The following is a 71208-nucleotide window of genomic DNA, read 5'->3' as shown; positions in this document are numbered from 1 at the left end:
AGCAAGCCATGAATCTGAGCGTGCTTCTTGTTCACACCTGCCTTTCCTGCCACCCTCCTCTTGTGTTTCAACCTCATTCTCTATTTCCAGATGAAGCAGACAATGGTTTACCAGTAATTTAGAAAAGAAAAAGGAGAAGAGAAGCAGACTTCATGAGAAGGAAATGCATGAACACATGGTTTGTACCCCCTTTTTTTGGCAGCAACATGTTAGAACTTTCAGGTAGGTACTTTATAATAATCCTTCTGCTACAACTTCCCCTGAAGTAATTTGTCTGTGATTCCCCTTGGCTGGACTCTGAGATCAGAGAGAATGAATTCTGTGGGAGAAGCAGAGACATCTCTGTTTTGGATTTAAAGGCCATCAGGAAGCCCTTCTTGCTCCTTCTTCCTTTCCCATCAGGCATAGGATCTTTCCTAAAACCTATTCTCTGTTCTAAGGCAGTCTTTTCCCACCTGGTGCCTTCAGGATGTTTAGAATGCAACTTCCATAATATGTCGACTTTGCTGCTAGGGGAATGTGGGCATTGAAATGGGATTTGAGGTACAACACATCTGAAGGGATCTACTGCTGAGAAAGGTAACCATCAAAGTAAAACTACACATTCTGTGAAAACAGTCTCACACTTCTTGAACGGGATGTGTGCGAGAGTAGATAGCTTATGAAGCACTCTCTGAGTTTTTGCGCTTACTCGGCTACAGAATGGCCAAGTGGTCTGTAAATGCTCAGTCTTCCAATGGTCTACAACCTCCTTGGCTTTCCACACATATCCAAGAGAAAACATAAGGTGGGAACTACTGAGATAGTTTTTTTTTCAGATGGTCAAGACAGGAAGGCTGCAGAGTGATGGAAAACTGTGTCACAGAGAACCACCACACTTTGCATCAATAAAAGTAGGCTCAAAGATACCCTCAAGTGAAATTCAGAAGAAAAACGAGGGAAAGGGCTGTTCTAAGGACCGAGGCTCATGTGGTAGGACCCTATGCTAGGGAGAACTATTATGGCAACTTAGCTTAGGTTTCTCGAGGCCAGCAAAGATCAGCAAAATGTCCCTTGGCCCAGAAAGGCAGGGGAAAGATTAAGCCCAAAGCAAACAAACCTGTGTTTTCGTTTAGCATGTTGGTTAAATCCAACTGATAAATCAGAGTTTATTTCTCCCCGTGTCATTCCACCAGTCGCCCTGTCTGGCTATTGCTCTGGCAAGCTGGTGGGGAGTGGGGGAATAAGACCAGGGTTTGAAGAAACATATTCTGTGTCCCTAGAATTCTGAAACACCAATGACCTTTTGGAAGTTTTCCGATTTCAAAAGACCATCCAAACCGTTCTTCAATTGTTTTGGATGTGCCCAGTTCAATTCTGTGCTGGGATTCCATCAGATTTGCTACCAAATCTGGTGAGAAGGAAAGAACAGTTGGATAGAGAAAATGGGCAATCTGTAACATGCATACAAACATACGTACATATAAAAATGTAACAAAAATGTAACATATACATACATACATACATACATACATACATACATACATACTTATAGGAATAGGAATATATCCTAAAAATACAAAAGTAACCTGGATTTCAATCTTATCGTTCTTTGAATGGCTATTCCGTTTTGGGGGGAGGGCTTTGATTTTGGGCCCATCTTGAAATAATGAGCAGGACTGATACAAGAATGAATTTGTCTTTGTGATCTGCACGTAGCTGAAAAGAGAAGGAGAGAGGGCTTTTAAAGTCAGATATTTTAAGTGCATAATAAATTAGGTGCACACGATCGTGATTCCTGAAACCATCATCCTGATACATCTCTTCTCGCTTCAGAGGAAATGCAAACTCCAGGAATCTGAGAATGAGTTTAGAGATCACGAGGTTAAGGGAGCAGAGAAAGATAAGTAGTCTTCATGCCTTTATTTGGCTCATTTCCTTTTGCCCTTGATTTCTAATCTTTCACTTTCATCCCTCTTTGTTTCTGTGGCTTGAAAAGCTAGAAATGGAACTTTCCTACAATGAAAATCGTACAGGTTTAAGTATTCGAAGAGCCAACGGACATCACTCTCTGGACATTGACATTTTCCCCCATTGTTTTTTGCCCATTGAATTCAACGCCTAATAAATGGGAGAGATCTCTGGGGAAATCTAAAATATTGAAATAACTCTTGGAATGATATTTAACTAAATATTGAAATAACTCCTGGCCATGATATTAAACATTAAGTTAGCTTTAATTATTTAAATGAAAATTATTGACCCATCAGATCATTTCCAAACCCTGAACCAACCCTGAAGAGGATGGGCCTCTTTCTTGGGTGGGGTCTGGGGCAACTCCCCCCCCCCAAACAATGTAATGTACTCTTTAATTACTTCTAAATACCAGCAACTTGCAGACAAAAATATGATGCTAAAGGCACAGCTGGGCATCAGCTGCTCACGCTTTTAGTTTGGCGGTCTGGTTGATTCTGTGCGGATGAAAAATCCCATTGAAATCTATTATATGGGGCTGATGGCCAAACTACATGTTACACCATTTTCAGAGTGTACAGCAGATACCTATTACAAAATGACTGTTATGGCAAACTAGGAATGGCTAATTCATTAAATAGGCTATCACATGGTTAAAGGCATCTTGGTAAAATTGAATCTGATCAGATGGTATATTTGGGTGTAGATCATAACACACTAACAGCAGTGACTGGGTCTTCACAGTTAAGTTTCACATGTCTTCAAAGGCTCCTTGCTGCAAATTCATAGCCTGGTGAGAGGAAGGACTGCCCACTAGTGTCCTCATGGTCCATTCCACACATGTACACATCACCCGAACAGGTGTATTCCTTAGGTCTGCAGCTGGAGATCAAGACTACCCAAATCACCCAACTGAAAATGAAAAGCTGCCCACATAGAGCACCAACCAAGCTGCCCTCGTGAACCCAACATTAGAGATTAGGGTTTATTAGAATGTCTTTTGAACAGTACATAACTGCATCTCAGTGTTGTGGTCCAAGGGAACAGGAGGTGCCACATATACCATATTCCCAGTAACCTCATACAGTAGTTTGTGACAAGTGATGGATGATGAGAGCATAGCTGGTACCCTGCAGCAGAACCAATGCCTCTGTTCCCACGTGGACACCAAAGTCAGCCACTTGTTATTGGCTGATATTGTTTTATCAGGTAGACCTAAAAAGAACATTGGAGTCATGTTTGAGCGCTTTCAGATGCAATCACCCGATATTCGGAGTACACTCTAGACAGTACAAATTATGGACTCTATTGCTAGAGGGCATTGTTTCTCAACCTCAACTTTAAGATGCAGGGACTTCAACTCCTAGAATTCCCTAGCCAGCACGGATGGATTGAGGCACAGAGCAGTTTAAAGATGAGGTTCTCCCAAAAAAAAAGGGGGGGGGAATTAACAGGACACTTCCAGAAAGCTCTGCCATTAGAGTAAGATTTTTCTCACTACTTGTAGTGATCAGGGTGGAAGAGTTACCCTCAAATTAGTTATCTACGTTCCTTCTCCCAGGATTCTAATAGCTGACTGAAATATAAGATCTAAGATATAAATCGAGATAAAAACTATCTCTTCTGGAGAAATTTGCTTATGGAACTGGAACTGGGGGTTTGACCCCCTCTTGCTGTTTTTCCACATCTGCAGGTACACACTGTGGATGGAAAAGGGGCAACAGACTTGAATATATTTCATTTAAAAAAAAAAAAAAAACCATGCAAAGGGACTTTCTTCTGAGCTGGCATGGAGAGGATTTTACTGTTTCCACTTTTAATTCAGGCTAAAAGGCTTCTTTAGTTTAGAAGTGCCATTCAGGGACTATTTAATATTTTTAAAGTAGGCAGGAAAACGTAGCCCAAATTAAAATGTGATTTTTAAAAAACCATATTGCTAACATAGCATTTAGAAAGGTCATTGTGGAAGCCTTCTGAAATGAAAAGGAAAGGTAGTCGGATTCAAAGAGCCACCAAAAATCTTGCTTGGGACCAAAACCCCCCCCAAAAACCTCACACTCCAAAAAAGAGAGATGAGTAGAATGAGAATGCTTTATACAGGTCATCCTTGTTTAGCGACCACAATTGGGACCTGCAACTAGGTTGTTAAGCGAAGCGGTTGCGAGTGAAACGACGACTGAGCTTTTACTTCACAGACCTGCGGTGGTCGTAAATATGAAGATTGGTCACAAAGTTACTTTTTCATCACCGTCGTAACCGCAAATGGTCACTAAATGAGGCGGTTGCTAATCGAGGACTACCTGTATTGCTATTCCATTCCTTCCTTGCAAAGTCGGGTTTTATGGAGTGTCTTCTCCATTGCCTCCTAAGAAAAAACAGAAGTAGCAAAGGTGAAGAAAGCAGAACAGTGATTTGGTGACAGTGACCAGTAGTGCCCTGTAAACACAAATGAACAAACATAGCAATTTCAGACTAAATTATGATACATGAAAGTTCCTTGTAATTATTTTGAGGTAACCAGTTGCTACCTAAGATTCATGCGCTCTTTGAAGGGGCACCTCCAAAAGTCATTTGCATATCTGTAAAAGGATTCAGTAAGCTGTGAGGATATACTAGTCGAGATAGGATATACTGTGAGAATACACTAGTGCGTGTCGCTGGACACAATTTATGGGCAACTGTTGTAGTGCTCACACTTGTGCAACTAAATCTGGGGCTGGGTGAAGAAATGTGTTTTCTGTTGCATGGACCCAAAAGCCCGCGATCCAGGGGTCTTGCAAATATGCCCGTTGATACGGTCCTTCCATATTCTACCGAGCTTTTGAGGAACAGGCGGAACAGCTGAATAGGATGCAAGCAGAAGAGAGGGAGTAAGGAACTGTGTCCCGGTGATCACCAGGGCCAGTTGCCACGGAATGCTGCAAGTGCTTTCAGCAGTAGAGCAGGGCTGCTGTGGTGCACGTTGGGGGGAAGTGAGGAATGACTCAGCCGTCCTACAAGCTGAGGTCTACCACAATACGCTTGTAAACCAGTGTGTTCCCCTTGAAGCTGGGGGCCAGGAGGACACTCATGTCCTCCAAAGGGATAGGCTGGAAAGCTCGTGGAGCTTGGACAGAGAGTTCTTGGAACTTCACAAACTTCTGCTTGTCTTCATCCCAAAGGTAGATGTGGGTAAAGGAGAAGTCACTACCCAGAGCCATATAACGATGCTGAGATATCTGGAAAGTTCTCGAGAGGGCATGTTCTGCACCTCTGTGAATCGCAGCCCTTCCCACTTGACCACCTTGGAATCACCAATGTAACGGCTCAGACACAGGTAGTTGTCTCTCTCTATCTGGAAATGCTTGACCATCTGAACATCCATTACTTCTGCGACGTCACCCAGGTGGGCAAACTGCTTCTGTGAGCGATTCCATTGGTAGATGATAGGGGCCTGGGAGCTGCTAGAGATGATCAGTCGGGGTTTCCCATCTACCTCCAGGTGCTCCACATCGGTGTCACGATGCCACGAGTGCAGGTCTTGGTGGGAATAGAAGCCATTCTGGTTCCAGCGATACAGGCTGGTAGAGCCCGCCTTGGAGCTGTCGGCGATGACAAAGAACCACTCATTGTCGATCTGGAAGGCCTCGATGTCATTGGGCTTCCGGATCTTCTGGCTGTCAATATCTTGGATCTTAACGAACTTGTCAATGTTGGTGTCCCAGCGGTAAATATAGGAGCCCCCAAAAAGCTGAGCCACCACAACGTACAGGTGGGATTCTACCACAATCGGTTTGCAGTAAACCGCTGAGTGAGCTGCAAGAGAGAATTGGAAAGGGTCAGCACAGAACACCGACCGACAGCAGGCGCGCTCTGTGAGCACCGCTGCATCACAAGGAGCCCAAACGTCCTCTGTGCCCGTCTGAGTAGGTGAGCGAGCTGGCGGGAGAGGATGGGGGTCGAGGTCCAGTACTGAGATTCTCACCTGATCGAAACGCCGCTATCGTTTAAATACGGGATACCCAAATAGTGACCTTGGGACCTCCCAAGTGGAATTCCTTACTCTCGCACCTGCAGAGAGGAGTGTCTACGCCTCTTATCCCCTCCTGCTGTGGTAATGGGGAGCTGCAGGCTAACATTTCCAGGGAACGACACATCTGGGGAGGCTCCTTTGAAACCCTATGGATGGCAAGGGACAGGTTCTGGTCCCCGTGCCTTTTAGGAGAGGGCCTGGGGAGAAGACCCCATTGTGGAAGGCAGCGTAAGTCAGGGCAAGAAGTCAAACACCCAAGGCAGGCAATTTAAACGTAATCTGAGATAATGTTAGGAAAACGGAAGTGAACTTTCTGTAACGACTGTTTGCAGAATGTGGTTGCTAGGTCTGATTCCCGCAGTGTGCCAAGAGCTAGACAGTCGGCTGTTACTGGGTTTGGGAGAATTTTTCTTTGAATCCTTTTTACTTTATTTCTGTAAGCTCCTTAGAGACATTTTGGAATGGAGCATCTCATAAATCGAAGGGAGGGAGGGAGAAGGAAGGAAGGAAGGGGGGAAGGGTGGCTCTCAACCCTGGCAACTTTAAGATGGGTGGACTCCAGCTCCCAGAATTCCCCAGCCAGCATCGCTAGCTGGGAGTTGGAGTCCACCCATCTTAAAGTTGCCAGGGTTGAGAACCACGGTCTAGAATATCCAGGGTGCATAGAGCCACCAGATTCTTACATCGGAGAGAAGAATTGTGCATTTGTTCTCAATGCAGTCCTCCCCCCCACAACAAATGGGTGTTGGTGAAAATGTGTACAGTGCCCGTAATACAACCTTCCCTAATCCTGCACCCTCTGAAGATGTTGGACTACAGCTCCCAGAATTCTTTGCCAGATGGCCTTCCCAGCCAACATGGACTTGCACTTTTAGAATGCAGCAAAGCTAGCTTGAGTTTGAGAAACTTCATCCAACCATCCTGTCCGATCCAACAGGGTGGGCAAATTTTGGGTCTCTTCTATGAAGCAGTGACATCCAACGGAAAGCAGAAGACCTGTTTCTCTGCCACAGCATCTGCCTTGTGGAACAATGCTTCTCCCGTGATCTGATCCCTCGTGGCCTCCTATAAAACCTTAAAGATTTGACCAAGACTTGGACCAGGATATCTGGTGAGACTGGTTTGTATGATGGTTTGTATATTTTGGGGGGTTCTGAGTCAGACCTTGATAGTATGGCACTGCATTGCTTGTGGTTGTCATTCATTCATTCATTCATTCATTCATTCATTCATTCATTCATTCATTCATTCATTCATTCATTTGTGCTGTTCTTGTTTTAAATGGTTGGGATAGGCAGCCATATAAGTCTTTTAAATAAATCTGCAGGGGATCTCTTTTTCACAGCCTGAGGTGACCTTCCTCCCTAAAGATTCCTCACCCCACACTGTGAATGGGTCCTCAACCTTTCCCTTGCTGTATGTGCCCAATCTGTTGCCTTCCAACCACACCAGGGTGAACAGATGTCCCCTTTTGCCCTGCAGCTGTGCCTTACCAGGGATGCGGTCAAAGTCTCGTAGCTTGCGCTCAACGTAGTCCCACTTCAGGATGGTACAGCTGCTGGAGCTTGGCTGGGCCAGAGCCACGTAGAGGTCGCTGGAATATGTGAAGGGCTCAGCAGATACAGACTGGAAGGGCAGAACCTGGTGCACCACAAAGTCTGGGGTGGGGGAGAAGAACCAATCATGTTTAAGGGGCTCCCATAAAACCTGGAGGAATTTACAATCAAGATACCAGAACCACAAAATGTGGTTTCCATCCAAGGATCCCCCTGAGCTAGGGGCATCCACAATAGAGGTCAAAAAAGTCAAGTTGGTGGCCAGGACCACGTGATCAAAGGCTCACTGTCAGGATGGAAGATCCTGCCACTATTTGGTAATGGGATTTGCAGTAATTAGTTTAGCATACCTGCAGGGTTGTTGGGAATGCTTTGTAGTTATTAGTTAGGCATGTGGGACCATTAGGATTGTTGATTAGGATGCTTAGTCGAACGGCTGGTACAAGGCTGACACAAATGGCATGGCATTATCAGCTTGTTAGTGAAGGATTTATGACTAAGGAATGAAAGAACTGTGAGAAGAAAGGAGGGGTTGTCACAGAGTGAATTCCTCATCTGGGAGTGGGGTGGTGCAAAGGTTGAAGATGTAACTGACATTTTGCACGGGCTTTTTAGTCTAGTCTTTGCATTGGAAATGATCACTTGTATTAAATAAAGATCTCTTCCATATCCTTTAATGGCTTGTGGCAAGAGTCTTTGAATTAATAACAAACAGGATCACGACCTTCACACTCACCCTGGTTTTACATGCAACACATGGGGCTTCAATCATGGGGGCACAGCTGCCCTTTTGACTGTTCTGACCCCTCCTGTGGATGTCTTCACATGCACCAAAGCCTTGAGTGTCATCAGCATAGTCCCTTCAAAACTTTTCATTTGTATTTATTTTATTAATGGCTTCAGTCAAGTCTTGCCCCTTGCTTCCCAAAGACCCGCTCCGAGGCAGCAGTCACAGTGCCATACTCATATGGCACCTCCGTTTCCAAAACATTTTCTCCCCAGTTGTGCAGCTTTTCAGCTGTTTTCAACCACTGGTTGGATATCATCCAATCCAGGGAATTGTATTGTCCTATTTGATGCCCAGTACTCTGCTGTTGTGTTTTTTAAAATATTTGTGCTATATTTAAAACACCAGCTGATCATAAGGCAGACTGGCATCTGGGCCTCATTTTCTATATGCAATCTTTTTTTTTTTTTAGAAATTCCAGTAGCCTCACTGAAAATTTGTCAAATAATGTCCATAATACTTTTTAGGTTAACTGACGTAAAATCCTGTAATTTTACAAATGAATCCATCCTTTTGTCTGTGACTTCTCCTAGCAGAAAGAAGTGGAAATAGGAAAAGTTTCACCAGCAAATCCTCATTTTACTAGCTAGCTTTTAACAAATGCATGGTGGTTGTTAAGGAAAAAATGATGGCAACCTCACCCTGAGCTCCAGAGGCAGCTGGAGAACATGAATGTAACTCTGATAAACCAAATTCTTGACCTGATTTATGAGTTCTGATGCCATTTCTTAGACGGCCATGCAAAGACATCCCTTCCTACCTGTGGTGATACAGTCAAAGTCCTTCAGAGGGAGCTCTCGGATCTTCTGGCCTTGGTACTGGGGGGGACCACCACAGAAAATGGCAGGCATACTTGTGTTGGTGTTCTCCATCCATTCTACCAACCATTTGATCTTGCAATCACAGGTCAAAGAATTCCCTCGAAGGTCTCTATGGGGAGGGAAAATTTGAGGACCATCAATGACCTTCTCCAGCTCAACTCTAAAGACAAGGCCCTATATCAGGGTTTCTCTAGCAGGGTTCCATGGAACCCTAGGGTTCCACGAGAGGTCACTAGGGGTTCCCTGGGAAATCATGATTTATTTAAAGAATATTTCAAATTCAGGCAACTTCACATTAAAGAGGTATGTTTCATTCTTTAGTTTAAGAACACCATTAATGCACATGTACAGGCCTACCCATGCAACGAATAGAATCATTTTGTGATTCCTGGCCTCTATTTGAGCCTGAATGTGCAGGGGTTCCTTGAGGACTGAAAAAATTTTCAAGGGTTCCTCCAGGGTCAAAAGATTGAGAAAGGCTGCCCTATGTAGTCCCCAAAGAAACAAACCAAGTGTGGAAATGGAGTCAGCTCTACCGTGGGGCTGAACTAGAAATGAAAATTTGGTTCTAGCACTAATGGCCCATCTTTCTCTTTGACTGTAAGACCATCAAGAGCTGCCTTCGGACAACTTGCTTTACTGAATTAACCCATTTGCTGCATTTGCGTATTGAACCATAAACCTATCACTGGTCGGGTAGTCGGTAAAAGCTAAACCACACACATGGCTGGGGAATGTTATGACCTCATTGTTTGCCATCTACGTTAGGATGATTCCTGAACTGGTCCCTGGTAATTAATCAGCAGAATGAGGATGAGGACAGAGAATGATGCACAATCCCTAACATAGCCCAATACTGTCCTTTTTTAATGAAGTGTTTGTGTTACACAAATTAAGGTTTGGATCGTCCTGTTACATATCTGAAAGGTCTCTCTACAGCCAATTAAGTCAATGTCTTCTGGCCCTGTGCCCTGCTCTAGTGCCCCCTGGGTAAGTGGGAATTCAGCTCCAGTTCTCTCACTTTCAGCACATCATTCTTTTAATGGCTAGGCAGCTGGGCTAAGCGAATATGCAATTTACATCTTTAAAAACCTGGAATCCTATCCAGTCATACTTAAGTTACACATTCTTGTTTCTAAGTCTCTCTGGTTTCAGTGCAAAAATAATAGATGTGTGTTTAAACCATGTTCCCTCATATTCCATTCATTATTCACACCCATTGATTTTGGAACTTGGACTTAAATTGTCCCAGTTGGCTGGATTCACCCAAAGACTTTGCCTTAGTTCTTTTAACTAAAGCTAATCTTTGGATGCAGTCTCGATGACCTACTGTTGACGAAATTAACAATCGTATGGGTAGACAGAGCCCCAAAGACATTTCTACTTTCAGAAAGAATTAGCCAGATTACCATAGGCCTCTAGTAGAATACACAATGATGTTTCATGCATCATGAGGTCATTGTGCAAAGGGCACAAATTATGTAATTTGTGTAATTTGCATGATGATGTCATGTTGCCCATGATGTCACTTGCCCATCTAGTACCCCTAATGGCCACCCACATGCTATTATTCCTGTTACTGTTATTTTTAAAGTATTCCCAACCTAAGAGGGCCTTACAGATCACTAAGTATATCCAAAGGCTTCAGGAGATCTCTGGGCAGCATCTGCAGGTTGTTGTTGGCCAAAGATCTGAAAGAAAGGAAGGACAGCTGTTTTGTGCCAAACATTTCATTGTCCTCACATTAAGACTGAACAATGGAAGTTGCAAGCTGCAGCTATGCTTTTTGAAAGATTCTTCAATGTGCAAAGTTGCAAGCTGCAGCTATGCTTTTTGAAAGATTCTTCAATGTGCAAAGGTTCATCCTTTTTAAGAGTCGTGAAGAGTTGTACAACTGAAAAAAAAAATCCCAGTACTCTCTTCCACTTTGCAGCAAGACAAAAGGTTCAAAAATACTCCACCATTCAAGGTAGAGAAATTCTAGAACCCTGAAAATGAGGTAGAAAAACAGAAGCCTCCTTCTCAGGGGAAGAATTCTTCCAAAAATCTGAAGACTTAATTCATCTCAGAGGTCCTGATCACCGCGAGGATAGATACCATGTTTTCTTTGACTTGCTACCAAGAGAGAAAAATTATCTTAGGCTCCAGACTCTTTAGCCAGATGGGTGTGAAATGAGCTGTGTGCATTGGTGTAAGTGAAAACTCACAGATGCGTCAGGGACTTAAGCCCACGAAAGGCATTTTTTGACAGAGACTGGATGTCATTGTTCTCAATGAACCTGAGGAAAAAGAACAAGATGATAAGGGGCCATGTTTTGGTAAGGTTCCCCCTACATTTTCTACATCACCCACCCACCCACCCACCCACCCAAGGGAGCCCCAGGCCCACCGCTCCTCACCACACGCCGCAGAGTCGCCACGACCACCAAGGCCCGGCCCGGGCGGCCGTCCCATCCAGGGCTCGTCGCTCTGGCGGCTCGCCACTCCGCCGACCGCTGCCAGGCCAGCCTCGCTGCCGAGGCCCAGGGGCCAGAAAAACACCAGGCCCGCCGCCCCTCGCCGCAAGCCGCAGTCGTCGTGAGCCCCCCAAGCCCCGTTGCCGAGGCTCGTCCGGAACCGCGGAGACGCTCAGGCCACCCCTCCACGCCGTCGAGGCCGCCGCGTCGCCCGGCTCCGGCCCGCTCAGCTCGCCGCACCAGCCCGCGGGCCGCAGAGTCCCCGGGGACCTCCCGACGCCCGCCGCAGCCCGCCGCTCACCGCCAGTCCAGGCACCCAAGTCCAGGCGGGGAAGACCGACGAATCCAAGCCCGGGCTACTTAAATTAAGCCCAGGCGATCCTTGTCCACCTCAGCCCCACCAGCAGCAAGGCGGGGGGTTGGTCAAACGGGCCTAAAGAGCCGAAAGCCCCCGAAATTCCGCAGCGCCGAGAGGGAAGGAGCGGCAGCTTAACTCATTGAGTTAACTATTTCTCTTAATTGCAAGAGAAAAAGGATTTTTTAAAAGCCACTTAAGATATGGAAGTTCATGTATTATCCCACCTGGCAATTTCCACAGATTTTTATATGCCAGCCAGAAATTATTTAAGAACTTTATTCCAATATCATTTTATGGAACTTACAGACTGTATCTTACTGAATAAACGTCTGTCTCAACTGCATTTCCTTCCCAGACTGACATTCTGATCAGGTTCTAGCAAAGAGAAGCTGGCACTGATTTTCACAGCGCATGGAGACTGGCATTTTGGGCAGCTCTTAAAGGGCTCCAGCCCAGAGAAGCCTCTAATAAGCCTGACCTTTATGCAGGTGGACATTTCGCAGGGATAGTCAGTCAGACAGACAGACAGACAGAAACATAAATTCTCATTCCAAGGATTTAATTTGCTGAGATATATAGATGTACTGTGGTAAACAGCTTCAACAGATGTTTTCAAAATTCACTTCTGCCCCACCAGATTTCTTGATGAAGATTGTTAATCTGTATCCCAAAGATGTCTTCAAAACTTGAGTCTGCTTCTCCCCTCTTCTATCACCATGATTTTGTCTAGATTAGAACTAGAACTATGCCTCCTGAAGAATCTGTATAACGACCAAGCAGCAACAGTAAGGACAGACCATGGAACAACGGACTGGTTTAAGATTGGGAAAGGAGTACGGCAGGGCTGTATCCTCTCACCCTACCTATTCAACTTGTACGCAGAACACATCATGCGACAAGCTGGGCTTGAGGAATCCAGGGCTGGAGTTAAAATCTCTGGAGGAAACATTAACAATCTCAGAGATGCAGATGATACCACTTTGATGGCTGAAAGCGAAGAGGAACTGAGGAGCCTTATGATGAAGGTGAGAGAAGAAAGTGCAAAAGCTGGCTTGCAGCTAAACCTCAAAAAAACCAAGATGATGGCAACCAGCTTGATTGATAACTGGCAAATAGAGGGAGAAAATGTAGAAGCAGTGAAAGACTTTGTATTTCTGGGTGCGAAGATTACTGCAGATGCTGACTGCAGTCAGGAAATCAGAAGATGTTTAATCCTTGGGAGAAGAGCAATGACCAATCTCGATAAAATAGTTAAGAGCAGAGACCTCACACTGACAACAAAGGTCCGCCTAGTTAAAGCAATGGTGTTCCCCGTAGTAACATATGGCTGCGAGAACTGGACCATGAGGAAGGCTGAGAGAAGGAAGATCGATGCTTTGGAACTGTGGTGTTGGAGGAAAATTCTGAGAGTGCCTTGGACTGCCAGAAGATCCAACCAGTCCATCCTCCAGGAAATAAAGCCAGACTGCTCACTTGAGGGAATGATATTAAAGGCAAAACTGAAATACTTTGGCCACATCATGAGAAGACAGGACACCCTGGAGAAGATACTGATGCTAGGGAGAGTGGAGGGCAAGAGGAAGAGGGGCCGACCAAGGGCAAGATGGATGGATGATATTCTGGAGGTGACGGACTCATCCCTGGGGGAGCTGGGAGTGTTGACGACCGACAGGAAGCTCTGGCGTGGGCTGGTCCATGAAGTCACGAAGAGTCGGAAGCGACGAAATGAATAAACAACAAGAACTAACACATTGGGAGGAGGAGGCAAAACTCTGGATAACTGTGAGACAAATAACTTTGTTGTTTGAGCTTCTGTAGATCCTCATCTATTTCATCTATATACTACCAAAACTGTCGTGTCTGGTTGTTTGTAACCTTTAACTGGGCAAAACAGTGCATCATAGGGCAACCATTTTTGAACCAAGGTACCTCAAATGGGCTAACTTAAAGAATGTTTCCAAAATCTGGGACCCATGGCAAAGTTGTGGCTGCTTCAGCACTACTGGGCCTTCTGACTATACTTCCCAGAAACCCTGAGGTTGCGTGGTGCAAGGGAAGATGGGAGGAGCATATCCATGCCCTCTTTCCTGCCTCCCTCTGGCCCCTTCGCCCAATCACCTGGTGGAGGGCCCATCAGGTGAGCAGCGATTGGCTGCTTTGGAACCAAGGCTGAAATTTGAAATCTCTTAATGAGGGTGGGCAGTGAGGGAAGCACAAGGGAGTGACTTGGATGCCTGCTGCGAGGTGGGGCTGGCTGGGGAGCACCAGCAGTTGTGGGCAAGCCCTCTTCCTCCCTGGAGGGAAGGGGCCCTTGGGGACATGCCAGGAAGGGGTGCAGGTTTCCTCATGGTCTGTGGCTCCCTTTGTTCTCCCTCACCCCTGCAAAGTGGCAGGCAGTTCCATGGGTCAGCCGAGGAGGAGGAGTGATTTCTGATGCTCCCTGCCAGCTTTCCACAAGCAAAGTCAATGGGGAAGCCTGCGGGAAGTCAGAAGTCGCTCCCGCTTCCACTGCTTTTTTGCTCACCCGTGGTCATTCTGTTTCTCTGTTTAGGTAAGGAAATATCTCTGACAGGATAACCCAACAGGTCATGGATTGTCTAGTAGGGTATAGTCCTGAGTATTAACTGTGGAGTATATACCTGTTGTTGGGAAGAAAGGAGGGAAGCAGGTGATGGTAGAAAATAGCACAAAAAAGGAAACCAGCATTAAAGCAGGAGGTGGGGGTGACTCAAATATGTGTTGCTGGTTAACATACATAGTGTTACCAATCTTGGTTTTTGTGCAGTTCATGAAAAATAATTCAACGAATTCTAAGTGCCCTGTTTTGCATGACATCCATCCCTGCAATTCTGTTTCTCAAGGACCGTCACCTTGAGCTTAGCGAGAGCATCCTGCACCTTTCTGATGCCAGTGTTGCGCCCATTGATTCTTTTGTGTACTCTGGGTAGAGCAGAGGTGTCCTCAGGGTGTGGTGAAAAAAAGTCGAGATGGTGGCTACAATGGTGCAATCAAAGCTCTGCTTATTTATGTGTGACACGCATAAAAAAACAGGTGGTGCTTTGATCATGCTCATCATGGCCACCATCTTGATTTTTTTCTGAGCATATCCTGACGATGCTCCTGGGCCAGCATAAAGTATACCGGGCCTTGCTGACGCATGACAGCATGTACCAACCTGGAGGATGAGGATCTGTCCGTTGCGGTTGTGTATGACATTGTGAGATTCTGTAAGAGTTTAGAGACAACTTGAGGAGAGTCCAGACAATCTGTGTCTCACACTTTGTCTGCGCCACTGTGCTGTATTTGTGTCAGCTGTTACGGCCATTGAATGCTTTGGACTTGAAGGCAGATGTCTTCTTTGGAGCACACAGGTGTGTGCAAGTAGCACCTTCCTGCAGGTCCTTAATCCATGCCTGGCTTTTCCTGTAATCAGGCTACACTGGAAGAGGACAGCTGCATGGTTCAGAGAAAAACGCAGCTTCTTTAAAGAGACTGGTGGGCACTCCCACATGCTTGAAGGCACATTTTTCTCCCCAATATGATGAGATGCCCAGCTGTTCTTGCAATAGCAGTTTCAGGTTAGACGTCTGTTTGTGCCCAAGTCCAAACTATCACACAGCACTTCTACAGGGAAATGTCATTGTCCAGTTGACAAACACACAAACACACACAGATATTGTGGTGTTTGCAGGGGGCATCAAAAATGACAAGATGGTGGTCATGACCACATGACCAAAGCCCTGCCTCTTTTGTATGCACTTTGACCTTACAGACATGTACAAAAGGAGCGGGCTTGGATCTTCTGGTTGCAACTACTACCTTGACTTTATGGGCACCTTTATAGGCTGCCATGCAAAAACGTGCCACGAACCCAAAGGCTACAGCAGGCTGCAATGCAACTGCCGGCTGACTGGTGATGTTCATGTCTCTGTTTTTTCTAGGCTGGATTTGTGTTGGCACAGTAAGAGTTGGAAGGTGGGTCCTATGCCAAAGGGTGTAAGAAAAACCCTGGCAAGGAACTAGAGCCAGGTAAGGCGCACCTGGCATTCCAAAAGCACTGGAAGGGGGGGGGTCACTTTTCTCCAACTCTCCATTTCCTCCCACCTTCACCCCGGATGGTTCTCAGATTATGCCTGAGTCTGTTGAGCTGCTTTAAAAAGCAAGGTGGAACTCGAGGGGGAAAGAAGGGGAGGCTGCCAGAGGGGCGAGACAGAAATTATGTGAAGAAATGCAAATCAATACATTTCTTTTCAAGATTCCTCAGTAGCAACCTGTGGCCATTAGGCATTTCTCGAGCACCTGTATGGGTGATGCCCATTTGAACTCTGGTTGTTAAAATCAGGGATGTCGGGGGGGGTGTCCTGGGGGGTCAAAAAAGTCAAGATGGCCACATGAACAAAGACCCATGGCTTTTAAGGGGTGGGGCTTCTATTGCACAGTCATGGCCACCTTGACTTTTTTGATGCCCCCCTCCTCTGCGAATCCACCCTGGCTACCAGCCTGGGAGAAAATTTCTGCGAAGAGATGCTTCTCCTGAAATATTACCTCTTCCAATAAAGACCTGAGTCACCCGCCCTAAAGTATTTTCCTTTGAATTAATCTTGTCTACACATTTAGATAATCAAGTACACATATATTATTGCGGTTTTGTCTCTGTAATATAAAATTTATTAACTAGAAAGAAACCCAACATTATTTACAAGCTCCTACTTAGAAAAACTTAGAATATACACACAAGTAAAATAATTATAGTATCGAACAAAGAACTCTTAAAGTAGAATTGGCCTCCCGGCCCAGAATCTTCTAGAAGAAGCTGAAGGGGACTATCGCCAAGGACAGCCAAATTTGGGGTAACCAAACCATAGAGAGATGTCCATTTCTCTCTCCCGCTCCACAAAAAACTTGACTCTCCCCACTGAGGTCCAGCAGGCTGCCTCCTCCCTCTCCTTCTGTGCGTCCCGCTTCATCTGCTCCCGGAGCGGCCGTTGCTCATCCGAGATGGGCTCCGAGACCTCCAGGTCCTGGGGTGGCGTCCTCCAAGGGATGAAAGTCGCCCCTTCATAGGGGGGGGATGAAGAGGGATCCTCGGGCAGTGGGCCTCTGTCTGCTCTTTGGACGATGCTGGACTGCCAGAGGTTTGGTGCCAGGTCAGCTGGCTTACTCAGCATTCCAACAGCTCCAGCTTGGGGTCTCCAGCCCTGGGTGTGCGGAAACTGAGAAGCTAAGGGCCCTGTGGCAGGTGGGATTGGGGCAAGGGACGCCTGCCTCCACAGCGGCTTTGGTTGCTGAATCGGCCCGGAGAGTAACGGCAGTTTTTGCCAAGGGTGCGAATGTGGCTTAGGTATGAGATGGGATGAAGGTCTGGACAGGAGCTGTGCAGGTACTTTTGTCACAGGGTATGAGGGTGGCTTGTATGGGGGAAGCAGTGCAGGGTTAGGTAGGAATTGCAACGGTGGCTTAGTCAGAGGTTGTGAGGACGGATTAGCTAATGTTCTAGGCAAAAGCCTGGCCTTCGGAACAAGGTTTTCTGGAACAGGATTGTAAGATGGAACTGAGTGGACTTTCTTGCTTGGCATAGATGAAACGTTGCTCTTCCCCAGTGGGTACAACACTTGCACGGACTCCATCATTTGTAAAGCCAGGTTGGTCCTGGGGACTGGCTTCGGTGCGTCTTCTGCTTCTGTTCTGGGGTAGCGCTTTTTGCCTTTCATCCCAGAGAGGCTCGCATTTATCCTTGCTTTCTCTTTACACTGGGTTTTAGACTGAATCCTCTCCAACCCTGAAGCATTGTGGCCCATCATAAGATCTCTGGAAGAAGAACTAGCCTGGGCTGCACCCAGTTTGCTTGGCCCTCGCATTAGAAATTCAGGAAGGAAGATCTTTGGGTCTTCATTTTGAGTTAGAACTTCCCTGGGCATCTTTGCTGGAGTCAAATCTTGAAGGGGTTCCAGAAAGCAAGAGATCCTTCTGATTCTAGAGGCATCTGCTGCTACCTTTGCATGGATTCTTTTCCAAGGTTCCTCTCTCTTCTGGAGAAGCTGCTCTTTTCCCCAGGTCTCAGAGGATGTATTCCCCTTAGTTGTCTTCTCCTCCTTCTTGAGACTCATCTGACTTCTCTCAGATTCCAAGGTGTTTCTTTCCCACTGCAGATGAGGTGCTTTGGATGTATGTATCTCAAAACTCATTTTGGGCCTTTTGGGTGAAGGCTCTTCTTCCGTTGAAGTGGCTTTCCTTTTCCCTTTCAGCTTAGACAATTTAAGGTCCACTGAAGACCCTAAAGACAAAGGATGGGTGGCTTGTTGACTGGTGTGCCCTGTCATCACACTGAGCCTGGACCTTTTACTTAAAGGTGGGGATCCTGGACTGACAGCCTTTCGTTTGGATGCACTCCTAGATGCCTTCTGGGTGTTCTTCAGCTTCCCCTCACCCTCGTCTTTGCTTTGACCATGGTTAGATTTTCTTTGGTTTCCAAAAGACTTCAGAGTGCCTACATCCTGCTTCCTTTCCTGGTGATTTCTTGCTGGGGCAAGGACTCTTCCTGTTATCGTGGCCTTCAGTCCTTGTAACTTGTCATTAATTTTGCTCCATAGATACGTTGTGCCAAACTCTTTGAAAGTGTGAGGCTGAATTGAGGAGTTGGAACGCTGGCCTCCTGGTACTTCTTGAAGTTCCTCATCAGAATTGCAGAGGTCAATCACCTGCATAGCCTCTTCTTTGCCTGGTGATGTGGGCACTAGTGATAGTTTGCCCCCTGAAGGCGCCACACCAGGCTCACTAGAGCTTGCAATTCCCAGAGTGCCAGTGGCCAAACATGGAAGATCACGCTTGGGTAAGCCAGCTCCCACAGCATTCTCTGGAAGGGAGAATTCAGAAAAAATTTCTTGGAACACAATGCCTTCTCTTGTATCCTTTGAATCTGGACATGGGAACAGACTTTCTGGAAGGAAAGACTCAATAGATGAGATAAGCTGTTCAAAGTCAGGAAACTCAGTCAGGAGCTCCTGCGGCACATGGAACTCATCCATGAAGTCTGCCAAAAGAGTTCCTTCACCTTCTGCCCAGGAAGGAGGTGACTGATGGTTCTTCTCTAGCCCAATATGAGCACCCATAACTGAAAGAAACCAAAAATGGAACCTATGATTGGAGGACACCAAATCTCTTCTAGTTCGCTGAGACAAAATGTGAGCCATTCTTAGGTTCCCATACTTCTCCCACCTCCACATTTGCCCCTGCTCTGCTATGAAAGAAGGAAACAAAGGACTGTCTCCAACCTCTGCAGACCATTTCTCCAAGTAGCAACTTCCTTCCTGGTTCACAGCATCAGAACAGACAATCTACAAGCTTGGAAAATTTTGCAAAACTGGCTCAGTTGATGAACACAAGGCCAGTAAGGACTGGCAGGAGTGAAGCAGAGATTACTTTGGAGAACACCCTGAGGGATCATCAGGATGAAGAGGTGCTTCTCCCACCAACCCCTCGCAAATGTTCAGAGATGTGGTGAGGAAGCTGAGCTGCCTTTGAGCTCTATCTGTCTCATCATCTCTAGGAGTAGGATTGCCATGGACTGCAGTGGTACAGGACCGTATGGCTCCCTTCCCGCACTTCCTGGAGGTCCCCTGCTGAATGCTAGTGAACCTCAGTCAGCAACCGGTCAGGTACGCCCAGTCAGGCTGGACTCACCTGCCAGACTGAAAATGGGTGAGTGGTCCTCCAGGTTCTCTCCTGAAATACCAGCAACCACACAGGAAGGCAGCTTGTTAACCACTTGCCTTTCGTGTTAAGATGTAAGATATTTAAGATCTTTGCTTTAAGATTAATTTTAGGTTTTATGTGGTGTTGTAACTATGTATATTAATTACTTTTTCTGACATGGGTCTGGATCAATGTCCATTATTTATGGACGATTCATCTCAATGTGTTGTATTCTCTAAAGCCCACAGCACAATTTCACACATCTTGGAAGAGCATGATGGGACAGGCATCTTGCAAGGAGTCCTCCCTTGGCAGGTGGACAGTCTCCCCATCTGCAACGCTTCGGCACTCACCGTTCAGCCCAGACTTGTTGCCGTGGGCTTGCTTTGATCCCGCCTGGACCAGAGGGCCTTGAGAGGTCTGTGGGACGCCAGTCTTCAGACGAGCCCCTGACGAGGCTCCTCCTGGAGCTTGGGCCTCTGAAAGAAAGCAGCCAAGAGGTGATTCTACAAGCAAGGAAGCTCTTCCTTCCTCCCAACTACTGATCCCCTTCTTAGATGTTCAGCAGCCTTGAACTGCAGGATGCCTGCAAAGAGAAAGCAAGGGTCATCTGGCTGAATTTCTCTTTCTCTTTTGCTGGAGTCCAAATTTTTCCTGTTTTCTCACAGGGAGAGTTTGTGGTTTCTTTCTGTTCCGTCATAGCTGATAGCTACTGGGATCGTTTAATGTGTTGAAACTGGATCTTGCAGGGGACTGTGCAGGGCAGAAGCCCTCCTGATGGCCTGAGCCTCATGCAGCAGGCTGGCTCTCCCTCTGCTTCCCTAAAAGCCACTTTGCTCTGCCTTCCAAGAGCTGCGGCTTCTGCCCCATGGATGCCCCTCTTTCCCCACCCTCTTCATACACTCTCAGCTAGTGCAGATGGTCACCAGGGGCTCTCCCTCTCTCTGAAGACCATTCCCCCTCATCCCTGCGCTTGCTTGGTACGTCGAGGGATATCCTGGGGGAGGGCTGCACCTGGCTTGGGGACATGGAGGGCTTGGGGCCAAGGCTAGGAGAAGCGGCCCCAGTAAGACTCATTGGAAGAAGAGGGTAGCCAGAGACTGAACCCTCGGTTTGAGGTCCTCTCGGCTTGGAAGGACCCCAGAAGCTCTTGACTAGCGCATAGGTCCTTCCTGCTGCCTTGAACAGGGACAGGAACAAACTGAGGCTACAAAAGACGTGTTTGCTGCCTGAAGCAGGTCAAGTCTGTGGGTGACTCCTGGTACCAAGTCTGTTCAGCACTCACCTTGCAACACAGGAAGGATATGAGGCATGTTCTCAAACTCAGTATCTAAGGATGAAGCAGGAGCCAAGAGGATCTCAGGTGTCCTCACAAACTGATGGAGGCTACTTGGGTAATGTTCACTTCTCAGCTGAGCTCCATGAAGATGGTACATCTGGGATTTGTGTTGTTCCCCATTGGGGGCCATGACCTCTGAAAGAGTCAGACAGAGAGAAAATGAGCAAGAGACATGGCCTCTGTCCTGTGTAAAGCAGATCCTGCCATGGTGGATCAATCAGTCTGAGACCCCCTATAAAATTTTCCTACACAATTCCATGGAAGTGGCTGAAGATGCACAAGAGGATGAAGATGTCACTTCCCTGAGGTCTGTGCCTGCCAAACAGCTGGTATTGCTTCATCAATTGACTTGATAATTGACATCATGGGTCAAACTAAAAATATTTTAACTAATACTAATGGGCTGAATAGTCCATTAAAAAGGATTTTTAAAAAGTTAAAACAGGAAAAATGCACACCGTATATGTCTTCAGGAAACATATATCAAAGCATAGGTCTTCAAGAAATATATATCACCCTAACTCCAACCTTTGTTCAGGGAAGCCAGGGCTTGCCTTAGAAGATACCCCAGTTTCCTGAGGACTCCCAGGAACGGTGGCATAGGCTTCATCCTTATGGGACTGGGCTAATTTATTTATCAGATTGGTCACCGCCCACCTCCTCTCACTAGAGGGACTCTAATGCCTAATCTATGGCATTCGGAAAGGAAGACCAGCACAAACCTTTCAAGTCTGCATGTGAAGCTTCCACACTGCTGTGTCTGGATGGCCCTGCTGGCACTGATGTCTGAGAGATCTGAGGCTCCACCTCTTTGAGGACCAGAACCACTTGGCCGGCTGGAGATGGCAGCACTGGGAGAGACCTGCCTGTCTGAGTTGGACCTCTCTCCCCCAAAGGGATGAGGGCCAGAGTTCCATGGTTGTACAGGTAGCTCTCATCCTGCAAAGAGGCGGGCTGGCTGGGCCCGTGGTGAAGTGGCTGCCTCTGCACCAGCCGAAGGCAAATGTTGGAGGTGGTCGGTGCCCAAGCGGCTGCCTCTGCACCAGCTGAAGGCAAATGGTGGAGGTAGGAGCGCCGGTATATCTGCTCCATGGGCCTAGTGGCAGGAAGATGTCGATACTGAGGTGGCAGTGGTGTATAAAAGGGCTGATGAGGGTCACCACTTCTCCACTCAGAGACAGGAGGGTTACAGGCTGCCAAGGTGGGCAGCTGTGGTTGTTCCCCATGGATATTTTGGAGGTGTGAAGCTCCTGGGGGCAGGTAGCCTTGGATGCCAGCATTGCCTGGGGTCAACTGAGTAGGCAGATGGGAAATAGGAGGCTGGACCCAAAGATTGCTCAGAACTGGTGTTCCTGTTCCAGAGATGTGATGAGGATTGCCTCCTAGAGCAGACACAGCCGCCACTATCGGGCAACTTGGAGCCTGAAGGTTCAGATTGTCTGGTGTCCATGCGTCATGCACATGATCTGTAATGCACACACATAAAGAAGCAAGGCCATTAGCTATTTATCTCCTGATAAGCCGGATTAATACACATACACAATTCTGAGTATTTGCATTCAGCATCTCAATATACTGTACACGAATCCTGTACAGAAAACCAGGACTGCTGTTTGGAAGCTGGGAGGGAGCAGTCGAGATTCAGACCAGGTACTTTCTCCATCATTCAAGGTCCCTGCTGGAATGTTCCTATTCTGAAGTGTGAATCTCTAGGTCACCTGAACTGTTACCGCCCGCTCTCCCCCGTCTTCCTGAACCCAATAGGGGCCACTTTGCTTCTCCCCCAAATTTGATCCTAGAAGTTTCTTCACCCTGAGGACCTCTACAAGATTTTGGAGGCTCCAACAGCTTGTTCCCATTTTCTGTCTGGAAGTCTTCCTGCTATTGTATTCCTCCCAGTATGGAGCTGTTCAAAGTCTAAAGACCAGTAAGAAGCAACAGTCATTTATCAGGGATGGCCTAGTGAATCCTCGGGTTGGACGTGATGACCTCTTAGGTCCCTTCCAACTATGATTCTATGATTCCTACCCATTTCCCTCTTTGAGAACTCCCTGTTTCTTTCTTGTGTTTGAAGATGCTCTATACCATATTTGGTTAAATTGCTGATTTGCATGGGTTCTCTAAGAGTTTCAACATGGGTGTTCCTTAGTGATTTTCCTCAGATCCCATAAAGTTGGTGCTGGGGCCTTCTCTCCAAAAATGTTACACAGATCTGGGTGTGTTTTTCAGGCACTACAGCAGTGTTTCTCAACCTTGGCAACTTTAAGAAGGGTGGACCTCAACTCCCAGAATTTCCCAGCCAGCCTTGCTGGCTAGGGAATTCTGGGAAATTAAAATCCACATACCTTAAAGTTGCCAAGGTTGAGAAACACTGCACTACAGTAACTTCTTTCCTATTACCTTAAGCTCTTTTGCCTTTACCATCAGCATAAAATGAGACTTAGATGAATCCATTCCTCCTCAAACAATTTAGATCTAAAGGGCTGACGCACGTCAAGCTACAGTACCATGCAGTTGATGGAACTGAGGTCATATTTTCTGTTGCCCTCATAGAACCTCTATGATTCCAAAAAGGAATGTTTTTCTATGAAAGCAAGTTTGAAGGGAAACACCGTTGGGAGTTGGAGGTTCTATAGAGACGCCAAAGGTGAAGACAAAACCTTCAAGCAAAGGGTGGCTTCTCTTCCAGGGTTCAGTGGTCGTTTTTTAACACCAGGGTTGTGTGGCATTTCAGGGACCAAGAGGTTTTAAGTGGCACGTAGGGGTCTTGCTCCAAAAGGGAGTGGACAGGGCCAAGACCAAAACAAACTTCGTTTTGTGACATTTAATTTGAATTAAACGTAAACCAATCCAGTCATTCGTCAGTCTCTTATTTAAAAACCTTACTCCTCTCCCACAACAAAGCATTACCTTTTGGTGGTATCTTTTAGAGGCACACCTCTGGTTGAAGGGATTTAAATAGGCAAATATTGGATACAGATCCTAATCACAAAAATGTCCATTGGAGAGGCTAAACACAAAGGCACAAAGCCATTCTCCTCAATACATGTCCCAAGATGAAAGAGAGCGAAAGATTGGTTGGCCAGAAAGGAGCAATTTTCCTTCTTCTCACCATATCCTTGGAAGAAGAGAGGGGGGCTGGGTGTATCATGTAGTTTAGCCCTCAGTCACACTGCCAGAAGTTTGAGATATATACCCTTGCCTACACCCGGCTGACTGGAGGCTTCTTACAAATAAAGGTAGTTGGGAGTAGGGATCTCCAAGGAGTTGACATTCCTCCTAAAATTTTAAAAGGACACTGAAGTCTCTTCTCTCGGCCACAGAGAAATAAGCCAAGGCAGTTCATCAGGATATTTGTTTTCCTCCTCTCTGAGTCAGGTGCCCTTTCATCCCTCTGTTCCATCACTCCTCCTGCTAAACTTTAGATTGGATGAGGAACCAGATTTAAAAATCTATTTCTATTTTTAAAAAAATACTTCAAGAAATATCTGTTGTCAGCAATATATAAAACTGCCCTGCATAAAGTACCCACGATATGAGCACATCCAACAAAAAGAAGTCAAGAATTTCCCAAAATTGGGTTTGGAGATGGCTCACCCCATCGGTTTGCTTCTGACTGGCTTTCTATCACGGTTTCCATTCCTCTCTCTTTCATCGCCCATCCCCAGACCTTATCCTTTCCCCAGCTGTGCCTCTCCAATGTGACAGTTTGCCTCGGAATGAGTCTTCTGGAGAAACAAGGGACTCCTTCAAAGGGCAAATGGCACCATTTCCTACCTGCCATGATACAGAGAAGAAGATAATATTCCAAATGTTGGGAGACACTAACAGTAGCCGCCTAACCGTTGAGCATCCAGTAAAGACTGGCCAGCAGTTTTGATATAAAATTGTTTATTGCTGTCCCTATGGTAACCCAGGGCATTGTGAGGCAAGGGCAAAGAGAATTTTCAGAGGAGAACCTGATGATGCGGAGTGAGGTCACTGCCAAGGCCAAGGAGCACATCAGAGATGCCTATCAAGAGCTAAGCTCGCTTTCCCTGGTGCCCAAACTCTTTTTTCCTTCTTTTGAGGCTTTATTAATTTTTCAAGATACAATTAAAACACAGAATACCGAACACAAGTCTAAAAGAGAAACAAGAAAAGCCCAAACATTGCAGGAATAGAGAAGCACACAAGACAAGAAAGTACTCAAAAGTTCATCTCCTACTATTACTCAAACATTTAGCAACGTTATTTCTCTAAAATCAAGCCATCAAAACCCAAAATCGAGACTTCTTTTTTTTTTGCGCTGCAAGCAAATAGTCCAGGAGTGGCTTCCAGACAGAAGCAAACCCTGGAACCCAATCTTCCCTTTCACCCAAGCGGGAAAAAGCTTTCGTTTGGGCAGCAGATCACGTCTTTACGGCTTCAGCTTTCCTGAGGGGTCAAAGGTTAGTAATCATCACTGTGTTCCAGCTGTGCAGGAACAAGGAGTGTGTAACCAGGTAGTTGTCGATGTTCTTAGATCTTTCATTCCTGAAGTGCTGTAAAGTAAAGGGTTTACAGTGGAGGTAAACAGTCTACACACCCCTGTTAAAATGCCAGGTTTTTGAGATGAAAAAAAATCAGACCGAGATAAATCACTTCAGAATTTTTCCCACCTTTAATATAACATACAAGCTGTACAATTCAGTTGAAAAGCAAACGTGAAATTTTTTAGGGCGAAAAAATAGAAATAAAAAACTAGAATAACGGGGTTGCATAAGTGTGCTAATACTTCGCTGAAGCGCCTTTTGATTTTATGACAGCATTCAGTCTTTTTGGGTCAGAGTCTCTCAGCATGGCACATCTCGCCTTGGGAAGCTTTGCCCCCTCTTCCTTGCAGGAGCGCTCCAAATCTGCCAGATTGCAAGGGCATCTCCTGCGCACAGCCCTCTTCAGGTCATCCCCCCGATTTTCAATTGGATTCAGGTCGGGGCTCTGGCTGGGCCATTCCAAAACTTTGACCTTCTTCTGGTAAAGCCATTCTTTTGTTGATTTGGAGGTATGCTTTGGGTCATAGTTGTGTCGAAAGGTGAAACTCCTCTTCATCTTCAGCATTTTAGCAGTGGCCTGAAGGCTTTGTGCCAAAATTGATTGATATTTGGAACTGTTCATAATTCCCTCCACGTTGACTGAAGCCCCAGTTCCAGCTGAAGAAAAGCAGCCCAAAGCATCATGCTGCCACCACCACGTTTCACTGTGGGTATAGGGTACTTTCGGTGATGTGCAGTGTTGTCTTTGCGCCAGACATACTTTTTGGAATTATGGCCAAAAAGTTCGACCTTGGTTTCATCAGACCGTAACACATTTTCCCACATGCTTTTGTCAGACTGGATGTAGGTTTTTGCAAAGTGTAGCTGGGCTTGGATGTTTCTCTTTTACCTTTTTGATAGCTTGGTGGTTATAACTCTGCCCTATGTTACAGGGCTATCACAAAGAAAACGTGGAACCCAAAATGCTTGGTTTTCTATGTCCTTTCCTATGTAGATCTTTGGAAGCTGGCAATACCCAAAGCCCTGCTAGATGGCCTTCCATCGGGTATACCCAAGATCGTGACATCATGTGTCTTTTAGACTTATGATGTGACTCTCCAGTGGTGGGCTCACCACAATCTTCCAGCACCTTCTTTTCTTTTTCCTTTGTCTCTTGTTTTGCTGTCTTCATCCTGTCTACATTAGGGCTTTAGGTGGGAGGTAAGTTGGAATTTGTTGTTTGCAACCTTAGGCTTCATTATTTGGATTGTTGTTCCAGCTGTTGGTTTTAACCTTGTACACAGACTAGAGTCACTCCTGGGAGATGGGCAGCCATAGAAAAGGAGGGAGGGAGGGAGGGAGGGAGATAATGCATCATATAAAGTACCTATGTTTCTAAAGGGAAAGTGTGGAATCTTTATTGCTTGTGCATAATGAAGCCAATGGATGCACATTGCATTTTAAGGTTTTGTGATCAAAAGATAGTAGAGGATCTTCCTTCTCTTTGCTACAGTATAAAATGTAGAGCTCAGCTCAGCTCCTGGTGCCTGACTAGACAGGCACATCCATGTACTTTTCTTGGCAAAAATATAGACATTCTTTTCCACTGCCATGTTGTGTTGTGTTTTTTGTTTCCCACCTCCCTCAAGAGCACCAAGACATCTAGCAGCTGTGAGCATCACTTTATCTCCTCCAGAAGGGTGGTTCTGCTCAAGTATTCCAGCAAGCAAGCCATGAATCTGAGCGTGCTTCCTGTTCACACCTGCCTTTCCTGCCACCCTCCTCTTGTGTTTCAACCCCATTCTCTACTTCCAGATGAAGCAGACAATGGTTTACCAGTAATTTAGAAAAGAAAAAGGAGAAGAGAAGCAGACTTCATGAGAAGGAAATGCATGAACACATGGTTTGTACCCCCTTTTTTTGGCAGCAACATGTTAGAACTTTCAGGTAGGTACTTTATAATAATCCTTCTGCTACAACTTCCCCTGAAGTAATTTGTCTGTGATTCCCCTTGGCTGGACTCTGAGATCAGAGAGAATGAATTCTGTGGGAGAAGCAGAGACATCTCTGTTTTGGATTTAAAGGCCATCAGGAAGCCCTTCTTGCTCCTTCTTCCTTTCCCATCAGGCATAGGATCTTTCCTAAAACCTATTCTCTGTTCTAAGGCAGTCTTTTCCCACCTGGTGCCTTCAGGATGTTTAGAATGCAACTTCCATAATATGTTGACTTTGCTGCTAGGGGAATGTGGGCATTGAAATGGGATTTGAGGTACAACACATCTGAAGGGATCTACTGCTGAGAAAGGTAACCATCAAAGTAAAACTACACATTCTGTGAAAAGAGTCTCACACTTCTTGAACGGGATGTGTGCGAGAGTAGATAGCTTATGAAGCACTCTCTGAGTTTTTGCGCTTACTCGGCTACAGAATGGCCAAGTGGTCTGTAAATGCTCAGTCTTCCAATGGTCTACAACCTCCTTGGCTTTCCACACATATCCAAGAGAAAACATAAGGTGGGAACTACTGAGATAGTTTTTTTTTCAGATGGTCAAGACAGGAAGGCTGCAGAGTGATGGAAAACTGTGTCACAGAGAACCACCACACTTTGCATCAATAAAAGTAGGCTCAAAGATACCCTCAAGTGAAATTCAGAAGAAAAACGAGGGAAAGGGCTGTTCTAAGGACCGAGGCTCATGTGGTAGGACCCTATGCTAGGGAGAACTATTATGGCAACTTAGCTTAGGTTTCTCGAGGCCAGCAAAGATCAGCAAAATGTCCCTTGGCCCAGAAAGGCAGGGGAAAGATTAAGCCCAAAGCAAACAAACCTGTGTTTTCGTTTAGCATGTTGGTTAAATCCAACTGATAAATCAGAGTTTATTTCTCCCCGTGTCATTCCACCAGTCGCCCTGTCTGGCTATTGCTCTGGCAAGCTGGTGGGGAGTGGGGGAATAAGACCAGGGTTTGAAGAAACATATTCTGTGTCCCTAGAATTCTGAAACACCAATGACCTTTTGGAAGTTTTCCGATTTCAAAAGACCATCCAAACCGTTCTTCAATTGTTTTGGATGTGCCCAGTTCAATTCTGTGCTGGGATTCCATCAGATTTGCTACCAAATCTGGTGAGAAGGAAAGAACAGTTGGATAGAGAAAATGGGCAATCTGTAACATGCATACAAACATACGTACATATAAAAATGTAACAAAAATGTAACATATACATACATACATACATACATACATACATACTTATAGGAATAGGAATATATCCTAAAAATACAAAAGTAACCTGGATTTCAATCTTATCGTTCTTTGAATGGCTATTCCGTTTTGGGGGGAGGGCTTTGATTTTGGGCCCATCTTGAAATAATGAGCAGGACTGATACAAGAATGAATTTGTCTTTGTGATCTGCACGTAGCTGAAAAGAGAAGGAGAGAGGGCTTTTAAAGTCAGATATTTTAAGTGCATAATAAATTAGGTGCACACGATCGTGATTCCTGAAACCATCATCCTGATACATCTCTTCTCGCTTCAGAGGAAATGCAAACTCCAGGAATCTGAGAATGAGTTTAGAGATCACGAGGTTAAGGGAGCAGAGAAAGATAAGTAGTCTTCATGCCTTTATTTGGCTCATTTCCTTTTGCCCTTGATTTCTAATCTTTCACTTTCATCCCTCTTTGTTTCTGTGGCTTGAAAAGCTAGAAATGGAACTTTCCTACAATGAAAATCGTACAGGTTTAAGTATTCGAAGAGCCAACGGACATCACTCTCTGGACATTGACATTTTCCCCCATTGTTTTTTGCCCGTTGAATTCAACGCCTAATAAATGGGAGAGATCTCTGGGGAAATCTAAAATATTGAAATAACTCTTGGAATGATATTTAACTAAATATTGAAATAACTCCTGGCCATGATATTAAACATTAAGTTAGCTTTAATTATTTAAATGAAAATTATTGACCCATCAGATCATTTCCAAACCCTGAACCAACCCTGAAGAGGATGGGCCTCTTTCTTGGGTGGGGTCTGGGGCAACTCCCCCCCCCCAAACAATGTAATGTACTCTTTAATTACTTCTAAATACCAGCAACTTGCAGACAAAAATATGATGCTAAAGGCACAGCTGGGCATCAGCTGCTCACGCTTTTAGTTTGGCGGTCTGGTTGATTCTGTGCGGATGAAAAATTCCATTGAAATCTATTATATGGGGCTGATGGCCAAACTACATGTTACACCATTTTCAGAGTGTACAGCAGATACCTATTACAAAATGACTGTTATGGCAAACTAGGAATGGCTAATTCATTAAATAGGCTATCACATGGTTAAAGGCATCTTGGTAAAATTGAATCTGATCAGATGGTATATTTGGGTGTAGATCATAACACACTAACAGCAGTGACTGGGTCTTCACAGTTAAGTTTCACATGTCTTCAAAGGCTCCTTGCTGCAAATTCATAGCCTGGTGAGAGGAAGGACTGCCCACTAGTGTCCTCATGGTCCATTCCACACATGTACACATCACCCGAACAGGTGTATTCCTTAGGTCTGCAGCTGGAGATCAAGACTACCCAAATCACCCAACTGAAAATGAAAAGCTGCCCACATAGAGCACCAACCAAGCTGCCCTCGTGAACCCAACATTAGAGATTAGGGTTTATTAGAATGTCTTTTGAACAGTACATAACTGCATCTCAGTGTTGTGGTCCAAGGGAACAGGAGGTGCCACATATACCATATTCCCAGTAACCTCATACAGTAGTTTGTGACAAGTGATGGATGATGAGAGCATAGCTGGTACCCTGCAGCAGAACCAATGCCTCTGTTCCCACGTGGACACCAAAGTCAGCCACTTGTTATTGGCTGATATTGTTTTATCAGGTAGACCTAAAAAGAACATTGGAGTCATGTTTGAGCGCTTTCAGATGCAATCACCCGATATTCGGAGTACACTCTAGACAGTACAAATTATGGACTCTATTGCTAGAGGGCATTGTTTCTCAACCTCAACTTTAAGATGCAGGGACTTCAACTCCTAGAATTCCCTAGCCAGCACGGATGGATTGAGGCACAGAGCAGTTTAAAGATGAGGTTCTCCCAAAAAAAAAGGGGGGGGGGAATTAACAGGACACTTCCAGAAAGCTCTGCCATTAGAGTAAGATTTTTCTCACTACTTGTAGTGATCAGGGTGGAAGAGTTACCCTCAAATTAGTTATCTACGTTCCTTCTCCCAGGATTCTAATAACTGACTGAAATATAAGATCTAAGATATAAATCGAGATAAAAACTATCTCTTCTGGAGAAATTTGCTTATGGAACTGGAACTGGGGGTTTGACCCCCTCTTGCTGTTTTTCCACATCTGCAGGTACACACTGTGGATGGAAAAGGGGCAACAGACTTGAATATATTTCATTTAAAAAAAAAAAAAAAACCATGCAAAGGGACTTTCTTCTGAGCTGGCATGGAGAGGATTTTACTGTTTCCACTTTTAATTCAGGCTAAAAGGCTTCTTTAGTTTAGAAGTGCCATTCAGGGACTATTTAATATTTTTAAAGTAGGCAGGAAAACGTAGCCCAAATTAAAATGTGATTTTTAAAAAACCATATTGCTAACATAGCATTTAGAAAGGTCATTGTGGAAGCCTTCTGAAATGAAAAGGAAAGGTAGTCGGATTCAAAGAGCCACCAAAAATCTTGCTTGGGACCAAAACCCCCCCCAAAAACCTCACACTCCAAAAAAGAGAGATGAGTAGAATGAGAATGCTTTATACAGGTCATCCTTGTTTAGCGACCACAATTGGGACCTGCAACTAGGTTGTTAAGCGAAGCGGTTGCGAGTGAAACGACGACTGAGCTTGTACTTCACAGACCTGCGGTGGTCGTAAATATGAAGATTGGTCACAAAGTTACTTTTTCATCACCGTCGTAACCGCAAATGGTCACTAAATGAGGCGGTTGCTAATCGAGGACTACCTGTATTGCTATTCCATTCCTTCCTTGCAAAGTCGGGTTTTATGGAGTGTCTTCTCCATTGCCTCCTAAGAAAAAACAGAAGTAGCAAAGGTGAAGAAAGCAGAACAGTGATTTGGTGACAGTGACCAGTAGTGCCCTGTAAACACAAATGAACAAACATAGCAATTTCAGACTAAATTATGATACATGAAAGTTCCTTGTAATTATTTTGAGGTAACCAGTTGCTACCTAAGATTCATGCGCTCTTTGAAGGGGCACCTCCAAAAGTCATTTGCATATCTGTAAAAGGATTCAGTAAGCTGTGAGGATATACTAGTCGAGATAGGATATACTGTGCGAATACACTAGTGCGTGTCGCTGGACACAATTTATGGGCAACTGTTGTAGTGCTCACACTTGTGCAACTAAATCTGGGGCTGGGTGAAGAAATGTGTTTTCTGTTGCATGGACCCAAAAGCCCGCGATCCAGGGGTCTTGCAAATATGCCCGTTGATACGGTCCTTCCATATTCTACCGAGCTTTTGAGGAACAGGCGGAACAGCTGAATAGGATGCAAGCAGAAGAGAGGGAGTAAGGAACTGTGTCCCGGTGATCACCAGGGCCAGTTGCCACGGAATGCTGCAAGTGCTTTCAGCAGTAGAGCAGGGCTGGTGTGGTGCACATTGGGGGGAAGTGAGGAATGACTCAGCCGTCCTACAAGCTGAGGTCTACCACAATACGCTTGTAAACCAGTGTGTTCCCCTTGAAGCTGGGGGCCAGGAGGACACTCATGTCCTCCAAAGGGATAGGCTGGAAAGCTCGTGGAGCTTGGACAGAGAGTTCTTGGAACTTCACAAACTTCTGCTTGTCTTCATCCCAAAGGTAGATGTGGGTAAAGGAGAAGTCACTACCCAGAGCCATATAACGATGCTGAGATATCTGGAAAGTTCTCGAGAGGGCATGTTCTGCACCTCTGTGAATCGCAGCCCTTCCCACTTGACCACCTTGGAATCACCAATGTAACGGCTCAGACACAGGTAGTTGTCTCTCTCTATCTGGAAATGCTTGACCATCTGAACATCCATTACTTCTGCGACGTCACCCAGGTGGGCAAACTGCTTCTGTGAGCGATTCCATTGGTAGATGATAGGGGCCTGGGAGCTGCTAGAGATGATCAGTCGGGGTTTCCCATCTACCTCCAGGTGCTCCACATCGGTGTCACGATGCCACGAGTGCAGGTCTTGGTGGGAATAGAAGCCATTCTGGTTCCAGCGATACAGGCTGGTAGAGCCCGCCTTGGAGCTGTCGGCGATGACAAAGAACCACTCATTGTCGATCTGGAAGGCCTCGATGTCATTGGGCTTCCGGATCTTCTGGCTGTCAATATCTTGGATCTTAACGAACTTGTCAATGTTGGTGTCCCAGCGGTAAATATAGGAGCCCCCAAAAAGCTGAGCCACCACAACGTACAGGTGGGATTCTACCACAATCGGTTTGCAGTAAACCGCTGAGTGAGCTGCAAGAGAGAATTGGAAAGGGTCAGCACAGAACACCGACCGACAGCAGGCGCGCTCTGTGAGCACCGCTGCATCACAAGGAGCCCAAACGTCCTCTGTGCCCGTCTGAGTAGGTGAGCGAGCTGGCGGGAGAGGATGGGGGTCGAGGTCCAGTACTGAGATTCTCACCTGATCGAAACGCCGCTATCGTTTAAATACGGGATACCCAAATAGTGACCTTGGGACCTCCCAAGTGGAATTCCTTACTCTCGCACCTGCAGAGAGGAGTGTCTACGCCTCTTATCCCCTCCTGCTGTGGTAATGGGGAGCTGCAGGCTAACATTTCCAGGGAACGACACATCTGGGGAGGCTCCTTTGAAACCCTATGGATGGCAAGGGACAGGTTCTGGTCCCCGTGCCTTTTAGGAGAGGGCCTGGGGAGAAGACCCCATTGTGGAAGGCAGCGTAAGTCAGGGCAAGAAGTCAAACACCCAAGGCAGGCAATTTAAACGTAATCTGAGATAATGTTAGGAAAACGGAAGTGAACTTTCTGTAACGACTGTTTGCAGAATGTGGTTGCTAGGTCTGATTCCCGCAGTGTGCCAAGAGCTAGACAGTCAGCTGTTACTGGGTTTGGGAGAATTTTTCTTTGAATCCTTTTTACTTTATTTCTGTAAGCTCCTTAGAGACATTTTGGAATGGAGCATCTCATAAATCGAAGGGAGGGAGGGAGAAGGAAGGAAGGAAGGGGGGAAGGGTGGCTCTCAACCCTGGCAACTTTAAGATGGGTGGACTCCAGCTCCCAGAATTCCCCAGCCAGCATCGCTAGCTGGGAGTTGGAGTCCACCCATCTTAAAGTTGCCAGGGTTGAGAACCACGGTCTAGAATATCCAGGGTGCATAGAGCCACCAGATTCTTACATCGGAGAGAAGAATTGTGCATTTGTTCTCAATGCAGTCCTCCCCCCCACAACAAATGGGTGTTGGTGAAAATGTGTACAGTGCCCGTAATACAACCTTCCCTAATCCTGCACCCTCTGAAGATGTTGGACTACAGCTCCCAGAATTCTTTGCCAGATGGCCTTCCCAGCCAACATGGACTTGCACTTTTAGAATGCAGCAAAGCTAGCTTGAGTTTGAGAAACTTCATCCAACCATCCTGTCCGATCCAACAGGGTGGGCAAATTTTGGGTCTCTTCTATGAAGCAGTGACATCCAACGGAAAGCAGAAGACCTGTTTCTCTGCCACAGCATCTGCCTTGTGGAACAATGCTTCTCCCGTGATCTGATCCCTCGTGGCCTCCTATAAAACCTTAAAGATTTGACCAAGACTTGGACCAGGATATCTGGTGAGACTGGTTTGTATGATGGTTTGTATATTTTGGGGGGTTCTGAGTCAGACCTTGATAGTATGGCACTGCATTGCTTGTGGTTGTCATTCATTCATTCATTCATTCATTCATTCATTCATTCATTCATTCATTCATTCATTCATTCATTTGTGCTGTTCTTGTTTTAAATGGTTGGGATAGGCAGCCATATAAGTCTTTTAAATAAATCTGCAGGGGATCTCTTTTTCACAGCCTGAGGTGACCTTCCTCCCTAAAGATTCCTCACCCCACACTGTGAATGGGTCCTCAACCTTTCCCTTGCTGTATGTGCCCAATCTGTTGCCTTCCAACCACACCAGGGTGAACAGATGTCCCCTTTTGCCCTGCAGCTGTGCCTTACCAGGGATGCGGTCAAAGTCTCGTAGCTTGCGCTCAACGTAGTCCCACTTCAGGATGGTACAGCTGCTGGAGCTTGGCTGGGCCAGAGCCACGTAGAGGTCACTGGAATATGTGAAGGGCTCAGCAGATACAGACTGGAAGGGCAGAACCTGGTGCACCACAAAGTCTGGGGTGGGGGAGAAGAACCAATCATGTTTAAGGGGCTCCCATAAAACCTGGAGGAATTTACAATCAAGATACCAGAACCACAAAATGTGGTTTCCATCCAAGGATCCCCCTGAGCTAGGGGCATCCACAATAGAGGTCAAAAAAGTCAAGTTGGTGGCCAGGACCACGTGATCAAAGGCTCACTGTCAGGATGGAAGATCCTGCCACTATTTGGTAATGGGATTTGCAGTAATTAGTTTAGCATACCTGCAGGGTTGTTGGGAATGCTTTGTAGTTATTAGTTAGGCATGTAGGACCGTTAGGATTGTTGATTAGGATGCTTAGTCGAACGGCTGGTACAAGGCTGACACAAATGGCATGGCATTATCAGCTTGTTAGTGAAGGATTTATGACTAAGGAATGAAAGAACTGTGAGAAGAAAGGAGGGGTTGTCACAGAGTGAATTCCTCCTCTGGGAGTGGGGTGGTGCAAAGGTTGAAGATGTAACTGACATTTTGCACGGGCTTTTTAGTCTAGTCTTTGCATTGGAAATGATCACTTGTATTAAATAAAGATCTCTTCCATATCCTTTAATGGCTTGTGGCAAGAGTCTTTGAATTAATAACAAACAGGATCACGACCTTCACACTCACCCTGGTTTTACATGCAACACATGGGGCTTCAATCATGGGGGCACAGCTGCCCTTTTGACTGTTCTGACCCCTCCTGTGGATGTCTTCACATGCACCAAAGCCTTGAGTGTCATCAGCATAGTCCCTTCAAAACTTTTCATTTGTATTTATTTTATTAATGGCTTCAGTCAAGTCTTGCCCCTTGCTTCCCAAAGACCCGCTCCGAGGCAGCAGTCACAGTGCCATACTCATATGGCACCTCCGTTTCCAAAACATTTTCTCCCCAGTTGTGCAGCTTTTCAGCTGTTTTCAACCACTGGTTGGATATCATCCAATCCAGGGAATTGTATTGTCCTATTTGATGCCCAGTACTCTGCTGTTTTTTTTTAAAATATTTGTGCTATATTTAAAACATCAGCTGATCATAAGGCAGACTGGCATCTGGGCCTCATTTTCTATATGCAATCTTTTTTTTTTTTAGAAATTCCAGTAGCCTCACTGAAAATTTGTCAAATAATGTCCATAATACTTTTTAGGTTAACTGACGTAAAATCCTGTAATTTTACAAATGAATCCATCCTTTTGTCTGTGACTTCTCCTAGCAGAAAGAAGTGGAAATAGGAAAAGTTTCACCAGCAAATCCTCATTTTACTAGCTAGCTTTTAACAAATGCATGGTGGTTGTTAAGGAAAAAATGATGGCAACCTCACCCTGAGCTCCAGAGGCAGCTGGAGAACATGAATGTAACTCTGATAAACCAAATTCTTGACCTGATTTATGAGTTCTGATGCCATTTCTTAGACGGCCATGCAAAGACATCCCTTCCTACCTGTGGTGATACAGTCAAAGTCCTTCAGAGGGAGCTCTCGGATCTTCTGGCCTTGGTACTGGGGGGGACCACCACAGAAAATGGCAGGCATACTTGTGTTGGTGTTCTCCATCCATTCTACCAACCATTTGATCTTGCAATCACAGGTCAAAGAATTCCCTCGAAGGTCTCTATGGGGAGGGAAAATTTGAGGACCATCAATGAACTTCTCCAGCTCAACTCTAAAGACAAGGCCCTATATCAGGGTTTCTCTAGCAGGGTTCCATGGAACCCTAGGGTTCCGCGAGAGGTCACTAGGGGTTCCCTGGGAAATCATGATTTATTTAAAGAATATTTCAAATTCAGGCAACTTCACATTAAAGAGGTATGTTTCATTCTTTAGTTTAAGAACACCATTAATGCACATGTACAGGCCTACCCATGCAACGAATAGAATCATTTTGTGATTCCTGGCCTCTATTTGAGCCTGAATGTGCAGGAGTTCCCTGAGGACTGAAAAATTTTTCAAGGGTTCCTCCAGGGTCAAAAGGTTGAGAAAGGCTGCCCTATGTAGTCCCTAAAGAAACAAACCAAGTGTGGAAATGGGGTCAGCTCTATCGTGGGGCTGAACTAGAAATGAAAATTTGGTTCTAGCACTAATGGCCCATCTTTCTCTTTGACTGTAAGACCCATCAAGAGCTGCCTTCGGACAACTTGCTTTACTGAATTAACCCATTTGCTGCATTTGCGTATTGAACCATAAACCTATCACTGGTCGGGTAGTCGGTAAAAGCTAAACCACACACACGGCTGGGGAATGTTATGACCTCTTTGTTTGCCATCTACGTTAGGATGATTCCTGAACTGGTCCCTGGTAATTAATCAGCAGAATGAGGATGAGGACAGAGAATGATGCACAATCCCTAACATAGCCCAATACTGTCCTTTTTTAATGAAGTGTGTGTGTTACACAAATTAAGGTTTGGATCGTCCTGTTACATATCTGAAAGGTCTCTCTACAGCCAATTAAGTCAATGTCTTCTGGCCCTGTGCCCTGCTCTAGTGCCCCCTGGGTAAGTGGGAATTCAGCTCCAGTTCTCTCACTTTCAGCACATCATTCTTTTAATGGCTAGGCAGCTGGGCTAAGCGAATATGCAATTTACATCTTTAAAAACCTGGAATCCTATCCAGTCATACTTAAGTTACACATTCTTGTTTCTAAGTCTCTCTGGTTTCAGTGCAAAAATAATAGATGTGTGTTTAAACCATGTTCCCTCATATTCCATTCATTATTCACACCCATTGATTTTGGAACTTGGACTTAAATTGTCCCAGTTGGCTGGATTCACCCAAAGACTTTGCCTTAGTTCTTTTAACTAAAGCTAATCTTTGGATGCAGTCTCGATGACCTACTGTTGACGAAATTAACAATCGTATGGGTAGACAGAGCCCCAAAGACATTTCTACTTTCAGAAAGAATTAGCCAGATTACCATAGGCCTCTAGTAGAATACACAATGATGTTTCATGCATCATGAGGTCATTGTGCAAAGGGCACAAATTATGTAATTTGTGTAATTTGCATGATGATGTCATGTTGCCCATGATGTCACTTGCCCATCTAGTACCCCTAATGGCCACCCACATGCTATTATTCCTGTTACTGTTATTTTTAAAGTATTCCCAACCTAAGAGGGCCTTACAGATCACTAAGTATATCCAAAGGCTTCAGGAGATCTCTGGGCAGCATCTGCAGGTTGTTGTTGGCCAAAGATCTGAAAGAAAGGAAGGACAGCTGTTTTGTGCCAAACATTTCATTGTCCTCACATTAAGACTGAACAATGGAAGTTGCAAGCTGCAGCTATGCTTTTTGAAAGATTCTTCAATGTGCAAAGTTGCAAGCTGCAGCTATGCTTTTTGAAAGATTCTTCAATGTGCAAAGGTTCATCCTTTTTAAGAGTCGTGAAGAGTTGTACAACTGAAAAAAAAAATCCCAGTACTCTCTTCCACTTTGCAGCAAGACAAAAGGTTCAAAAATACTCCACCATTCAAGGTAGAGAAATTCTAGAACCCTGAAAATGAGGTAGAAAAACAGAAGCCTCCTTCTCAGGGGAAGAATTCTTCCAAAAATCTGAAGACTTAATTCATCTCAGAGGTCCTGATCACCGCGAGGATAGATACCATGTTTTCTTTGACTTGCTACCAAGAGAGAAAAATTATCTTAGGCTCCAGACTCTTTAGCCAGATGGGTGTGAAATGAGCTGTGTGCATTGGTGTAAGTGAAAACTCACAGATGCGTCAGGGACTTAAGCCCACGAAAGGCATTTTTTGACAGAGACTGGATGTCATTGTTCTCAATGAACCTGAGGAAAAAGAACAAGATGATAAGGGGCCATGTTTTGGTAAGGTTCCCCCTACATTTTCTACATCACCCACCCACCCACCCACCCACCCAAGGGAGCCCCAGGCCCACCGCTCCTCACCACACGCCGCAGAGTCGCCACGACCACCAAGGCCCGGCCCGGGCGGCCGTCCCATCCAGGGCTCGTCGCTCTGGCGGCTCGCCACTCCGCCGACCGCTGCCAGGCCAGCCTCGCTGCCGAGGCCCAGGGGCCAGAAAAACACCAGGCCCGCCGCCCCTCGCCGCAAGCCGCAGTCGTCGTGAGCCCCCCAAGCCCCGTTGCCGAGGCTCGTCCGGAACCGCGGAGACGCTCAGGCCACCCCTCCACGCCGTCGAGGCCGCCGCGTCGCCCGGCTCCGGCCCGCTCAGCTCGCCGCACCAGCCCGCGGGCCGCAGAGTCCCCGGGGACCTCCCGACGCCCGCCGCAGCCCGCCGCTCACCGCCAGTCCAGGCACCCAAGTCCAGGCGGGGAAGACCGACGAATCCAAGCCCGGGCTACTTAAATTAAGCCCAGGCGATCCTTGTCCACCTCAGCCCCACCAGCAGCAAGGCGGGGGGTTGGTCAAACGGGCCTAAAGAGCCGAAAGCCCCCGAAATTCCGCAGCGCCGAGAGGGAAGGAGCGGCAGCTTAACTCATTGAGTTAACTATTTCTCTTAATTGCAAGAGAAAAAGGATTTTTTAAAAGCCACTTAAGATATGGAAGTTCATGTATTATCCCACCTGGCAATTTCCACAGATTTTTATATGCCAGCCAGAAATTATTTAAGAACTTTATTCCAATATCATTTTATGGAACTTACAGACTGTATCTTACTGAATAAACGTCTGTCTCAACTGCATTTCCTTCCCAGACTGACATTCTGATCAGGTTCTAGCAAAGAGAAGCTGGCACTGATTTTCACAGCGCATGGAGACTGGCATTTTGGGCAGCTCTTAAAGGGCTCCAGCCCAGAGAAGCCTCTAATAAGCCTGACCTTTATGCAGGTGGACATTTCGCAGGGATAGTCAGTCAGACAGACAGACAGACAGAAACATAAATTCTCATTCCAAGGATTTAATTTGCTGAGATATATAGATGTACTGTGGTAAACAGCTTCAACAGATGTTTTCAAGATTCACTTCTGCCCCACCAGATTTCTTGATGAAGATTGTTAATCTGTATCCCAAAGATGTCTTCAAAACTTGAGTCTGCTTCTCCCCTCTTCTATCACCATGATTTTGTCTAGATTAGAACTAGAACTATGCCTCCTGAAGAATCTGTATAACGACCAAGCAGCAACAGTAAGGACAGACCACGGAACAACGGACTGGTTTAAGATTGGGAAAGGAGTACGGCAGGGCTGTATCCTCTCACCCTACCTATTCAACTTGTACGCAGAACACATCATGCGACAAGCTGGGCTTGAGGAATCCAGGGCTGGAGTTAAAATCTCTGGAGGAAACATTAACAATCTCAGAGATGCAGATGATACCACTTTGATGGCTGAAAGCGAAGAGGAACTGAGGAGCCTTATGATGAAGGTGAGAGAAGAAAGTGCAAAAGCTGGCTTGCAGCTAAACCTCAAAAAAACCAAGATGATGGCAACCAGCTTGATTGATAACTGGCAAATAGAGGGAGAAAATGTAGAAGCAGTGAAAGACTTTGTATTTCTGGGTGCGAAGATTACTGCAGATGCTGACTGCAGTCAGGAAATCAGAAGATGTTTAATCCTTGGGAGAAGAGCAATGACCAATCTCGATAAAATAGTTAAGAGCAGAGACCTCACACTGACAACAAAGGTCCGCCTAGTTAAAGCAATGGTGTTCCCCGTAGTAACATATGGCTGCGAGAACTGGACCATGAGGAAGGCTGAGAGAAGGAAGATCGATGCTTTGGAACTGTGGTGTTGGAGGAAAATTCTGAGAGTGCCTTGGACTGCCAGAAGATCCAACCAGTCCATCCTCCAGGAAATAAAGCCAGACTGCTCACTTGAGGGAATGATATTAAAGGCAAAACTGAAATACTTTGGCCACATCATGAGAAGACAGGACACCCTGGAGAAGGTACTGATGCTAGGGAGAGTGGAGGGCAAGAGGAAGAGGGGCCGACCAAGGGCAAGATGGATGGATGATATTCTGGAGGTGACGGACTCATCCCTGGGGGAGCTGGGAGTGTTGACGACCGACAGGAAGCTCTGGCGTGGGCTGGTCCATGAAGTCACGAAGAGTCGGAAGCGACGAAATGAATAAACAACAAGAACTAACACATTGGGAGGAGGAGGCAAAACTCTGGATAACTGTGAGACAAATAACTTTGTTGTTTGAGCTTCTGTAGATCCTCATCTATTTCATCTATATACTACCAAAACTGTCGTGTCTGGTTGTTTGTAACCTTTAACTGGGCAAAACAGTGCATCATAGGGCAACCATTTTTGAACCAAGGTACCTCAAATGGGCTAACTTAAAGAATGTTTCCAAAATCTGGGACCCATGGCAAAGTTGTGGCTGCTTCAGCACTACTGGGCCTTCTGACTATACTTCCCAGAAACCCTGAGGTTGCGTGGTGCAAGGGAAGATGGGAGGAGCATATCCATGCCCTCTTTCCTGCCTCCCTCTGGCCCCTTCGCCCAATCACCTGGTGGAGGGCCCATCAGGTGAGCAGCGATTGGCTGCTTTGGAACCAAGGCTGAAATTTGAAATCTCTTAATGAGGGTGGGCAGTGAGGGAAGCACAAGGGAGTGACTTGGATGCCTGCTGCGAGGTGGGGCTGGCTGGGGAGCACCAGCAGTTGTGGGCAAGCCCTCTTCCTCCCTGGAGGGAAGGGGCCCTTGGGGACATGCCAGGAAGGGGTGCAGGTTTCCTCATGGTCTGTGGCTCCCTTTGTTCTCCCTCACCCCTGCAAAGTGGCAGGCAGTTCCATGGGTCAGCCGAGGAGGAGGAGTGATTTCTGATGCTCCCTGCCAGCTTTCCACAAGCAAAGTCAATGGGGAAGCCTGCGGGAAGTCAGAAGTCGCTCCCGCTTCCACTGCTTTTTTGCTCACCCGTGGTCATTCTGTTTCTCTGTTTAGGTAAGGAAATATCTCTGACAGGATAACCCAACAGGTCATGGATTGTCTAGTAGGGTATAGTCCTGAGTATTAACTGTGGAGTATATACCTGTTGTTGGGAAGAAAGGAGGGAAGCAGGTGATGGTAGAAAATAGCACAAAAAAGGAAACCAGCATTAAAGCAGGAGGTGGGGGTGACTCAAATATGTGTTGCTGGTTAACATACATAGTGTTACCAATCTTGGTTTTTGTGCAGTTCATGAAAAATAATTCAACGAATTCTAAGTGCCCTGTTTCGCATGACATCCATCCCTGCAATTCTGTTTCTCAAGGACCGTCACCTTGAGCTTAGCGAGAGCATCCTGCACCTTTCTGATGCCAGTGTTGCGCCCATTGATTCTTTTGTGTACTCTGGGTAGAGCAGAGGTGTCCTCAGGGTGTGGTGAAAAAAAGTCGAGATGGTGGCTACAATGGTGCAATCAAAGCTCTGCTTATTTATGTGTGACACGCATAAAAAAACAGGTGGTGCTTTGATCATGCTCATCATGGCCACCATCTTGATTTTTTTCTGAGCATATCCTGACGATGCTCCTGGGCCAGCATAAAGTATACCGGGCCTTGCTGACACATGACAGCATGTACCAACCTGGAGGATGAGGATCTGTCCGTTGCGGTTGTGTATGACATTGTGAGATTCTGTAAGAGTTTAGAGACAACTTGAGGAGAGTCCAGACAATCTGTGTCTCACACTTTGTCTGCGCCACTGTGCTGTATTTGTGTCAGCTGTTACGGCCATTGAATGCTTTGGACTTGAAGGCAGATGTCTTCTTTGGAGCACACAGGTGTGTGCAAGTAGCACCTTCCTGCAGGTCCTTAATCCATGCCTGGCTTTTCCTGTAATCAGGCTACACTGGAAGAGGACAGCTGCATGGTTCAGAGAAAAACGCAGCTTCTTTAAAGAGACTGGTGGGCACTCCCACATGCTTGAAGGCACATTTTTCTCCCCAATATGATGAGATGCCCAGCTGTTCTTGCAATAGCAGTTTCAGGTTAGACGTCTGTTTGTACCCAAGTCCAAACTATCACACAGCACTTCTACAGGGAAATGTCATTGTCCAGTTGACAAACATACAAACACACACAGATATTGTGGCGTTTGCAGGGGGCATCAAAAATGACAAGATGGTGGTCATGACCACATGACCAAAGCCCTGCCTCTTTTGTATGTACTTTGACCTTACAGACATGTACAAAAGGAGCGGGCTTGGATCTTCTGGTTGCAACTACTACCTTGACTTTATGGGCACCTTTATAGGCTGCCATGCAAAAACGTGCCACGAACCCAAAGGCTACAGCAGGCTGCAATGCAACTGCCGGCTGACTGGTGATGTTCATGTCTCTGTTTTTTCTAGGCTGGATTTGTGTTGGCACAGTAAGAGTTGGAAGGTGGGTCCTATGCCAAAGGGTGTAAGAAAAACCCTGGCAAGGAACTAGAGCCAGGTAAGGCGCACCTGGCATTCCAAAAGCACTGGAAGGGGGGGGGTCACTTTTCTCCAACTCTCCATTTCCTCCCACCTTCACCCCGGATGGTTCTCAGATTATGCCTGAGTCTGTTGAGCTGCTTTAAAAAGCAAGGTGGAACTCGAGGGGGAAAGAAGGGGAGGCTGCCAGAGGGGCGAGACAGAAATTATGTGAAGAAATGCAAATCAATACATTTCTTTTCAAGATTCCTCAGTAGCAACCTGTGGCCATTAGGCATTTCTCGAGCACCTGTATGGGTGATGCCCATTTGAACTCTGGTTGTTAAAATCAGGGATGTCAGGGGGGGTGTCCTGGGGGGTCAAAAAAGTCAAGATGGCCACATGAACAAAGACCCATGGCTTTTAAGGGGTGGGGCTTCTATTGCACAGTCATGGCCACCTTGACTTTTTTGATGCCCCCCTCCTCTGCGAATCCACCCTGGCTACCAGCCTGGGAGAAAATTTCTGCGAAGAGATGCTTCTCCTGAAATATTACCTCTTCCAATAAAGACCTGAGTCACCCGCCCTAAAGTATTTTCCTTTGAATTAATCTTGTCTACACATTTAGATAATCAAGTACACATATATTATTGCGGTTTTGTCTCTGTAATATAAAATTTATTAACTAGAAAGAAACCCAACATTATTTACAAGCTCCTACTTAGAAAAACTTAGAATATACACACAAGTAAAATAATTATAGTATCGAACAAAGAACTCTTAAAGTAGAATTGGCCTCCCGGCCCAGAATCTTCTAGAAGAAGCTGAAGGGGACTATCGCCAAGGACAGCCAAATTTGGGGTAACCAAACCATAGAGAGATGTCCATTTCTCTCTCCCGCTCCACAAAAAACTTGACTCTCCCCACTGAGGTCCAGCAGGCTGCCTCCTCCCTCTCCTTCTGTGCGTCCCGCTTCATCTGCTCCCGGAGCGGCCGTTGCTCATCCGAGATGGGCTCCGAGACCTCCAGGTCCTGGGGTGGCGTCCTCCAAGGGATGAAAGTCGCCCCTTCATAGGGGGGGGATGAAGAGGGATCCTCGGGCAGTGGGCCTCTGTCTGCTCTTTGGACGATGCTGGACTGCCAGAGGTTTGGTGCCAGGTCAGCTGGCTTACTCAGCATTCCAACAGCTCCAGCTTGGGGTCTCCAGCCCTGGGTGTGCGGAAACTGAGAAGCTAAGGGCCCTGTGGCAGGTGGGATTGGGGCAAGGGACGCCTGCCTCCACAGCGGCTTTGGTTGCTGAATCGGCCCGGAGAGTAACGGCAGTTTTTGCCAAGGGTGCGAATGTGGCTTAGGTATGAGATGGGATGAAGGTCTGGACAGGAGCTGTGCAGGTACTTTTGTCACAGGGTATGAGGGTGGCTTGTATGGGGGAAGCAGTGCAGGGTTAGGTAGGAATTGCAACGGTGGCTTAGTCAGAGGTTGTGAGGACGGATTAGCTAATGTTCTAGGCAAAAGCCTGGCCTTCGGAACAAGGTTTTCTGGAACAGGATTGTAAGATGGAACTGAGTGGACTTTCTTGCTTGGCATAGATGAAACGTTGCTCTTCCCCAGTGGGTACAACACTTGCACGGACTCCATCATTTGTAAAGCCAGGTTGGTCCTGGGGACTGGCTTCGGTGCGTCTTCTGCTTCTGTTCTGGGGTAGCGCTTTTTGCCTTTCATCCCAGAGAGGCTCGCATTTATCCTTGCTTTCTCTTTACACTGGGTTTTAGACTGAATCCTCTCCAACCCTGAAGCATTGTGGCCCATCATAAGATCTCTGGAAGAAGAACTAGCCTGGGCTGCACCCAGTTTGCTTGGCCCTCGCATTAGAAATTCAGGAAGGAAGATCTTTGGGTCTTCATTTTGAGTTAGAACTTCCCTGGGCATCTTTGCTGGAGTCAAATCTTGAAGGGGTTCCAGAAAGCAAGAGATCCTTCTGATTCTAGAGGCATCTGCTGCTACCTTTGCATGGATTCTTTTCCAAGGTTCCTCTCTCTTCTGGAGAAGCTGCTCTTTTCCCCAGGTCTCAGAGGATGTATTCCCCTTAGTTGTCTTCTCCTCCTTCTTGAGACTCATCTGACTTCTCTCAGATTCCAAGGTGTTTCTTTCCCACTGCAGATGAGGTGCTTTGGATGTATGTATCTCAAAACTCATTTTGGGCCTTTTGGGTGAAGGCTCTTCTTCCGTTGAAGTGGCTTTCCTTTTCCCTTTCAGCTTAGACAATTTAAGGTCCACTGAAGACCCTAAAGACAAAGGATGGGTGGCTTGTTGACTGGTGTGCCCTGTCATCACACTGAGCCTGGACCTTTTACTTAAAGGTGGGGATCCTGGACTGACAGCCTTTCGTTTGGATGCACTCCTAGATGCCTTCTGGGTGTTCTTCAGCTTCCCCTCACCCTCGTCTTTGCTTTGACCATGGTTAGATTTTCTTTGGTTTCCAAAAGACTTCAGAGTGCCTACATCCTGCTTCCTTTCCTGGTGATTTCTTGCTGGGGCAAGGACTCTTCCTGTTATCGTGGCCTTCAGTCCTTGTAACTTGTCATTAATTTTGCTCCATAGATACGTTGTGCCAAACTCTTTGAAAGTGTGAGGCTGAATTGAGGAGTTGGAACGCTGGCCTCCTGGTACTTCTTGAAGTTCCTCATCAGAATTGCAGAGGTCAATCACCTGCATAGCCTCTTCTTTGCCTGGTGATGTGGGCACTAGTGATAGTTTGCCCCCTGAAGGCGCCACACCAGGCTCACTAGAGCTTGCAATTCCCAGAGTGCCAGTGGCCAAACATGGAAGATCACGCTTGGGTAAGCCAGCTCCCACAGCATTCTCTGGAAGGGAGAATTCAGAAAAAATTTCTTGGAACACAATGCCTTCTCTTGTATCCTTTGAATCTGGACATGGGAACAGACTTTCTGGAAGGAAAGACTCAATAGATGAGATAAGCTGTTCAAAGTCAGGAAACTCAGTCAGGAGCTCCTGCGGCACATGGAACTCATCCATGAAGTCTGCCAAAAGAGTTCCTTCACCTTCTGCCCAGGAAGGAGGTGACTGATGGTTCTTCTCTAGCCCAATATGAGCACCCATAACTGAAAGAAACCAAAAATGGAACCTATGATTGGAGGACACCAAATCTCTTCTAGTTCGCTGAGACAAAATGTGAGCCATTCTTAGGTTCCCATACTTCTCCCACCTCCACATTTGCCCCTGCTCTGCTATGAAAGAAGGAAACAAAGGACTGTCTCCAACCTCTGCAGACCATTTCTCCAAGTAGCAACTTCCTTCCTGGTTCACAGCATCAGAACAGACAATCTACAAGCTTGGAAAATTTTGCAAAACTGGCTCAGTTGATGAACACAAGGCCAGTAAGGACTGGCAGGAGTGAAGCAGAGATTACTTTGGAGAACACCCTGAGGGATCATCAGGATGAAGAGGTGCTTCTCCCACCAACCCCTCGCAAATGTTCAGAGATGTGGTGAGGAAGCTGAGCTGCCTTTGAGCTCTATCTGTCTCATCATCTCTAGGAGTAGGATTGCCATGGACTGCAGTGGTACAGGACCGTATGGCTCCCTTCCCGCACTTCCTGGAGGTCCCCTGCTGAATGCTAGTGAACCTCAGTCAGCAACCGGTCAGGTACGCCCAGTCAGGCTGGACTCACCTGCCAGACTGAAAATGGGTGAGTGGTCCTCCAGGTTCTCTCCTGAAATACCAGCAACCACACAGAAAGGCAGCTTGTTAACCACTTGCCTTTCATGTTAAGATGTAAGATATTTAAGATCTTTGCTTTAAGATTAATTTTAGGTTTTATGTGGTGTTGTAACTATGTATATTAATTACTTTTTCTGACATGGGTCTGGATCAATGTCCATTATTTATGGACGATTCATCTCAATGTGTTGTATTCTCTAAAGCCCACAGCACAATTTCACACATCTTGGAAGAGCATGATGGGACAGGCATCTTGCAAGGAGTCCTCCCTTGGCAGGTGGACAGTCTCCCCATCTGCAACGCTTCGGCACTCACCGTTCAGCCCAGAATTGTTGCCGTGGGCTTGCTTTGATCCCGCCTGGACCAGAGGGCCTTGAGAGGTCTGTGGGACGCCAGTCTTCAGACGAGCCCCTGACGAGGCTCCTCCTGGAGCTTGGGCCTCTGAAAGAAAGCAGCCAAGAGGTGATTCTACAAGCAAGGAAGCTCTTCCTTCCTCCCAACTACTGATCCCCTTCTTAGATGTTCAGCAGCCTTGAACTGCAGGATGCCTGCAAAGAGAAAGCAAGGGTCATCTGGCTGAATTTCTCTTTCTCTTTTGCTGGAGTCCAAATTTTTCCTGTTTTCTCACAGGGAGAGTTTGTGGTTTCTTTCTGTTCCGTCATAGCTGATAGCTACTGGGATCGTTTAATGTGTTGAAACTGGATCTTGCAGGGGACTGTGCAGGGCAGAAGCCCTCCTGATGGCCTGAGCCTCATGCAGCAGGCTGGCTCTCCCTCTGCTTCCCTAAAAGCCACTTTGCTCTGCCTTCCAAGAGCTGCGGCTTCTGCCCCATGGATGCCCCTCTTTCCCCACCCTCTTCATACACTCTCAGCTAGTGCAGATGGTCACCAGGGGCTCTCCCTCTCTCTGAAGACCATTCCCCCTCATCCCTGCGCTTGCTTGGTACGTCGAGGGATATCCTGGGGGAGGGCTGCACCTGGCTTGGGGACATGGAGGGCTTGGGGCCAAGGCTAGGAGAAGCGGCCCCAGTAAGACTCATTGGAAGAAGAGGGTAGCCAGAGACTGAACCCTCGGTTTGAGGTCCTCTCGGCTTGGAAGGACCCCAGAAGCTCTTGACTAGCGCATAGGTCCTTCCTGCTGCCTTGAACAGGGACAGGAACAAACTGAGGCTACAAAAGACGTGTTTGCTGCCTGAAGCAGGTCAAGTCTGTGGGTGACTCCTGGTACCAAGTCTGTTCAGCACTCACCTTGCAACACAGGAAGGATATGAGGCATGTTCTCAAACTCAGTATCTAAGGATGAAGCAGGAGCCAAGAGGATCTCAGGTGTCCTCACAAACTGATGGAGGCTACTTGGGTAATGTTCACTTCTCAGCTGAGCTCCATGAAGATGGTACATCTGGGATTTGTGTTGTTCCCCATTGGGGGCCATGACCTCTGAAAGAGTCAGACAGAGAGAAAATGAGCAAGAGACATGGCCTCTGTCCTGTGTAAAGCAGATCCTGCCATGGTGGATCAATCAGTCTGAGACCCCCTATAAAATTTTCCTACACAATTCCATGGAAGTGGCTGAAGATGCACAAGAGGATGAAGATGTCACTTCCCTGAGGTCTGTGCCTGCCAAACAGCTGGTATTGCTTCATCAATTGACTTGATAATTGACATCATGGGTCAAACTAAAAATATTTTAACTAATACTAATGGGCTGAATAGTCCATTAAAAAGGATTTTTAAAAAGTTAAAACAGGAAAAATGCACACCGTATATGTCTTCAGGAAACATATATCAAAGCATAGGTCTTCAAAAAATATATATCACCCTAACTCCAACCTTTGTTCAGGGAAGCCAGGGCTTGCCTTAGAAGATACCCCAGTTTCCTGAGGACTCCCAGGAACGGTGGCATAGGCTTCATCCTTATGGGACTGGGCTAATTTATTTATCAGATTGGTCACCGCCCACCTCCTCTCACTAGAGGGACTCTAATGCCTAATCTATGGCATTCGGAAAGGAAGACCAGCACAAACCTTTCAAGTCTGCATGTGAAGCTTCCACACTGCTGTGTCTGGATGGCCCTGCTGGCACTGATGTCTGAGAGATCTGAGGCTCCACCTCTTTGAGGACCAGAACCACTTGGCCGGCTGGAGATGGCAGCACTGGGAGAGACCTGCCTGTCTGAGTTGGACCTCTCTCACCCAAAGGGATGAGGGCCAGAGTTCCATGGTTGTACAGGTAGCTCTCATCCTGCAAAGAGGCGGGCTGGCTGGGCCCGTGGTGAAGTGGCTGCCTCTGCACCAGCCGAAGGCAAATGTTGGAGGTGGTCGGTGCCCAAGCGGCTGCCTCTGCACCAGCTGAAGGCAAATGGTGGAGGTAGGAGCGCCGGTATATCTGCTCCATGGGCCTGGTGGCAGGAAGATGTCGATACTGAGGTGGCAGTGGTGTATAAAAGGGCTGATGAGGGTCACCACTTCTCCACTCAGAGACAGGAGGGTTACAGGCTGCCAAGGTGGGCAGCTGTGGTTGTTCCCCATGGATATTTTGGAGGTGTGAAGCTCCTGGGGGCAGGTAGCCTTGGATGCCAGCATTGCCTGGGGTCAACTGAGTAGGCAGATGGGAAATAGGAGGCTGGACCCAAAGATTGCTCAGAACTGGTGTTCCTGTTCCAGAGATGTGATGAGGATTGCCTCCTAGAGCAGACACAGCCGCCACTATCGGGCAACTTGGAGCCTGAAGGTTCAGATTGTCTGGTGTCCATGCGTCATGCACATGATCTGTAATGCACACACATAAAGAAGCAAGGCCATTAGCTATTTATCTCCTGATAAGCCGGATTAATACACATACACAATTCTGAGTATTTGCATTCAGCATCTCAATATACTGTACACGAATCCTGTACAGAAAACCAGGACTGCTGTTTGGAAGCTGGGAGGGAGCAGTCGAGATTCAGACCAGGTACTTTCTCCATCATTCAAGGTCCCTGCTGGAATGTTCCTATTCTGAAGTGTGAATCTCTAGGTCACCTGAACTGTTACCGCCCGCTCTCCCCCGTCTTCCTGAACCCAATAGGGGCCACTTTGCTTCTCCCCCAAATTTGATCCTAGAAGTTTCTTCACCCTGAGGACCTCTACAAGATTTTGGAGGCTCCAACAGCTTGTTCCCATTTTCTGTCTGGAAGTCTTCCTGCTATTGTATTCCTCCCAGTATGGAGCTGTTCAAAGTCTAAAGACCAGTAAGAAGCAACAGTCATTTATCAGGGATGGCCTAGTGAATCCTCGGGTTGGACGTGATGACCTCTTAGGTCCCTTCCAACTATGATTCTATGATTCCTACCCATTTCCCTCTTTGAGAACTCCCTGTTTCTTTCTTGTGTTTGAAGATGCTCTATACCATATTTGGTTAAATTGCTGATTTGCATGGGTTCTCTAAGAGTTTCAACATGGGTGTTCCTTAGTGATTTTCCTCAGATCCCATAAAGTTGGTGCTGGGGCCTTCTCTCCAAAAATGTTACACAGATCTGGGTGTGTTTTTCAGGCACTACAGCAGTGTTTCTCAACCTTGGCAACTTTAAGAAGGGTGGACCTCAACTCCCAGAATTTCCCAGCCAGCCTTGCTGGCTAGGGAATTCTGGGAAATTAAAATCCACATACCTTAAAGTTGCCAAGGTTGAGAAACACTGCACTACAGTAACTTCTTTCCTATTACCTTAAGCTCTTTTGCCTTTACCATCAGCATAAAATGAGACTTAGATGAATCCATTCCTCCTCAAACAATTTAGATCTAAAGGGCTGACGCACGTCAAGCTACAGTACCATGCAGTTGATGGAACTGAGGTCATATTTTCTGTTGCCCTCATAGAACCTCTATGATTCCAAAAAGGAATGTTTTTCTATGAAAGCAAGTTTGAAGGGAAACACCGTTGGGAGTTGGAGGTTCTATAGAGACGCCAAAGGTGAAGACAAAACCTTCAAGCAAAGGGTGGCTTCTCTTCCAGGGTTCAGTGGTCGTTTTTTAACACCAGGGTTGTGTGGCATTTCAGGGACCAAGAGGTTTTAAGTGGCACGTAGGGGTCTTGCTCCAAAAGGGAGTGGACAGGGCCAAGACCAAAACAAACTTCGTTTTGTGACATTTAATTTGAATTAAACGTAAACCAATCCAGTCATTCGTCAGTCTCTTATTTAAAAACCTTACTCCTCTCCCACAACAAAGCATTACCTTTTGGTGGTATCTTTTAGAGGCACACCTCTGGTTGAAGGGATTTAAATAGGCAAATATTGGATACAGATCCTAATCACAAAAATGTCCATTGGAGAGGCTAAACACAAAGGCACAAAGCCATTCTCCTCAATACATGTCCCAAGATGAAAGAGAGCGAAAGATTGGTTGGCCAGAAAGGAGCAATTTTCCTTCCTTTCACCATATCCTTGGAAGAAGAGAGGGGGGCTGGGTGTATCATGTAGTTTAGCCCTCAGTCACACTGCCAGAAGTTTGAGATATATACCCTTGCCTACACCCCGCTGACTGGAGGCTTCTTACAAATAAAGGTAGTTGGGAGTAGGGATCTCCAAGGAGTTGACATTCCTCCTAAAATTTTAAAAGGACACTGAAGTCTCTTCTCTCGGCCACAGAGAAATAAGCCAAGGCAGTTCATCAGGATATTTGTTTTCCTCCTCTCTGAGTCAGGTGCCCTTTCATCCCTCTGTTCCATCACTCCTCCTGCTAAACTTTAGATTGGATGAGGAACCAGATTTAAAAATCTATTTCTATTTTTAAAAAAATACTTCAAGAAATATCTATTGTCAGCAATATATAAAACTGCCCTGCATAAAGTACCCACGATATGAGCACATCCAACAAAAAGAAGTCAAGAATTTCCCAAAATTGGGTTTGGAGATGGCTCACCCCATCGGTTTGCTTCTGACTGGCTTTCTATCACGGTTTCCATTCCTCTCTCTTTCATCGCCCATCCCCAGACCTTATCCTTTCCCCAGCTGTGCCTCTCCAATGTGACAGTTTGCCTCGGAATGAGTCTTCTGGAGAAACAAGGGACTCCTTCAAAGGGCAAATGGCACCATTTCCTACCTGCCATGATACAGAGAAGAAGATAATATTCCAAATGTTGGGAGACACTAACAGTAGCCGCCTAACCGTTGAGCATCCAGTAAAGACTGGCCAGCAGTTTTGATATAAAATTGTTTATTGCTGTCCCTATGGTAACCCAGGGCATTGTGAGGCAAGGGCAAAGAGAATTTTCAGAGGAGAACCTGATGATGCGGAGTGAGGTCACTGCCAAGGCCAAGGAGCACATCAGAGATGCCTATCAAGAGCTAAGCTCGCTTTCCCTGGTGCCCAAACTCTTTTTTCCTTCTTTTGAGGCTTTATTAATTTTTCAAGATACAATTAAAACACAGAATACAGAACACAAGTCTAAAAGAGAAACAAGAAAAGCCCAAACATTGCAGGAATAGAGAAGCACACAAGACAAGAAAGTACTCAAAAGTTCATCTCCTACTATTACTCAAACATTTAGCAACGTTATTTCTCTAAAATCAAGCCATTTAGTCATCAAAACCCAAAATCGAGACTTCTTTTTTTTTTGCGCTGCAAGCAAATAGTCCAGGAGTGGCTTCCAGACAGAAGCAAACCCTGGAACCCAATCTTCCCTTTCACCCAAGCGGGAAAAAGCTTTCGTTTGGGCAGCAGATCACGTCTTTACGGCTTCAGCTTTCCTGAGGGGTCAAAGGTTAGTAATCATCACTGTGTTCCAGCTGTGCAGGAACAAGGAGTGTGTAACCAGGTAGTTGTCGATGTTCTTAGATCTTTCATTCCTGAAGTGCTGTAAAGTAAAGGGTTTACAGTGGAGGTAAACAGTCTACACACCCCTGTTAAAATGCCAGGTTTTTGAGATGAAAAAAAATCAGACCAAGATAAATCACTTCAGAATTTTTCCCACCTTTAATATAACATACAAGCTGTACAATTCAGTTGAAAAGCAAACGTGAAATTTTTTAGGGCGAAAAAATAGAAATAAAAAACTAGAATAACGGGGTTGCATAAGTGTGCTAATACTTCGCTGAAGCGCCTTTTGATTTTATGACAGCATTCAGTCTTTTGGGGTCAGAGTCTCTCAGCATGGCACATCTCGCCTTGGGAAGCTTTGCCCCCTCTTCCTTGCAGGAGCGCTCCAAATCTGCCAGATTGCAAGGGCATCTCCTGCGCACAGCCCTCTTCAGGTCATCCCCCCGATTTTCAATTGGATTCAGGTCGGGGCTCTGGCTGGGCCATTCCAAAACTTTGACCTTCTTCTGGTAAAGCCATTCTTTTGTTGATTTGGAGGTATGCTTTGGGTCATAGTTGTGTCGAAAGGTGAAACTCCTCTTCATCTTCAGCATTTTAGCAGCGGCCTGAAGGCTTTGTGCCAAAATTGATTGATATTTGGAACTGTTCATAATTCCCTCCACGTTGACTGAAGCCCCAGTTCCAGCTGAAGAAAAGCAGCCCAAAGCATCATGCTGCCACCACCACGTTTCACTGTGGGTATAGGGTACTTTCGGTGATGTGCAGTGTTGTCTTTGCGCCAGACATACTTTTTGGAATTATGGCCAAAAAGTTCGACCTTGGTTTCATCAGACCGTAACACATTTTCCCACATGCTTTTGTCAGACTGGATGTAGGTTTTTGCAAAGTGTAGCTGGGCTTGGATGTTTCCCTTTTACCTTTTTGATAGCTTGGTGGTTATAACTCTGCCCTATGTTACAGGGCTATCACAAAGAAAACGTGGAACCCAAAATGCTTGGTTTTCTATGTCCTTTCCTATGTAGATCTTTGGAAGCTGGCAATACCCAAAGCCCTGCTAGATGGCCTTCCATCGGGTATACCCAAGATCGTGACATCATGTGTCTTTTAGACTTATGATGTGACTCTCCAGTGGTGGGCTCACCACAATCTTCCAGCACCTTCTTTTCTTTTTCCTTTGTCTCTTGTTTTGCTGTCTTCATCCTGTCTACATTAGGGCTTTAGGTGGGAGGTAAGTTGGAATTTGTTGTTTGCAACCTTAGGCTTCATTATTTGGATTGTTGTTCCAGCTGTTGGTTTTAACCTTGTACACAGACTAGAGTCACTCCTGGGAGATGGGCAGCCATAGAAAAGGAGGGAGGGAGGGAGGGAGGGAGATAATGCATCATATAAAGTACCTATGTTTCTAAAGGGAAAGTGTGGAATCTTTATTGCTTGTGCATAATGAAGCCAATGGATGCACATTGCATTTTAAGGTTTTGTGATCAAAAGATAGTAGAGGATCTTCCTTCTCTTTGCTACAGTATAAAATGTAGAGCTCAGCTCAGCTCCTGGTGCCTGACTAGACAGGCACATCCATGTACTTTTCTTGGCAAAAATATAGACATTCTTTTCCACTGCCATGTTGTGTTGTGTTTTTTGTTTCCCACCTCCCTCAAGAGCACCAAGACATCTAGCAGCTGTGAGCATCACTTTATCTCCTCCAGAAGGGTGGTTCTGCTCAAGTATTCCAGCAAGCAAGCCATGAATCTGAGCGTGCTTCCTGTTCACACCTGCCTTTCCTGCCACCCTCCTCTTGTGTTTCAACCCCATTCTCTACTTCCAGATGAAGCAGACAATGGTTTACCAGTAATTTAGAAAAGAAAAAGGAGAAGAGAAGCAGACTTCATGAGAAGGAAATGCATGAACACATGGTTTGTACCCCCTTTTTTTGGCAGCAACATGTTAGAACTTTCAGGTAGGTACTTTATAATAATCCTTCTGCTACAACTTCCCCTGAAGTAATTTGTCTGTGATTCCCCTTGGCTGGACTCTGAGATCAGAGAGAATGAATTCTGTGGGAGAAGCAGAGACATCTCTGTTTTGGATTTAAAGGCCATCAGGAAGCCCTTCTTGCTCCTTCTTCCTTTCCCATCAGGCATAGGATCTTTCCTAAAACCTATTCTCTGTTCTAAGGCAGTCTTTTCCCACCTGGTGCCTTCAGGATGTTTAGAATGCAACTTCCATAATATGTCGACTTTGCTGCTAGGGGAATGTGGGCATTGAAATGGGATTTGAGGTACAACACATCTGAAGGGATCTACTGCTGAGAAAGGTAACCATCAAAGTAAAACTACACATTCTGTGAAAACAGTCTCACACTTCTTGAACGGGATGTGTGCGAGAGTAGATAGCTTATGAAGCACTCTCTGAGTTTTTGCGCTTACTCGGCTACAGAATGGCCAAGTGGTCTGTAAATGCTCAGTCTTCCAATGGTCTACAACCTCCTTGGCTTTCCACACATATCCAAGAGAAAACATAAGGTGGGAACTACTGAGATAGTTTTTTTTTCAGATGGTCAAGACAGGAAGGCTGCAGAGTGATGGAAAACTGTGTCACAGAGAACAACTACACTTTGCATCAATAAAAGTAGGCTCAAAGATACCCTCAAGTGAAATTCAGAAGAAAAACGAGGGAAAGGGCTGTTCTAAGGACCGAGGCTCATGTGGTAGGACCCTATGCTAGGGAGAACTATTATGGCAACTTAGCTTAGGTTTCTCGAGGCCAGCAAAGATCAGCAAAATGTCCCTTGGCCCAGAAAGGCAGGGGAAAGATTAAGCCCAAAGCAAACAAACCTGTGTTTTCGTTTAGCATGTTGGTTAAATCCAACTGATAAATCAGAGTTTATTTCTCCCCGTGTCATTCCACCAGTCGCCCTGTCTGGCTATTGCTCTGGCAAGCTGGTGGGGAGTGGGGGAATAAGACCAGGGTTTGAAGAAACATATTCTGTGTCCCTAGAATTCTGAAACACCAATGACCTTTTGGAAGTTTTCCGATTTCAAAAGACCATCCAAACCGTTCTTCAATTGTTTTGGATGTGCCCAGTTCAATTCTGTGCTGGGATTCCATCAGATTTGCTACCAAATCTGGTGAGAAGGAAAGAACAGTTGGATAGAGAAAATGGGCAATCTGTAACATGCATACAAACATACGTACATATAAAAATGTAACAAAAATGTAACATATACATACATACATACATACATACATACATACATACTTATAGGAATAGGAATATATCCTAAAAATACAAAAGTAACCTGGATTTCAATCTTATCGTTCTTTGAATGGCTATTCCGTTTTGGGGGGAGGGCTTTGATTTTGGGCCCATCTTGAAATAATGAGCAGGACTGATACAAGAATGAATTTGTCTTTGTGATCTGCACGTAGCTGAAAAGAGAAGGAGAGAGGGCTTTTAAAGTCAGATATTTTAAGTGCATAATAAATTAGGTGCACACGATCGTGATTCCTGAAACCATCATCCTGATACATCTCTTCTCGCTTCAGAGGAAATGCAAACTCCAGGAATCTGAGAATGAGTTTAGAGATCACGAGGTTAAGGGAGCAGAGAAAGATAAGTAGTCTTCATGCCTTTATTTGGCTCATTTCCTTTTGCCCTTGATTTCTAATCTTTCACTTTCATCCCTCTTTGTTTCTGTGGCTTGAAAAGCTAGAAATGGAACTTTCCTACAATGAAAATCGTACAGGTTTAAGTATTCGAAGAGCCAACGGACATCACTCTCTGGACATTGACATTTTCCCCCATTGTTTTTTGCCCGTTGAATTCAACGCCTAATAAATGGGAGAGATCTCTGGGGAAATCTAAAATATTGAAATAACTCTTGGAATGATATTTAACTAAATATTGAAATAACTCCTGGCCATGATATTAAACATTAAGTTAGCTTTAATTATTTAAATGAAAATTATTGACCCATCAGATCATTTCCAAACCCTGAACCAACCCTGAAGAGGATGGGCCTCTTTCTTGGGTGGGGTCTGGGGCAACTCCCCCCCCCCACAAACAATGTAATGTACTCTTTAATTACTTCTAAATACCAGCAACTTGCAGACAAAAATATGATGCTAAAGGCACAGCTGGGCATCAGCTGCTCACGCTTTTAGTTTGGCGGTCTGGTTGATTCTGTGCGGATGAAAAATCCCATTGAAATCTATTATATGGGGCTGATGGCCAAGCTACATGTTACACCATTTTCAGAGTGTACAGCAGATACCTATTACAAAATGACTGTTATGGCAAACTAGGAATGGCTAATTCATTAAATAGGCTATCACATGGTTAAAGGCATCTTGGTAAAATTGAATCTGATCAGATGGTATATTTGGGTGTAGATCATAACACACTAACAGCAGTGACTGGGTCTTCACAGTTAAGTTTCACATGTCTTCAAAGGCTCCTTGCTGCAAATTCATAGCCTGGTGAGAGGAAGGACTGCCCACTAGTGTCCTCATGGTCCATTCCACACATGTACACATCACCCGAACAGGTGTATTCCTTAGGTCTGCAGCTGGAGATCAAGACTACCCAAATCACCCAACTGAAAATGAAAAGCTGCCCACATAGAGCACCAACCAAGCTGCCCTCGTGAACCCAACATTAGAGATTAGGGTTTATTAGAATGTCTTTTGAACAGTACATAACTGCATCTCAGTGTTGTGGTCCAAGGGAACAGGAGGTGCCACATATACCATATTCCCAGTAACCTCATACAGTAGTTTGTGACAAGTGATGGATGATGAGAGCATAGCTGGTACCCTGCAGCAGAACCAATGCCTCTGTTCCCACGTGGACACCAAAGTCAGCCACTTGTTATTGGCTGATATTGTTTTATCAGGTAGACCTAAAAAGAACATTGGAGTCATGTTTGAGCGCTTTCAGATGCAATCACCCGATATTCGGAGTACACTCTAGACAGTACAAATTATGGACTCTATTGCTAGAGGGCATTGTTTCTCAACCTCAACTTTAAGATGCAGGGACTTCAACTCCTAGAATTCCCTAGCCAGCACGGATGGATTGAGGCACAGAGCAGTTTAAAGATGAGGTTCTCCCAAAAAAAAAGGGGGGGGGGAATTAACAGGACACTTCCAGAAAGCTCTGCCATTAGAGTAAGATTTTTCTCACTACTTGTAGTGATCAGGGTGGAAGAGTTACCCTCAAATTAGTTATCTACGTTCCTTCTCCCAGGATTCTAATAGCTGACTGAAATATAAGATCTAAGATATAAATCGAGATAAAAACTATCTCTTCTGGAGAAATTTGCTTATGGAACTGGAACTGGGGGTTTGACCCCCTCTTGCTGTTTTTCCACATCTGCAGGTACACACTGTGGATGGAAAAGGGGCAACAGACTTGAATATATTTCATTTAAAAAAAAAAAAAAACCATGCAAAGGGACTTTCTTCTGAGCTGGCATGGAGAGGATTTTACTGTTTCCACTTTTAATTCAGGCTAAAAGGCTTCTTTAGTTTAGAAGTGCCATTCAGGGACTATTTAATATTTTTAAAGTAGGCAGGAAAACGTAGCCCAAATTAAAATGTGATTTTTAAAAAACCATATTGCTAACATAGCATTTAGAAAGGTCATTGTGGAAGCCTTCTGAAATGAAAAGGAAAGGCAGCAGGATTCAAAGAGCCACCAAAAATCTTGCTTGGGACCAAAAACCCCCCCAAAAACCTCACACTCCAAAAAAGAGAGATGAGTAGAATGAGAATGCTTTATACAGGTCATCCTTGTTTAGCGACCACAATTGGGACCTGCAACTAGGTTGTTAAGCGAAGCGGTTGCGAGTGAAACGACGACTGAGCTTTTACTTCACAGACCTGCGGTGGTCGTAAATATGAAGATTGGTCACAAAGTTACTTTTTCATCACCGTCGTAACCGCAAATGGTCACTAAATGAGGCGGTTGCTAATCGAGGACTACCTGTATTGCTATTCCATTCCTTCCTTGCAAAGTCGGGTTTTATGGAGTGTCTTCTCCATTGCCTCCTAAGAAAAAACACAGAAGTAGCAAAGGTGAAGAAAGCAGAACAGTGATTTGGTGACAGTGACCAGTAGTGCCCTGTAAACACAAATGGACAAACATAGCAATTTCAGACTAAATTATGATACATGAAAGTTCCTTGTAATTATTTTGAGGTAACCAGTTGCTACCTAAGATTCATGCGCTCTTTGAAGGGGCACCTCCAAAAGTCATTTGCATATCTGTAAAAGGATTCAGTAAGCTGTGAGGATATACTAGTCGAGATAGGATATACTGTGAGAATACACTAGTGCGTGTCGCTGGACACAATTTATGGGCAACTGTTGTAGTGCTCACACTTGTGCAACTAAATCTGGGGCTGGGTGAAGAAATGTGTTTTCTGTTGCATGGACCCAAAAGCCCGCGATCCAGGGGTCTTGCAAATATGCCCGTTGATACGGTCCTTCCATATTCTACCGAGCTTTTGAGGAACAGGCGGAACAGCTGAATAGGATGCAAGCAGAAGAGAGGGAGTAAGGAACTGTGTCCCGGTGATCACCAGGGCCAGTTGCCACGGAATGCTGCAAGTGCTTTCAGCAGTAGAGCAGGGCTGCTGTGGTGCATGTTGGGGGGAGGTGAGGAATGACTCAGCCGTCCTACAAGCTGAGGTCTACCACAATACGCTTGTAAACCAGTGTGTTCCCCTTGAAGCTGGGGGCCAGGAGGACACTCATGTCCTCCAAAGGGATAGGCTGGAAAGCTCGTGGAGCTTGGACAGAGAGTTCTTGGAACTTCACAAACTTCTGCTTGTCTTCATCCCAAAGGTAGATGTGGGTAAAGGAGAAGTCACTACCCAGAGCCATATAACGATGCTGAGATATCTGGAAAGGCTCCATCACCATGGAGCCTCGAGAGGGCAGGTTCTGCACCTCTGTGAATCGCAGCCCTTCCCACTTGACCACCTTGGAATCACCAATGTAACGGCTCAGACACAGGTAGTTGTCTCTCTCTATCTGGAAATGCTTGACCATCTGAACATCCATTACTTCTGCGACGTCACCCAGGTGGGCAAACTGCTTCTGTGAGCGATTCCATTGGTAGATGATAGGGGCCTGGGAGCTGCTAGAGATGATCAGTCGGGGTTTCCCATCTACCTCCAGGTGCTCCACATCGGTGTCACGATGCCACGAGTGCAGGTCTTGGTGGGAATAGAAGCCATTCTGGTTCCAGCGATACAGGCTGGTAGAGCCCGCCTTGGAGCTGTCGGCGATGACACACTCATTGTCGATCTGGAAGGCCTCGATGTCATTGGGCTTCCGGATCTTCTGGCTGTCAATATCTTGGATCTTAACGAACTTGTCAATGTTGGTGTCCCAGCGGTAAATATAGGAGCCCCCAAAAAGCTGAGCCACCACAACGTACAGGTGGGATTCTACCACAATCGGTTTGCAGTAAACCGCTGAGTGAGCTGCAAGAGAGAATTGGAAAGGGTCAGCACAGAACACCGACCGACAGCAGGCGCGCTCTGTGAGCACCGCTGCATCACAAGGAGCCCAAACGTCCTCTGTGCCCGTCTGAGTAGGTGAGCGAGCTGGCGGGAGAGGATGGGGGTCGAGGTCCAGTACTGAGATTCTCACCTGATCGAAACGCCGCTATCGTTTAAATACGGGATACCCAAAGAGTGACCTTGGGACCTCCCAAGTGGAATTCCTTACTCTCACACCTGCCGAGAGGAGTGTCTACGCCTCTTATCCCCTCCTGCTGTGGTAATGGGGAGCTGCAGGCTAACATTTCCAGGGAACGACACATCTGGGGAGGCCCCTTTGAAACCCTATGGATGGCAAGGGACAGGTTCTGGTCCCCGTGCCTTTTAGGAGAGGGCCTGGGGAGAAGACCCCATGGTGGAAGGCAGCGTAAGTCAGGGCAAGAAGTCAAACACCCAAGGCAGGCAATTTAAACGTAATCTGAGATAATGTTAGGAAAACGGAAGTGAACTTTCTGTAACGACTGTTTGCAGAATGTGGTTGCTAGGTCTGATTCCCGCAGTGTGCCAAGAGCTAGACAGTCGGCTGTTACTGGGTTTGGGATAATTTTTCTTTGAATCCTTTTTACTTTATTTTTGTAAGCTCCTTAGAGACATTTTGGAATGGAGCATCTCATAAATCGAAGGGAGGGAGGGAGAAGGAAGGAAGGAAGGGGGGAAGGGTGGTTCTCAACCCTGGCAACTTTAAGATGGGTGGACTCCAGCTCCCAGAATTCCCCAGCCAGCATCGCTAGCTGGGAGTTGGAGTCCACCCATCTTAAAGTTGCCAGGGTTGAGAACCACGGTCTAGAATATCCAGGGTGCATAGAGCCGCCAGATTCTTACATCGGAGAGAAGAATTGTGCATTTGTTCTCAATGCAGTCCTCCCCCCCACAACAAATGGGTGTTGGTGAAAATGTGTACAGTGCCCGTAATACAACCTTCCCTAATCCTGCACCCTCTGAAGATGTTGGACTACAGCTCCCAGAATTCTTTGCCAGATGGCCTTCCCAGCCAACATGGACTTGCACTTTTAGAATGCAGCAAAGCTAGCTTGAGTTTGAGAAACTTCATCCAACCATCCTGTCCGATCCAACAGGGTGGGCAAATTTTGGGTCTCTTCTATGAAGCAGTGACATCCAACGGAAAGCAGAAGACCTGTTTCTCTGCCACAGCATCTGCCTTGTGGAACAATGCTTCTCCCGTGATCTGATCCCTCGTGGCCTCCTATAAAACCTTAAAGATTTGACCAAGACTTGGACCAGGATATCTGGTGAGACTGGTTTGTATGATGGTTTGTATATTTTGGGGGGTTCTGAGTCAGACCTTGATAGTATGGCACTGCATTGCTTGTGGTTGTCATTCATTCATTCATTCATTCATTCATTCATTCATTCATTCATTCATTCATTCATTCATTCATTTGTGCTGTTCTTGTTTTAAATGGTTGGGATAGGCAGCCATATAAGTCTTTTAAATAAATCTGCAGGGGATCTCTTTTTCACAGCCTGAGGTGACCTTCCTCCCTAAAGATTCCTCACCCCACACTGTGAATGGGTCCTCAACCTTTCCCTTGCTGTATGTGCCCAATCTGTTGCCTTCCAACCACACCAGGGTGAACAGATGTCCCCTTTTGCCCTGCAGCTGTGCCTTACCAGGGATGCGGTCAAAGTCTCGTAGCTTGCGCTCAACGTAGTCCCACTTCAGGATGGTACAGCTGCTGGAGCTTGGCTGGGCCAGAGCCACGTAGAGGTCGCTGGAATATGTGAAGGGCTCAGCAGATACAGACTGGAAGGGCAGAACCTGGTGCACCACAAAGTCTGGGGTGGGGGAGAAGAACCAATCATGTTTAAGGGGCTCCCATAAAACCTGGAGGAATTTACAATCAAGATACCAGAACCACAAAATGTGGTTTCCATCCAAGGATCCCCCTGAGCTAGGGGCATCCACAATAGAGGTCAAAAAAGTCAAGTTGGTGGCCAGGACCACGTGATCAAAGGCTCACTGTCAGGATGGAAGATCCTGCCACTATTTGGTAATGGGATTTGCAGTAATTAGTTTAGCATACCTGCAGGGTTGTTGGGAATGCTTTGTAGTTATTAGTTAGGCATGTAGGACCGTTAGGATTGTTGATTAGGATGCTTAGTCGAACGGCTGGTACAAGGCTGACACAAATGGCATGGCATTATCAGCTTGTTAGTGAAGGATTTATGACTAAGGAATGAAAGAACTGTGAGAAGAAAGGAGGGGTTGTCACAGAGTGAATTCCTCATCTGGGAGTGGGGTGGTGCAAAGGTTGAAGATGTAACTGACATTTTGCACGGGCTTTTTAGTCTAGTCTTTGCATTGGAAATGATCACTTGTATTAAATAAAGATCTCTTCCATATCCTTTAATGGCTTGTGGCAAGAGTCTTTGAATTAATAACAAACAGGATCACGACCTTCACACTCACCCTGGTTTTACATGCAACACATGGGGCTTCAATCATGGGGGCACAGCTGCCCTTTTGACTGTTCTGACCCCTCCTGTGGATGTCTTCACATGCACCAAAGCCTTGAGTGTCATCAGCATAGTCCCTTCAAAACTTTTCATTTGTATTTATTTTATTAATGGCTTCAGTCAAGTCTTGCCCCTTGCTTCCCAAAGACCCGCTCCGAGGCTCCTCCGTTTCCAAAACATTTTCTCCCCAGTTGTGCAGCTTTTCAGCTGTTTTCAACCACTGGTTGGATATCATCCAATCCAGGGAATTGTATTGTCCTATTTGATGCCCAGTACTCTGCTGTTGTGTTTTTTAAAATATTTGTGCTATATTTAAAACACCAGCTGATCATAAGGCAGACTGGCATCTGGGCCTCATTTTCTATATGCAATCTTTTTTTTTTTTTAGAAATTCCAGTAGCCTCACTGAAAATTTGTCAAATAATGTCCATAATACTTTTTAGGTTAACTGACGTAAAATCCTGTAATTTTACAAATGAATCCATCCTTTTGTCTGTGACTTCTCCTAGCAGAAAGAAGTGGAAATAGGAAAAGTTTCACCAGCAAATCCTCATTTTACTAGCTAGCTTTTAACAAATGCATGGTGGTTGTTAAGGAAAAAATGATGGCAACCTCACCCTGAGCTCCAGAGGCAGCTGGAGAACATGAATGTAACTCTGATAAACCAAATTCTTGACCTGATTTATGAGTTCTGATGCCATTTCTTAGACGGCCATGCAAAGACATCCCTTCCTACCTGTGGTGATACAGTCAAAGTCCTTCAGAGGGAGCTCTCGGATCTTCTGGCCTTGGTACTGGGGGGGACCACCACAGAAAATGGCAGGCATACTTGTGTTGGTGTTCTCCATCCATTCTACCAACCATTTGATCTTGCAATCACAGGTCAAAGAATTCCCTCGAAGGTCTCTATGGGGAGGGAAAATTTGAGGACCATCAATGAACTTCTCCAGCTCAACTCTAAAGACAAGGCCCTATATCAGGGTTTCTCTAGCAGGGTTCCATGGAACCCTAGGGTTCCACGAGAGGTCACTAGGGGTTCCCTGGGAAATCATGATTTATTTAAAGAATATTTCAAATTCAGGCAACTTCACATTAAAGAGGTATGTTTCATTCTTTAGTTTAAGAACACCATTAATGCACATGTACAGGCCTACCCATGCAACGAATAGAATCATTTTGTGATTCCTGGCCTCTATTTGAGCCTGAATGTGCAGGGGTTCCTTGAGGACTGAAAAAATTTTCAAGGGTTCCTCCAGGGTCAAAAGATTGAGAAAGGCTGCCCTATGTAGTCCCCAAAGAAACAAACCAAGTGTGGAAATGGGGTCAGCTCTACCGTGGGGCTGAACTAGAAATGAAAATTTGGTTCTAGCACTAATGGCCCATCTTTCTCTTTGACTGTAAGACCCATCAAGAGCTGCCTTCGGACAACTTGCTTTACTGAATTAACCCATTTGCTGCATTTGCGTATTGAACCATAAACCTATCACTGGTCGGGTAGTCGGTAAAAGCTAAACCACACACATGGCTGGGGAATGTTATGACCTCATTGTTTGCCATCTACGTTAGGATGATTCCTGAACTGGTCCCTGGTAATTAATCAGCAGAATGAGGATGAGGACAGAGAATGATGCACAATCCCTAACATAGCCCAATACTGTCCTTTTTTAATGAAGTGTTTGTGTTACACAAATTAAGGTTTGGATCGTCCTGTTACATATCTGAAAGGTCTCTCTACAGCCAATTAAGTCAATGTCTTCTGGCCCTGTGCCCTGCTCTAGTGCCCCCTGGGTAAGTGGGAATTCAGCTCCAGTTCTCTCACTTTCAGCACATCATTCTTTTAATGGCTAGGCAGCTGGGCTAAGCGAATATGCAATTTACATCTTTAAAAACCTGGAATCCTATCCAGTCATACTTAAGTTACACATTCTTGTTTCTAAGTCTCTCTGGTTTCAGTGCAAAAATAATAGATGTGTGTTTAAACCATGTTCCCTCATATTCCATTCATTATTCACACCCATTGATTTTGGAACTTGGACTTAAATTGTCCCAGTTGGCTGGATTCACCCAAAGACTTTGCCTTAGTTCTTTTAACTAAAGCTAATCTTTGGATGCAGTCTCGATGACCTACTGTTGACGAAATTAACAATCGTATGGGTAGACAGAGCCCCAAAGACATTTCTACTTTCAGAAAGAATTAGCCAGATTACCATAGGCCTCTAGTAGAATACACAATGATGTTTCATGCATCATGAGGTCATTGTGCAAAGGGCACAAATTATGTAATTTGTGTAATTTGCATGATGATGTCATGTTGCCCATGATGTCACTTGCCCATCTAGTACCCCTAATGGCCACCCACATGCTATTATTCCTGTTACTGTTATTTTTAAAGTATTCCCAACCTAAGAGGGCCTTACAGATCACTAAGTATATCCAAAGGCTTCAGGAGATCTCTGGGCAGCATCTGCAGGTTGTTGTTGGCCAAAGATCTGAAAGAAAGGAAGGACAGCTGTTTTGTGCCAAACATTTCATTGTCCTCACATTAAGACTGAACAATGGAAGTTGCAAGCTGCAGCTATGCTTTTTGAAAGATTCTTCAATGTGCAAAGTTGCAAGCTGCAGCTATGCTTTTTGAAAGATTCTTCAATGTGCAAAGGTTCATCCTTTTTAAGAGTCGTGAAGAGTTGTACAACTGAAAAAAAAAATCCCAGTACTCTCTTCCACTTTGCAGCAAGACAAAAGGTTCAAAAATACTCCACCATTCAAGGTAGAGAAATTCTAGAACCCTGAAAATGAGGTAGAAAAACAGAAGCCTCCTTCTCAGGGGAAGAATTCTTCCAAAAATCTGAAGACTTAATTCATCTCAGAGGTCCTGATCACCGCGAGGATAGATACCATGTTTTCTTTGACTTGCTACCAAGAGAGAAAAATTATCTTAGGCTCCAGACTCTTTAGCCAGATGGGTGTGAAATGAGCTGTGTGCATTGGTGTAAGTGAAAACTCACAGATGCGTCAGGGACTTAAGCCCACGAAAGGCATTTTTTGACAGAGACTGGATGTCATTGTTCTCAATGAACCTGAGGAAAAAGAACAAGATGATAAGGGGCCATGTTTTGGTAAGGTTCCCCCTACATTTTCTACATCACCCACCCACCCACCCACCCAAGGGAGCCCCAGGCCCACCGCTCCTCACCACACGCCGCAGAGTCGCCACGACCACCAAGGCCCGGCCCGGGCGGCCGTCCCATCCAGGGCTCGTCGCTCTGGCGGCTCGCCACTCCGCCGACCGCTGCCAGGCCAGCCTCGCTGCCGAGGCCCAGGGGCCAGAAAAACACCAGGCCCGCCGCCCCTCGCCGCAAGCCGCAGTCGTCGTGAGCCCCCCAAGCCCCGTTGCCGAGGCTCGTCCGGAACCGCGGAGACGCTCAGGCCACCCCTCCACGCCGTCGAGGCCGCCGCGTCGCCCGGCTCCGGCCCGCTCAGCTCGCCGCACCAGCCCGCGGGCCGCAGAGTCCCCGGGGACCTCCCGACGCCCGCCGCAGCCCGCCGCTCACCGCCAGTCCAGGCACCCAAGTCCAGGCGGGGAAGACCGACGAATCCAAGCCCGGGCTACTTAAATTAAGCCCAGGCGATCCTTGTCCACCTCAGCCCCACCAGCAGCAAGGCGGGGGGTTGGTCAAACGGGCCTAAAGAGCCGAAAGCCCCCGAAATTCCGCAGCGCCGAGAGGGAAGGAGCGGCAGCTTAACTCATTGAGTTAACTATTTCTCTTAATTGCAAGAGAAAAAGGATTTTTTAAAAGCCACTTAAGATATGGAAGTTCATGTATTATCCCACCTGGCAATTTCCACAGATTTTTATATGCCAGCCAGAAATTATTTAAGAACTTTATTCCAATATCATTTTATGGAACTTACAGACTGTATCTTACTGAATAAACGTCTGTCTCAACTGCATTTCCTTCCCAGACTGACATTCTGATCAGGTTCTAGCAAAGAGAAGCTGGCACTGATTTTCACAGCGCATGGAGACTGGCATTTTGGGCAGCTCTTAAAGGGCTCCAGCCCAGAGAAGCCTCTAATAAGCCTGACCTTTCTGCAGGTGGACATTTCGCAGGGATAGTCAGTCAGTCAGACAGACAGACAGAAACATAAATTCTCATTCCAAGGATTTAATTTGCTGAGATATATAGATGTACTGTGGTAAACAGCTTCAACAGATGTTTTCAAAATTCACTTCTGCCCCACCAGATTTCTTGATGAAGATTGTTAATCTGTATCCCAAAGATGTCTTCAAAACTTGAGTCTGCTTCTCCCCTCTTCTATCACCATGATTTTGTCTAGATTAGAACTAGAACTATGCCTCCTGAAGAATCTGTATAACGACCAAGCAGCAACAGTAAGGACAGACCACGGAACAACGGACTGGTTTAAGATTGGGAAAGGAGTACGGCAGGGCTGTATCCTCTCACCCTACCTATTCAACTTGTATGCAGAACACATCATGCGACAAGCTGGGCTTGAGGAATTCAGGGCTGGAGTTAAAATCTCTGGAAGAAACATTAACAATCTCAGAGATGCAGATGATACCACTTTGATGGCTGAAAGCGAAGAGGAACTGAGGAGCCTTATGATGAAGGTGAGAGAAGAAAGTGCAAAAGCTGGCTTGCAGCTAAACCTCAAAAAAACCAAGATGATGGCAACCAGCTTGATTGATAACTGGCAAATAGAGGGAGAAAATGTAGAAGCAGTGAAAGACTTTGTATTTCTGGGTGCGAAGATTACTGCAGATGCTGACTGCAGTCAGGAAATCAGAAGATGTTTAATCCTTGGGAGAAGAGCAATGACCAATCTCGATAAAATAGTTAAGAGCAGAGACCTCACACTGACAACAAAGGTCCGCCTAGTTAAAGCAATGGTGTTCCCCGTAGTAACATATGGCTGCGAGAACTGGACCATGAGGAAGGCTGAGAGAAGGAAGATCGATGCTTTGGAACTGTGGTGTTGGAGGAAAATTCTGAGAGTGCCTTGGACTGCCAGAAGATCCAACCAGTCCATCCTCCAGGAAATAAAGCCAGACTGCTCACTTGAGGGAATGATATTAAAGGCAAAACTGAAATACTTTGGCCACATCATGAGAAGACAGGACACCCTGGAGAAGATACTGATGCTAGGGAGAGTGGAGGGCAAGAGGAAGAGGGGCCGACCAAGGGCAAGATGGATGGATGATATTCTGGAGGTGACGGACTCATCCCTGGGGGAGCTGGGAGTGTTGACGACCGACAGGAAGCTCTGGCGTGGGCTGGTCCATGAAGTCACGAAGAGTCGGAAGCGACGAAATGAATAAACAACAAGAACTAACACATTGGGAGGAGGAGGCAAAACTCTGGATAACTGTGAGACAAATAACTTTGTTGTTTGAGCTTCTGTAGATCCTCATCTATTTCATCTATATACTACCAAAACTGTCGTGTCTGGTTGTTTGTAACCTTTAACTGGGCAAAACAGTGCATCATAGGGCAACCATTTTTGAACCAAGGTACCTCAAATGGGCTAACTTAAAGAATGTTTCCAAAATCTGGGACCCATGGCAAAGTTGTGGCTGCTTCAGCACTACTGGGCCTTCTGACTATACTTCCCAGAAACCCTGAGGTTGCGTGGTGCAAGGGAAGATGGGAGGAGCATATCCATGCCCTCTTTCCTGCCTCCCTCTGGCCCCTTCGCCCAATCACCTGGTGGAGGGCCCATCAGGTGAGCAGCGATTGGCTGCTTTGGAACCAAGGCTGAAATTTGAAATCTCTTAATGAGGGTGGGCAGTGAGGGAAGCACAAGGGAGTGACTTGGATGCCTGCTGCGAGGTGGGGCTGGCTGGGGAGCACCAGCAGTTGTGGGCAAGCCCTCTTCCTCCCTGGAGGGAAGGGGCCCTTGGGGACATGCCAGGAAGGGGTGCAGGTTTCCTCATGGTCTGTGGCTCCCTTTGTTCTCCCTCACCCCTGCAAAGTGGCAGGCAGTTCCATGGGTCAGCCGAGGAGGAGGAGTGATTTCTGATGCTCCCTGCCAGCTTTCCACAAGCAAAGTCAATGGGGAAGCCTGCGGGAAGTCAGAAGTCGCTCCCGCTTCCACTGCTTTTTTGCTCACCCGTGGTCATTCTGTTTCTCTGTTTAGGTAAGGAAATATCTCTGACAGGATAACCCAACAGGTCATGGATTGTCTAGTAGGGTATAGTCCTGAGTATTAACTGTGGAGTATATACCTGTTGTTGGGAAGAAAGGAGGGAAGCAGGTGATGGTAGAAAATAGCACAAAAAAGGAAACCAGCATTAAAGCAGGAGGTGGGGGTGACTCAAATATGTGTTGCTGGTTAACATACATAGTGTTACCAATCTTGGTTTTTGTGCAGTTCATGAAAAATAATTCAACGAATTCTAAGTGCCCTGTTTCGCATGACATCCATCCCTGCAATTCTGTTTCTCAAGGACCGTCACCTTGAGCTTAGCGAGAGCATCCTGCACCTTTCTGATGCCAGTGTTGCGCCCATTGATTCTTTTGTGTACTCTGGGTAGAGCAGAGGTGTCCTCAGGGTGTGGTGAAAAAAAGTCGAGATGGTGGCTACAATGGTGCAATCAAAGCTCTGCTTATTTATGTGTGACACGCATAAAAAAACAGGTGGTGCTTTGATCATGCTCATCATGGCCACCATCTTGATTTTTTTCTGAGCATATCCTGACGATGCTCCTGGGCCAGCATAAAGTATACCGGGCCTTGCTGACGCATGACAGCATGTACCAACCTGGAGGATGAGGATCTGTCCGTTGCGGTTGTGTATGACATTGTGAGATTCTGTAAGAGTTTAGAGACAACTTGAGGAGAGTCCAGACAATCTGTGTCTCACACTTTGTCTGCGCCACTGTGCTGTATTTGTGTCAGCTGTTACGGCCATTGAATGCTTTGGACTTGAAGGCAGATGTCTTCTTTGGAGCACACAGGTGTGTGCAAGTAGCACCTTCCTGCAGGTCCTTAATCCATGCCTGGCTTTTCCTGTAATCAGGCTACACTGGAAGAGGACAGCTGCATGGTTCAGAGAAAAACGCAGCTTCTTTAAAGAGACTGGTGGGCACTCCCACATGCTTGAAGGCACATTTTTCTCCCCAATATGATGAGATGCCCAGCTGTTCTTGCAATAGCAGTTTCAGGTTAGACGTCTGTTTGTGCCCAAGTCCAAACTATCACACAGCACTTCTACAGGGAAATGTCATTGTCCAGTTGACAAACACACAAACACACACAGATATTGTGGTGTTTGCAGGGGGCATCAAAAATGACAAGATGGTGGTCATGACCACATGACCAAAGCCCTGCCTCTTTTGTATGCACTTTGACCTTACAGACATGTACAAAAGGAGCGGGCTTGGATCTTCTGGTTGCAACTACTACCTTGACTTTATGGGCACCTTTATAGGCTGCCATGCAAAAACGTGCCACGAACCCAAAGGCTACAGCAGGCTGCAATGCAACTGCCGGCTGACTGGTGATGTTCATGTCTCTGTTTTTTCTAGGCTGGATTTGTGTTGGCACAGTAAGAGTTGGAAGGTGGGTCCTATGCCAAAGGGTGTAAGAAAAACCCTGGCAAGGAACTAGAGCCAGGTAAGGCGCACCTGGCATTCCAAAAGCACTGGAAGGGGGGGGTCACTTTTCTCCAACTCTCCATTTCCTCCCACCTTCACCCCGGATGGTTCTCAGATTATGCCTGAGTCTGTTGAGCTGCTTTAAAAAGCAAGGTGGAACTCGAGGGGGAAAGAAGGGGAGGCTGCCAGAGGGGCGAGACAGAAATTATGTGAAGAAATGCAAATCAATACATTTCTTTTCAAGATTCCTCAGTAGCAACCTGTGGCCATTAGGCATTTCTCGAGCACCTGTATGGGTGATGCCCATTTGAACTCTGGTTGTTAAAATCAGGGATGTCGGGGGGGGTGTCCTGGGGGTCAAAAAAGTCAAGATGGCCACATGAACAAAGACCCATGGCTTTTAAGGGGTGGGGCTTCTATTGCACAGTCATGGCCACCTTGACTTTTTTGATGCCCCCCTCCTCTGCGAATCCACCCTGGCTACCAGCCTGGGAGAAAATTTCTGCGAAGAGATGCTTCTCCTGAAATATTACCTCTTCCAATAAAGACCTGAGTCACCCGCCCTAAAGTATTTTCCTTTGAATTAATCTTGTCTACACATTTAGATAATCAAGTACACATATATTATTGCGGTTTTGTCTCTGTAATATAAAATTTATTAACTAGAAAGAAACCCAACATTATTTACAAGCTCCTACTTAGAAAAACTTAGAATATACACACAAGTAAAATAATTATAGTATCGAACAAAGAACTCTTAAAGTAGAATTGGCCTCCCGGCCCAGAATCTTCTAGAAGAAGCTGAAGGGGACTATCGCCAAGGACAGCCAAATTTGGGGTAACCAAACCATAGAGAGATGTCCATTTCTCTCTCCCGCTCCACAAAAAACTTG

General features: G+C 46.0%; 3 protein-coding genes and 2 pseudogenes across 3 annotated transcripts; 2 read left to right on the top strand and 3 right to left on the bottom strand.

Annotated features, from left to right (window-relative positions):
* Window positions 1-4933: 4933 nt before the first annotated feature.
* Window positions 4934-10666, bottom strand: LOC134502908 (leucine-rich repeat LGI family member 3-like; annotated as a pseudogene).
* A 760-nt stretch (window positions 10667-11426) lies between these two features.
* Window positions 11427-11954, top strand: LOC134502907 (basic salivary proline-rich protein 3-like). Its single transcript, XM_063311423.1, has one exon. The coding sequence runs from the start codon at window positions 11427-11429 to the stop codon at window positions 11952-11954; it is 528 nt and encodes a 175-aa protein (XP_063167493.1).
* A 20066-nt stretch (window positions 11955-32020) lies between these two features.
* LOC134502906 (leucine-rich repeat LGI family member 3-like) lies at window positions 32021-37849 on the bottom strand (annotated as a pseudogene).
* Window positions 37850-38609: 760 nt separating this feature from the next.
* Window positions 38610-39137, top strand: LOC134502905 (basic salivary proline-rich protein 3-like). Its single transcript, XM_063311422.1, has one exon. The coding sequence runs from the start codon at window positions 38610-38612 to the stop codon at window positions 39135-39137; it is 528 nt and encodes a 175-aa protein (XP_063167492.1).
* Window positions 39138-59201: 20064 nt separating this feature from the next.
* LOC134502904 (leucine-rich repeat LGI family member 3-like) lies at window positions 59202-65032 on the bottom strand. Its single transcript, XM_063311421.1, has 4 exons — window positions 65025-65032; window positions 63434-63603; window positions 61852-62016; window positions 59202-60141 (listed from the first exon to the last, which is right to left on the bottom strand). Exons 1-4 carry the CDS (start codon window positions 65030-65032, stop codon window positions 59330-59332), a joined length of 1155 nt encoding a protein of 384 aa, XP_063167491.1. The 3' UTR covers window positions 59202-59329.
* Between the last annotated feature and the right edge of the window lie 6176 nt (window positions 65033-71208).

This window comes from Candoia aspera, chromosome 9 (assembly GCF_035149785.1).
Source record: "Candoia aspera isolate rCanAsp1 chromosome 9, rCanAsp1.hap2, whole genome shotgun sequence".
Classification (NCBI taxonomy): Eukaryota; Metazoa; Chordata; class Lepidosauria; order Squamata; family Boidae; genus Candoia; species Candoia aspera.
Note: the sequence above shows the minus strand (reverse complement) of the source record. Positions and strands in the feature narration are given on the sequence as shown.

Excerpts from the sequence above, each read along its gene's own strand:
- LOC134502904 (XM_063311421.1), bottom strand. Across the intron at positions 62,017-63,433 it reads CTTTGACTGTATCACCACAG|ACTTTGTGGTGCACCAGGTT; the intron begins GTAGGAAGGGAT and ends CCCCCACCCCAG. Across the intron at positions 60,142-61,851 it reads AGACTTTGACCGCATCCCTG|CTCACTCAGCGGTTTACTGC; the intron begins GTAAGGCACAGC and ends TCTCTCTTGCAG.
- LOC134502907 (XM_063311423.1), top strand. The coding sequence starts at position 11,427 with ATGATAAGGGGCCATGTTTTGGTAAGGTTCCCCCTACATTTTCTACAT.
- LOC134502905 (XM_063311422.1), top strand. The coding sequence starts at position 38,610 with ATGATAAGGGGCCATGTTTTGGTAAGGTTCCCCCTACATTTTCTACAT.